We start from the raw sequence: 68,683 nt of genomic DNA, 5'->3' as shown, positions 1-68,683 counted from the left end.
GTGGCAGATGGGAGACGAGATGGATTAATATCCATAAAGCCCTTGAGAGGGCCCAGCACGTGATCATTACTATGTAAACCCTATTTTATGTCATAACAACGGCTATTATTGTACCTTAAACGGTTCCCAAAACAATGCAGCCAACAGAATAGGTGCTTAGAAAATTAATGGTTTCAGTCCATTCGGAGCCCTTAAAAGCAGAAGACAGGATAGTCTCTTATTCATTAATAAGCATTCACATTCACTCATTCAGCAGACACTCCTCGCGGCAGGCTGCATTTTCCCAAACGCGGCCAGTCCTCTGTATCCGTCTCCCACGCCCTTTCTACACCATGATGGCGGCCCTCCTCTCATCTCGCGGCCAAGCTCAAGTCCCCGCTCCCTGGACCTGGGCCGACTTTGAGCCACCTCCACCAACAGAGGAAGTGACCCCCGGCCACAGAGAGGGCACGCGCTTCCTTCCACATCATCCTCACGCACGGCCTCCCTCGGCCCCAGCCGCCGTGTCGGACAGGACAGCCCCTGGACCAGCCACGTGCAGAGTCTCCGGGCAGCAGCCCCAGCTGTGGCCCCCCTGACGGCCAGTGACAAGGCTGCAGGTGAGCCCAGCCCCCAGAACTCAAGTCATCGCCAGCCTTCAAGCCACCAAAGCTGCTGCTGTCCACAGCAGCAGAGAGCTGTCCCTTCTGAGCCCTGCGGAAAGCGCAGACTTGTGAGCAAAGCCAAGAACTGTCACTGCTTAAGCACTGGGTCTGGAGAGAGTCGTGAAGCGTGACAGGCAGCGGAGTGCCAGAGTGTGCGGTGGGGGGGCTTCCATGGCCAAAACCTAGAACATAGGACGCTGGCTTAGACACCAGGCGGCAAGAAGCTAGGAAAGCTCGGAGGAGACTCTTGGTCAAGACGAAAGGTATGTGGCAGCATTAGTGGACATCTAAAGGAGCAGGAGGAGGCTGACAGTGAGAGTTTTGGGAAAGTCAGTGACTGCCCTTGGCAGCTTTGAGCCTTGTTATGCTGGACAGAAAGCTCTGCTGTCCATGGTTTCGTGGAAAATCAGAATTAAACTTTCTGAACTCAGTGAGTTACCTTAGGTGTCTCCAGACAGAATATTCAAAGCACTACCTAGCTTCTTCTGGAGGCCCGCAATGAAATGCCAGAGGAGAAAGAAAGACAAAGGTAGACCTGGTGGCTGTAAAGGGACTGGCTGCATTTCAAAAGAAAACAGGCTCTCTTTCTTTGGTCTTCTGGTTGGTAAATGATTCTAAAAGTCAGAACTGGCTTCCAGGGCTTCATTTCCAGGAGAGAGACACTCCTAATAAACCAGGCCTCTAGCAAAAAGCGACTATAAACTGCGGACAAAATACAAAACAATTGGCTGAAAGCTCTGAGGAGCACATGTAAGCGGGCAAATACAGGCTGGGGACAGGAGCAAGAGCGGGGGGCAGCGAGTGTGGCGGGGGGTCCGAGGTTTCCACAGCTGGGACCACAGGCCGGGGCCAAGCAGCTGGCACTCTGATGGGAAAATCCACTGTCCTCCTGGTAGGAACCTCAGGAAGGAGCCCAGGCAAGAGTGAGAGTGACCCAGAAAAGAACGTCCGAGAAGGGGAGCCCACCTCCTCAGCAAAGGCTCAACCTGGGACCCTGACTGGACCCTGAAACACACCCATGGAGCAGACGGAGCGCAGGTGAACTGGGATTCGGGCTTAGTCACCCACAGGTGCGACAGAGTCCATAGTTTGGGTCTAATCCAGTAAATGGCCTTAAAATACCACCCCTCAGAGCCATACAACAGAATCCAAAGTCTCAGAACAAAGCAATTATAGTTTCCAAAGGCGTTCAATGATGAAAAATCAGGAAAATTTGATATATTTACAAGGAAAAGATCCAGAGATGGACCAAATGTGGCATCAGTGGGCAAGGGCAATCATTTTTAACTACGTCCATGGGGGGAGGGAAATGCCATCACAATAAAGAGACAGAAACCAGGCAGGGGAACAGAAAATGTAGACAAATCCAAGTGGAAATTCTAGAACTGAGAAATAAAGCGTCACACATTAAAAATTTTCCAGATGGGCTTAATTAATAGCTCGGAGGTAGCAGATGAAAGAATCAGCAAATCTGAATATGGAATGATAGAAATCACCCAACCCGGAGAAGGGAGAGAAAAACCACTAAGGAAATAAATGCATCTTAGAAGGCACCCTTAAAGAAAATCCCCTCAGCCAAGATGTTTACATCTGATCAGAGTGGCTTCAACAGTGAAGAATACAGACATGGTTCGTTACAAGACACCAAAGAGCCCCCTTCCCCAGATGCCAAACCACAAGCAGTGCTGGAGGGAGCTCCTCGGGCAGATCGTCATGACACCGGGTGGGACTGTGAACCTTTGGGGATGGATGAAGCCCATCAGAAACGGCAAGTACCGGTCAGTCAGTCAGCGGAAAGTGACTGTTGCTGTTCAGCTGCCCGGTTGTGTCCGACTCTTTACGACTCCATGGACTGCAGCATGCCAGGCCTCTCTGTCCCTCGCCATCTCCCGCAGTTTGCCCAAGTTCATGTCCATGCATTGGTGATGCCGTCCAGCCATCTCGTCCTCCGATGCCCTCTTCCCCTTCTGCCCTCAATCTTTCCCAGCATCAGAGACTTTTCCAAAGAATCGGCTGTTTGCACCAGATGACCAAAATACTGGAGCTTCAGCATCAGTCCTTCCAATGAGTATTAAGCGTTGATCTCCTTTAAGATTGACTGGTTTGATCTCCTTACTGTCTAAGGCTCTCTCAAGAGTCTTCTCCAACACCACAATTTGAAGGCATCAATCCTTTAGCGCTCTGCCTTCTTTATGGTCCAACTCTCACAAGTGACTATTTTCCCCTTAATTTCTTTAAAATATATGTGACTGGTTAAAGGGAAAATAGACACTGTCTTTGGGGTTTATAGAGCATGTGAAGTTATACATTTACAACAATACCACAAAGGATGAGACTGTGGATGGATCTATAGTGGTTTAAAGTGGCACAATATTAACCCACATAGACAGTGAAAAATTAGGGAGTTAATATCACAATCCCTAAACAATTACTAAAATAACAATGCAAAGATGTACAACTCAAAAGCCCAAAGGTTAATTATAATGGAATTATTTTTAAAATAGTCAAATAATCCAAAAGAAAGTAAGAAAGGAACACAATAACAAACAAACAAAGCAGAGGAAAAACAGAAAAATATAAAAAAATACACATGAATATTAATAGAATAAGTACTCTAATGACAAGTATCAGAATGGATTTTTTTTGAAAAACAAGACCTACCCAACTCTATACTGTTGATAAGAGAAGCACTTTTAAAAAGACAAAAACAAGTTGAAAGTAAATGGATGAAAACATGTATCCCATGCATAGAAGACAAGTAAGAAGCTGCAGTAACTTTATTAATGTCAGGTAAAATAGACACCAAGACAAAGGATGCTGGACAAGGGAGAGACGGGTGTCTTTATCATAAAGATAAAAGGGCCAGTTCATCAGGAAGACAGAACAGTCTTGAATGCGCGTCTACCTAATAACAGCCTCGCAACGCGTGAAACCAACACCTATACAGCTGCAGGAAAAGTACAATTCCATGACTGTGGTAAACGTTCCAATGCTCCTCTGCCAACAACTGAGAGAAGAGCTGGAGGGAAAAAAAATCAATAAAAACTTGGAAGACCTGAGCAACACCATCTATCACCATGACATAGTTGATATGTATCAAACACTTGGCCCAACAAAGAAAAATGCATGTTTTCTTCCTAAGTGCACGCAGTCTGCTTACCGAGACAGACAGTATTCGGAGCCGCACACTGAGTAAACGAGATGTCAGAGACCTGGTGTCAGTCAGAGCATGTTTCCTGACCGTTGCTGTTGTTGCACAGTCACTAGGTCACGTCTGACTCTTTTGCGACCCCGTGGACTGTACCCACAAGGCTCCCCTGTCCATGGGATTTCCCAGGCATTCCCAAGAATACTGGAGTGGATTTCCATTTCCTTCTCCAGCGAGTCTTCCCGACCGGGAATCAAAGCCATGTCTCCTGCATCGGCAGGCAGATTCTTTACCACCTAGTCACTGGGGAATCCCTTCCTGATCATTGTTAAATTGAATTAGAAATCAAGAAAGAGTAAGATATCTAAGAAACTCCCAAACATATGGATATCAACAGCATCTAAATAATCCATGCTCAGGGAAGAAATCACAATGACAAGTGGAAAATACTTCACACTGAATGATAAAGAAAAGACAGCTTATGACAGTTTATGGGCTGCAGTTAAAACAGTGCTTTGAGGAAAATGTGTAGCTTTAAACGGCTTGTAACAGAGAGGAATAAAGACTACAGTCAGTGACCTAAGGGTCTACCTCAAACTAAAAGAAGAGCAAAATCAACCCAGAGAGAATGAAAGGGAGAAAGGGTAAAGATGGAAAGAAATCAAGGGAACAAGAAACCAGCAAAACATAGAGGCGATTAACACGACCAGAACGTGACTCTTCAAAAAGACCAAACAACTGATGAAACTCTAGTTAAGACTAACCCCCTAAAATGAGAAAAAAAGCACAAATCATCAATATCAGGATTAAAAGAATAGTTGCCATTTCAGATCTTAGAAAGATAACAAGAAGACAGTATGAGTAACTTTATGCTAATAAATTAAATAACACTAAAAATTAATAAAGGGATATCACGGGCTTCCCTGGTGGTCCGGCGGCTAACACTCCGCAGCCCCAGTTCTGGGTTTGATCCCTGTCAGGGAACTAGACCTCAAGTGCCCCAGCTAAGAGTTCACATGCTGCGATGGTGCCACTGAGGCCAGGCGCAGCCAAACAGAATAAACGCATATTGCAAAAAAAGGAATGTTGTGAGTAAATTCCTGCTGACAAATCCGACAACTTTGGTTAAAAGGACAAATTCCTCCAGAAATACTGCTTACCCAGATTTATACTCGATGAAGGAGAAAATTTGAATATTTCTATAGTTATGTTCTAAAGTAATTTTTTTAAATAAAAAAAACAAACCTTCCCAGCAGGAAAATTCCAGGCCCTGAAGGTTTCACTGGTGAATTCTATGAAACTTTCAAAAAGATGTGACATCAAATTTACACTAATCCTTTCAGATAACGGAAGAAGAGGGGAAACTTCTCAACTTGCTTTAGGAGCCTGATTCTGAAACTAAAACAGACAACGGCATTGCAAAGAAAAAAAACACTGTGAACCAATATTTCTTCTGATTGTGGACAAGAAAGTCCTTAACAAAATATAAGCAATTCGGGAAATCTAGCAACGTTTAAAAAGGACAATGCATTATAATTAAGTAGGGTTTATCTTAAAATACAAAGATGGTTTAGTACTCAAAAATCAATCAATGTAATTCACCATATTCACAGAATAAAGAACAACGCTCATAGGATCATTGTAATAGATACAGGAAAAAAGCATTTGACAAAATTAAAGATCCAATCATAGCAAAAGTCTCAGGGACCTCAGATAGAGCAATACAGGGTGGGTATGTGAAATCTAAGTTAGCGTCATACTTAATGGTGGCAAAGGTTTTCCCCGTAAGATTGGGAATGAGGCAAGGATTCCTGCTCTCATGGCCCCTCTGCACCATTTTCTGGAGAGTCTAGTCATTGCAGATGGAAACAGAGAAGTCAGCGCCTGCAGACCTGAAAAGAAGCGATCCAGTCTCTCCTTGGGGTTGAGATAGTTGCCTGCACTGTCCGCACAGGAGCACGGACCAGCGACCCTCACCTCGGGGCCCGTTCCCCACTTCTCCAAGCCTGTGCCCTCCGGGCAAGCCCCACGAGGAGAGGTGACGCTGCTGCCGTACATCCGTCCCTCAGGAGACAGACGGCCCTGGGAAGCCCCTGATGAGCACGCTGGGGCCGGCGCCTCGGAAACCCCGAAAGCTCCCCGGTTCTGCCTCAGTCCCCCACGACTTCTGGCAGCCCTGTTTTCTTACAAGAAACAAAGGCTTTTGGAAGCGGTCCCAGAGGTCAAGCAGTTAGTTACCCGCTTGGTCTCCACGCATCGCGATGGCCCGGAAGTTCCCTTGGGGAGATCGTCCCTAAACAGCAGGTCGGGGACAGAATCTCAGGCTGTCTCCAGTTTTGTTGTCGTTGCTGACAAAACACCGGCGGGACAGCCCACGGAAGCGGATGTGCCTTATTGCATTTTGCCTTTTCTCTAAACCACGAGCTTCGCTGGCGTTTTGCTTCCTTTGCCGTCTTTGTTCTCAGATTGCACCCAGGAGAGCCAGACAATCCGGTGAAGCTGCAGATTCGAGAGTGTCTGAGAGTGTGTCTACAGACGTGGATGCAGGGCAGCCGGGCAGGGGAGGCGAACTCGGGATCCTGGAGGTCCTGGGTTTGAGGCAGTAAACCCCCCGTTTCCTGCCTCAGTCTTCCCACGTGTGAGATGAGGCCACAGCAGGAAATAGAAAACAGCGTGTCGCCCGGTCTGGCCTGGGCTCACTGCTTGGCAAGCGGCAGCTCTGAGGCCTCCTGGTGTCCCCTGATGGCTCCTGGACGCAAGGGTGGAGTTGGGAAGGAGGTCTGCAGTGCTCGGAGGGGGTGCAGAGCGGTGCTGACCTGATCCCAGCAGGGCAGTGTGGGGGCCGAGAGGGCCAGGAGGCTGAGCCGTGCCGGGCAGCTCTGCGGGCACCTGGGGCGCCGGGCGGCTCTGCGGGCACCTGGGGCGCCGGGCGGCTCTGTGGGCACCTGGGGCCACACTGGGCATCTGCGGACTTGGTGTCCTCGCTGAAAAGGTGGAAGGAGCGCGGCTTAAACATCAGCTCAGTTCAGTTCAGTCGCTCGGTCGTGTCTGACTCTTTGTGCCCCCATGAACCGCAGCACACCAGGCCTCCCTGTCCATCACCAACTCCCAGAGTTCACCCAAACTCATCGTCCACTGAGTCGGTGATGCCATCCAACCATCTCATCCTCTGTCGTCCCCTTCTCCTCCCGCCTTCAGTCTTTCCCAGCATTAGGGTCTTTTCAAATGAGTCAGCTCTTCACATCAGGTGGCCAAAGTGTTGTAGTTTCAGCTTCCAGTGAATATTCAGGACTGATATAGATACAGTGAAGACACACTTCAATGCATGCGGCCCCAGCGCCGTGAAGCACAGGGGCTTTAACAACTGCACCGTCCCTCCCTCTGACCAGGAGGAAAGCTGGGCACGGGGTGGGCTACCAGGATGCGAACCCCTCCACAGGAGCCAGCCAGGCCCGGGCTGGGGAGCTGGGCAGGACGGTCAGGTGAGAAGCAGGGGCACTGTGTTGGACCCAACCCCACAGCGGAAGCGCGCGGCGTGCCCTGGCCTCAGGGAGGGGCCCGCCCATCGGCTTCACACCGGCTCCCGCTGCCTGTCCCGGCAGCCCTGTCTCCTCTGACCACTCTGCTCGCAGAGCCCATCAGACCCCGGGGCAGCCAACCCCAGCCTCCGACTCAGCGCGCCCCACACCCAGCATCTCCTCCCAGGCCTCTCACCCAGAGCCCCTGACTCCCCCATCCCCTTCTCTCCGCATCTCCCCTGCGGGGAAAGCCCACTTCCCACCCAGAGCCCCAAGCCAGCTTCTAAACCACCCTTGACTCCCCAGCCCCACACCTAGCGGTCAGCAGGTCCGGTCCCCACTCTCAGAACAAAACCCTCCATCCACGCCTTACACGTCCCCTTCAGCCAAGCCCAGTCATCGCTCACGCGATCCTTCAGCCAGCCCAAGGCAACAGCCTCGGGGGGTCCCACTCTGACCCCCACCCACCTCCCTTCTCCACAGGGAGGCAGAGCTCTCAAAATGCACCCAGACATAGTCACCTCCCTTCTCCCAAGCCTGATCGCCCCGTCATGGGAACAGACTCTAAAAGCACCCCCGTGGCTGGCACAGTCCTGCCAGCTCCCACCCCTGCGGTCACTCTCCAGTCCTCGCTCCCTCGGACGTCTCTCCCTCCCACAAGGCCACCACGGGATGCTGTCCCCTACCCCACGGGCTCCTCAGAGGCCACCTCCCTCCCAGATGCCCTCCCCAGAGCCTCCTGGCCCTTAGCCCCATAGCACCCACCACAGGAAATATTTGCCCAGCTTTTTATTCGCTTGTTTTCTGTCCCTGCTCTAGGCTGAACAACGACAGTCCAAAAGACGTCCACGGCCTAACCATCCCTGCCAACGTTACTTCATACGGAAAAGGTGTCTTTGGAACTGGTATCAAGGCAAGGATGTCACCGTGGAGAGACCATTCTGGATCATCCAGGTGGCCCTTGATACAATCTCACGAGTCCCTAAAGGAGGGAGCCAGGGGAGATTCGCAGCCACAGAGGGGAAGGGGAGGTGAAGACGGAGCGGAGAGCTTGAGGATGCGGGCCTCGGAGATGATGCGGGCCTCGGAGATGATGTGGCCACAAGCCAAGGAGCACAGGCGACCGACCGCCAGCACCTGAAAGCCAGGAAGGACCCTGGAGCCTCTGGAGCGAGGCCGGCATCACTCCTGGCGAGTTACTCGGAGCGGCAGGAGCGGGGGCAGCTGCTGCTCACGGGAACAGGGATGGCTCGGCTGGGATGCTCGGGGCCACGGAGCTGTGTCAGGGCCGCTGTGACTAAATGGCCTGGGAGCTTTCGGGCTGGGAGTCGGCTCCCAGTCCGGGGTTCAGGGAAGTCTGCACCGGCTGCAAACGGAGGGCGTCACAGACGTGTGGTCGATGCTGTGGCCTGGAGGAAGTGCCCGGCAGAGGCCTCCGGGAGGCAGGAAGACGGTGAGGGCCACGGGGAGTGGGCGGCGGGTCCGGAGGGAGGGCGGGCTCCAGGGAGGAGGGGCACCAACCACACTGGGGTGCCGCTGACGTCTCCACGTGAGATGAAGGCCCTCGTTCAGCAGCTGGGTTTGGGGGTCTGAGCAGGGGGCCAGGAGAGACCAGGAGGAGAGCCGTGGACACGGTGAGCGAAGAGCCTGTTTCCGTGAAGGGGACTGAGAGGAGGGGCGATGCAGGAGGGAACAAAGGGTGCCCTTAGTGACCGGGGAGCACATGGCCGCCCTTCGGGGCCCGAGGGAATGGCGGGGGAAGTGCGGTGCGGGGGGCCTCCCCGACGGAGCAGGCCCCGTCCCCGGGACGCGGAACTCCCGGTGGGAGCCCCACGCTCAGGGCAGGGCATGTGAGGAGGGGACCACGCCCGTGAGAGCAGCTGGGAGAGTCCAAGCTGGGGAGAGGCCGAGGCAGGGCCCTTGGGAGGAGGTCACGGATCCACAGGAACCGTCCGAGCGGTCACGGGAGCCGTCCCGGAGCAGGCAGGATGGGGATGGCCGGGGGCTGAGGGCTGAGAGTGGCTCCAAGGATGGTTCCGGAAGCCCAGTGGACAGAGGGGACGGGAGGTGGGGGCGGGGGTGCAGCAGGGGCTGCAGCCAAAGGGTCTTAGTGCCACTGGCTCCTGGACGGTCACCAGCAGTGTGACCGTCACCTCCCACAAGGCCCGGGGCTTCCTGAGAGATGCCATCACAGCTGGGTACACCGTAGGGATGAGAAAGGGGTCAGCTGCGTGCTCCCCACTTCCGCCGTGACACTGCCCCGCATCCAGGCCCAGGCACCTCTCCTGCCCAGACGACCTCCCAAGATTAGCAGCCACCCGCCCAGTCCGAGGGCTGAGCCCATGAGCAGTGAGTGCCTGGCTGGTCCCTGCAGCTGGAGACCAGCCCTGTCTGGCCAGGCCTGTCACACAGTGGGTCTGGGTCAACACCTGCCATCCGCGAGGGTCAGTTCAACAAGGACAGTGGGCGCCCAGGGAGGCTGAGAAGGGAGGGCGGAGGTCTGGGGGGGTCTGGGCGCTGTGCCTGGAAGAAGGGGCAGCGGGCAGCCCACAGCCCTGAGCATGGAGGCCGGACAGCTCGCGTGGGCTGGGCCCCACTTGCTAGGAAATTTGCAGAGGAGAGGGGAGAGGCAGTGCTGTTGCCTAGGCAACCACTCTGTCACCTTCTAAGGAGCCTGGCGGAGGGAGGAGGCCTGTCTTAAAGGAGCACAAGGCCCATCGATTTGGCGGCGTCCTGAGGAGTCTCGGCAGGAAGTCGGTTCCTTCCGAGCTCAGGCCCGAGTTCCATCAGGACGGATGGCAGGAGGGGGGTGCCCGGGACCCACTGTACCAGCTGAAGGGGCTCAGGGCTGGCACGAAGGGGCAAGAGGCTGCTCTGGCTGCCGAACACACAGACAGAGCCCCCAGCCTGATGCGACCTGGAGCCACTGCCCTGGGGGCTTCACGGTCGGCCAGGCGGGAAAGTCGCTAGGCGAGAAGACTGGAATCTAAACTGGTCAGCAGAGAACTGTGGCCGCACCCCAGGCCGTGGCCACCTTGCACCCCGACTTTGGCCAACCCCTAAGCAGTGGTCGGGAGCAGAGAACTGAGGAGGGATTGCTGGGGGCACCGAGGTGGGCACTGGACCAGGACAAGGCCCGACTGTAAGGGGACTTGGTTGGCAGGAGTGAATAAGAATATGATAAACCCTGACGATGCCAACTAAGCCCTGACGTGCAGAGACGCTTCCTTCCTCCATGTCACAGGGTTTTCCCAGGAGATTGTAGCTCACGCCGTGAAGATAAACGAGCTTTTCGTTAGCAATGTTTCAGTTTGACTTCGTCTTCCCAGCCTCTGTCAGATTCAAGGACAAGCTAGGATCTCCAAGTCGCAAAGCGCGTGGGGGTGACATCAGCTGTGCTCCTCCGTCCTCTGCCTCCAGCCTGTGCGCCTGGCACGTCCTGGGCATTTCCTGAGGCTGCGGCTCCCTCACTGTTTGCAGCTGGCAGGTAGGGGCCGCCTCATCGATGCCCCTGCAGAATGGGTGGGCACAGAAGGGCGACCCCCATGGCCAGAAGTCAGATTTGGTTTTAGGGGACAAGACCTGACACTTCTTCCTGGTGCTTCCTCTGCACGCACGGGAAGCGTCTGCATCACCGCCACCTGGCCCCAGCAGCGCCTGCTCTGGGCAGCGGGCTTCTGTCTCTCCCGCTATGTTCTTCTTTGTATGTTAACTTTGCAAGCAATAAAAATAATGAGTCTGTGCAACTTTTTAAAACAACTTTCTTAAGATATAATTCACAAACCACACAATTCACCCACTTAGAGTATACAATCTGATGGTTTTGGTATATCACATTATCATTTTAACTGTAAAAATTGAATATAGTAAAATATGTATTTCCACTCCAGTATTCTTGCTTAGAGAATTCCATGGACAGAGAACCCTGGTGGGCTGCAGTCCATGGAGTCACAAAGAGTCAGACATAAGTGAAGCAACTCAGCATGCACGGATGCCTTGATTTGCAGCATCAACTTGCAGACAAAGGCCGGTATAGTCAAAGCTGTGGTTTTTCCAGGAGTCAGGTACAGATGTGAGAGTTGGACCATAAAGAGCGCTGAGCACCAAGGAACGGATACTTTCAAACTGTGGTGCTGGAGAAGACTCTTAAAGAGTCCTGTGGACTGCAGGATCAAACCAGTCAATCCTAAAGGAAATCAACCTTGAATACTCTTTGCAAGGACTGATGCTGAAGCTGAAGCTCCAATACTTTGGCCACTTGATGTGAAGAATCAACTTATTGGAGAAGACCCTGATGCTGGGAAAGATTGAAGGCCAAAGGAGAAGGGGGCGGCAGAGGATGAGATGATTGGATGGCATCACTGACTCAATGGACGTGAGTTTCAGCCAACTGGAGAGATAGTGAAGGACAGGGAAGCCTGGTGTGTGGCAGTGCCTGGGGTCGCAAAGAGATGGACACAACTGAGCAACTGAAAAACAGCAGCAGCCTAGCTCTGGGACCTCCCACTCTGGCGATCCCGTGTGAGTTACGCCCCCAGGCTCCAGCTTCCCCATCCGTGATGTAAGAGGCCTGGACCACTCCGCCCCTTGACGCTCGGCATTCTGTGATTATCGGCTGTTAGACATTTCCTGCACAGAGTTTACTGTCTGAAGAAAAAACACTGAGAAAGAGATGAGGGAGGTTTCGTAGTACCTATTACCAGCGTAGCTTCTCAGGAAACAGTGGTGCTTAGGGACTTCTCCTCTCAAATGGTGCATATAATGGAGACTGTGGGGTCTAAGGCTTGGACCTGGGCTGGGAGTGCCTGCAAAAGGAGAGTGTGGGGCTGACACAGAGAGGGCCAAGGAAGAAAGCGCATCTCCTCACAGCTGGAGGGTGAAGTCCGGGCCTCTGGCTAAGACAGCGGGCCGGACTCGGGGGTCTGGAGGCCCACCGAGCTCTCCTAGGCTCCTGGTTCAGCGAAGGCATCCTGGGTAGGCAGAGTTGGGTCTGTTTCCATCTGAACACACGTGCACACACCCAGCGCAGACGCACACGGCTGTGCACGCCCGCCCCCGTGTATGCATATGAACCATGAACACAAGGACAGACCCTCACCCAAGAGGCCTCCCTGGGGCACAAGCCCCGCAGGCGCCATCTGTTCCCTCTTTGCTGTCTTGCTAGGCACCCCAGAAGGACAAGAAGAAGGGCTGCCAGTACCGAAGCCCCGCTTTCTAGCTCTGAGCCCATGCCCCTCAACTCTCCCCCATCACCCCTCCCGGCTCTCTAGCTCTGAGCCCATGCCCCTCAACTCTCCCCCATCACCCCTCCCGGCTCTCTAGCTCTGAGCCCATGCCCCTCAACTCTCCCCCATCACCCCTCCCGGCTCTCTAGCTCTGAGCCCATGCCCCTCAACTCTCCCCCATCACCCCTCCCGGCTCTCTAGCTCTGAGCCCATGCCCCTCAACTCTCCCCCATCACCCCTCCCGGCTCTCTAGCTCTGAGCCCATGCCCCTCAACTCTCCCCCATCACCCCTCCCGGCTCTCTAGCTCTGAGCCCATGCCCCTCAACTCTCCCCCATCACCCCTCCCGGCTCGGAGCCTCACTTTATCTCACGAAGCATGGCCTCCAAGGACACCTCCGGGAGTTGGCCAGCCTTTCCATCCTGGGCCTGCGGCCCTCCCTGCTTCGCGTCCACGCTTTTGAGTCCAGGGGGGCCCGGATCCCAGAGGACAGAGGCCTGGAGCCACGCCGCCCCGGCCAGCCTGGGTGGAGTTTTCCCTCCCAGTTGAATTTCCCCCGCCTGCTTGATGTCACATCCTGTCCCGGCTTCCCCGCCGCCGCCCTCGCCACCCCCGCGCGTGAGCGTGGCGCGCGGGGCCCCCTGCGCCTCCCCGCCCCCGCCCCCGCCCCTTCCCCGCAAACTTTTGGCACCCGGGCCGCCCAGCCGCGCGCCCGAGCTCTGCGGGCACGGGGCCGTCAGGAGGAGGGGCCGAGGAGGGGCGGAGGGGCGGCCCGCCCCGCCCGGCGACCGCGGAGCCGCTCGACGCGCCGGAGATGCAGAGCGGAGGCTCCGCGCAGCAGACCCCGCGCGCCGCCTGCTCCGGGTGCTGAAGGCGCGGGGACACGGCCGGGCGCCGCCGCGGAGCCCGCAGACCCGGAGCGCGTCCGCGTCCACGCAGCCGCCGGCCGCCGAGCACCCAGGGCTCCCCGCACGCCAGGACGTCGGAGGCGGCCGCGAGACATGCAACCGGCCCGGAAGCTCCTCAGCCTCCTGTTCCTCATCCTGATGGGCACCGAACTCACCCAAGTACGTGCATACAACGCCATTTTCCTCCCTGCGTGCGAGGCGCCCGCCCGGCCCGGGGCCCGGCAAAGTCGGGGAGCCGCTCCGCGCAGCCCGGCGCCCCCCTCACCCCGGCCCCGGGCGCGCGGCCGTGGGGTTGGGGAGGGGACTAGCTTCACCTGGGATGCAGGAAGGGGTGCAGGCTGACCCCAGACTGCTGCTGTGTCCCCCAGGACCCTCAGCCCTGAGCCCTTCCTCCTGGACGCCCTGGCTGCCACTCCCTGCCGAGAAGTTCAAAGGGCAGCGGAGGGGGCTGTTTGGCGGCTATTGTCATCCGGGAGGAAGACGGAGCAGGCGGTCCGAGCTGCCGGCGCGCTCGGAGGTGGATGCGACCCAGCTCCCGCCCCTGCATCCCTGCCTCTGGCTACAGTTGCTGCCCTTGGGGCTCCCGAGCTGGCGGTGGGCATGGTGCGGGGGAGACCAGACCGGGGAGGGCAAGCCGCCGTGTATGAGGCTGGGGTACATTGTGGGCTCCAAGTGGAGGTTTGGGATGGGGGGAGGTTGTGGCCACATGCGCGGCATGAAGTGAGTGGCAAGCGTGTGTGGGGACTGCTGGGCATTTTAAGTAGACTCACCATCCCTGAACAATGTATCAGTAGAGAGCCTGTCTCCGGCTGGTATTCTCCATTTTAAAATGCATTTGAGAGCTGGTGGGTCTGGAGCGCCGGGCTGGGGTGTCGCTTTGGCATCAGGGTGTTGGCAAGAAGCTGCCAGCTTCGGGAGCCAGGCCGCTCAGAGTGACATTAAAATGCCCTTTCCATGGTGCCACTGTGCCACGGTCTGAGCCGGGAGATGCCCTTTGCAGCCGTGAGTCCGGGAGGTGGGGGGGGGTGCTGCCAGGAGCTTGGCCCCAGGCACCAGCTGCCCCCAACCCTCCTCTCTTCCCTCCTCCCTCTGCGCCTCCCTCCCTCCCAGAATAAAAGAGGAAACAAAAGAGAGAAGAGAGGGTGAGAGGTGGATCACAGGAGAGAAGGCTCTGGAATAAGCGTCCCTTGTTTTCCCTGGGAAGTGCTTGCCGGCTCCCTGGCTCTGCGGGAAGTGCCTGCGGCCCCAGCCCCAGCCGAGGGAGGGTCTGTCGCCCACTGCCACGCAGGCAATCGGCCGGGCCCCCTGGAGAGGGTCTGCCCGGTCCGGGAGAGTTTTCTTGGCTTCGGGGAAGGGCTGGCCGAGGGGCAGACTCAGGCTCTGCGAGTGGACACTGTGTGAATGCCCGCGCCCACGCTCACACACGCTCCACTCCACAGACACAAGCACACATGGCAGAAAGGAGCCAGGAAGCATGTGCCTGATTTAGACATCTCAGGGAAGAGATGGCTGGCCTTGTAGCCTTGCAAGCGACCACCCCGGGCCCTCCAAGCGCTACTGGCCTCCTCACCTCCAGGCTCCCTGAGTCTCCATTCCCAGCCCTCCTCCAGAGCTTCACTTCTCAGTCTTTTTAAAGATCCCCTGTTCTTGGGAGAAACTTTTGGTCTAGCTTGGGTTGGAAGCTTTGTCTGGGTGGCGAGAGCCCTGGCCCGTCCATGCTGCCGGTGCTGGACATGCGAGTGTGGCCAGCCCCTGCACACACGCCTGCAGCCCCACCATCCGCTTCAGGACCCTGGTCAGCTCCCCGAGGCCATGCTGGGCAGGAAGGGAAATGATGTTGTTTTCTTTGGAAGCTTCCTCTTTGCGAGGCTGAGCTGTGGGATCCCTCAAGGGAATGCCTCCCTCAACACAGCCGAGAGGCAAGGCCCTACCCTCCTGGCCTGCCTCTGAGTCTGTACTCTCAGAATCTTCCATTGGAAGCCTAGTATCCCTAATGGTAGTGGGATTTTAGATCCGAGGCCCAACGGGCAGAGACCAGTTGGTCCACGTCTGTGAAGGGGTCGGAGGGTGGCTGGCTTGGCCACCCGCTCCAGAGACCCCGCTGCCCTGGTCCCACCCAGGTGGGCTTCTTTGGGGTCAGGCCAGGTTCCTCTCTCCTTTGTCAGACCTCTAAGGCGGGGACTGGGTTTGGGGGTGGATGTAGGTACAGGGCTGCTGTGAATCTGAGAGCTACTCAGGGATACCCCTACCCAAGACCCTTGCTTTCTTGATCCCAAAGGGATCCAACTCTGGGAAGGCACACTGCCTGGTGTCAGGAGTGATGGTCCCTCCACGTGTGATGAGTGAATCACCTCTGGGCTTCGGGAGGAGGGCAAGGCAGTGGTGACCGGCCTGGGTGGGGTCCGTCTCCTCCCACCCTCTTCCTCTCCCACTTCAAGTAAGCTGCCCCCACGGCCACCCCCTCCATCCAGGGCCTTTCCCAAGAACGTGGATGCAAGGTTCCAGGGCCACCGTGTTTACGGATTAGGACCTGCCCGAATGGGAACAAGTCAGAACCGTGTGGGTTTCACCTGCGCTTCACGGGCGCTGCTTGAAGGATCCAGGCAGATGGGCGGGGGGCGGGGGGAGCGTACATGGCCGGGCCATCTGTTCTCCCAACAGCGCGCTTACGATGAGCCACTCAGTCAGACGCCAGCTAGTGATGGATGGCCTACTGCGCGCCGGGCTCGTGGGCCCAGACGAACTCTGTCCCCAGACGGAAGGACACTTGACTGGGTCTCGTGCTGTAGTTTTCTAGGAAGAGGCTGGCGTTTCCTGCTCCTTGAGAAGCACCTCCAGAGCTTCCCAGCAGAATGCAGAGCTGGATCTGCGTCTTGGCGGAGGCAGGGCACCGCTCAGGCTATCGGTGCCCTGCCCACCCCAGCCCAGCTCACCTCCCCTCGCAAGAAGCACGTGGCCCCCCCGTGTGAGATGCCCAAAAGGGCAGGGCAGCTCTTGACAGTGACCCCGGGCCCAGCTGCCCCTCCCCTCCCGGCCCCACCAGCCACTCTCTGGTGACCTTGAGAAGGGCTCTGAGCTTCAGCCTGAACGTCCACCCTTTTAAAAGGAAGAGCATGAAGCCTGGTGAGGTTTGAAGATGCCCCCACTCCGGTCCTGTCCTCCTTTCTGGCCAGTGCAGCTCTCAGACCCCAGCTGGTCAGGCTTCACTCCAGCACAGCTGGGCTGGCGATGCTGAGTCCAGGCCTGGCCGCCTAGCATACGGGGAGACCTGAGGTGCTGCCACGCCGGCTTGTTCGAGAGGCTCAAGGACTCTGGGATCGGAGTGGAGGGAGCTGAGAGTGCTTTGGAGCAGGGGTGCCGTTTGCACCTGCCGAGCTGGGGCATGAAGATGGGGAGGAACAGGTGGGCAGGAGGGGGGCTGCACAGAGAGGCCGCAGCATGCAGAAGGGCCCAGAACCTCAGAGCTCAGCAGAGGAGCGCTGAGGGATTAGCTCTGTCTCAGGGGTGAAGGGGATCCTTTTTCGTTAGTCCCCAGGCCGGGCGTGGCCTTTCTGAATTACAGGACCCCAGCCCCGGCCCCCTGGGTGGGGTTCCAGCTGTGAAGGAGCACACGGCACCGCGAGTGCCAGCTGTCCCCGGGCCATCGGGGCCTCAGGCTTTATGGAGAGACTGGTGATGCTTGTTCGGAGCTTGGGGAGCTGTGTGCAGGTCTCAGCGTCTGAGAAGAGGTGTGAGTGGTCCCTGGGGGTGGAGTGGGTGATGGGTGCTGTGAGCCAACAGGCAGGTGTCACAGCGGGGCTGGCATGGAGCTGACCCCTCAGGATCCTCTCTCTTCAAACCTGTTGTCGCCCCCTCAGATTCAGCCAGAGTGAAGACTCCAACCCACTGCCCTAAACAAACTGAACAAGAATAAAGCATCCATTCAGACAGAAGCATGAATTCTGTCACCTGCTTGAATCGGAGCCAGGGCTCAGCGATCCCACTGACGTCCTGTCCATCTGCCCCGGGCCCTCACCTCCCCCAGCTCTTTGGTCCACTTGTGCTGGGGTGTTAGTGGTCCAGGTAGTAGGAGGTTCAGGATGGCTGGGGTCATTCCCTCTACCAGGCAGTTCAGAATTCGTGGAGTTGACTCCGTCTCTGCAGCGAGCTTGGCCACTGCCTCAGGGGCTGGCCAGAGGCCGCCCGGGGAGGTGTCCCCGTTTCTGGGCGGGAAGGCCCTGGGACGCCCTCTGACACCCAGGGCGGGGCTGTAAGCAACGTGCCTCTCGGCCCACCGACTCCAGCCTTCCCAGTGGGGAGAAGGGTGATGTTCTGCCTTGGGTTGCATTTATTACCAGTTATCGGGCCCTGTGATCAGTGTTAACACCCAGTGCAAAGTCATACAAAACTAATTACTGGCTAAACCGAATTAGATGCGCGCCGCTGTGGGTGGGGCTGTGGGGACCGGAGCCCTTCTCAGTTCTGGGGGGCGCCCCGCGGACCCTCTTCGCCCCCAGAGCAGCAGCCTGAGGTCCCCCCCACGGCGGCTCAGATAACGGGGGAGAAAATGCACCAGGGAGATGCCCCGTCTTCACTGTGTCAGATTATCAGGCATCAGAAACGTGGCCAGGAGCTGAAGGCGCCAGGGGGGAACCAGTCATGAGGGTTAATACTTCTGTGTCGCCGAGTGTCAGCCCCTCCCCACTGCGGGAGCTTAGTCTGGGTCAGATAGAAGCCGCCTCGGCACCCCGGGCTGCAGTCCTCAGTCTCCAGACAAGCAAGCCGAGGCGCGGGTGGCGGGTGGTAATTCACCTGCCCAGTGGCCCAGCGAGTAGGTGATAGACCCCGGGTGCAGCCCAGGTCTGCCTGACACCCGAGCTGGTGTTCTTGTTGGGAGAGAAAAACAAAGAGCAGAGAGAAGGCATCGCTGAGAACCAGTAAGGAAGGGGGTGCCGGGCGCCGTCACGCCAGCTCGCGCGGCCTTTGGAAGAGGGTTTGAGAGCCGGGTCTCTAACTGTGTGGCCCAGCGCTCAGCCCACGCTGGGCCTGGAGCTTTGTGAAGGGGGGCCCTCGGGGGTCGGCTGCTTCTCGCCCCTGAGCTGGAGAGAGCTGGCAAGCCCTTCATCCCGGGAGGTGGAGGGCGCCTTCGAGGGAGCAATGGTCCGTCCCTCAGCTCTCTCCCGCCGAAAGGGAGGGTTCACGCAGGGAGCTGTGCTCGGCCCGACTCTGCGAGCATCTGCTCGGTGACTGAGCTCCAGGAAGTAAGAACTAGCTCACGGCCCTTCTTAGCCGATGTCCCCTCTGAATCTCCGAACCGTCCCCCACACCCGGTTACGCCATTTGCTACATTTGGCATGATTTGTGTGGGGGGAAGACAGCACTTCCCACGTGGCTCCGCCGGCAAAGGATCCGCCCGCACTGCGGGGGCCTGGGCTTGATCCCTGGGTCGGGAAGATCCCCTGGACAAGGGAACGGCTACCCACTCCAGTATCCTGGCCTGGAGAATCCCATGGATGAGTCCATGTGGTCATAAAGAGTCGGACACGACTGAGCGGCTTTCACTTTTCACTTTCACAGCACAGCCAAAGGAAGGGGGCTCCTCCTTGCTAACGGGGCCCCCCCTTCTCCTGCACCCAGTTAAACCCCAGGACACATGCCAGGTGACAGTGGGCAACAGCGACGTTTAGAAGATGTGGGCTTCCCCGTCTCCTTGTCCAGGTCTCAGCAGTGGGGACTTGGCCTGCGTGTTCCTGATGTTCAGGCCACGGTATTTAAAAGCAGACCGTCAGTAAGAGGGGGTGGAGTAAGAAGCATCTCGACCAAGCAGTCCAGGGCAGAGGAGGGAAGGTGCCAAAGCCCCAGGCTCTGTCTCGGGGGAACTCTCACCTTGGAGATGCTCGTTAGGGTGATCACCCACGTAGCATAGTGAGCACGCAAGGCGCCCTCCAGGAGCTTAAACCTCCCAGCCCAGATGTCCCCAGGCGCACACAGCCCTCACGGGGGGCTCTGGCAAGAAGGTCACCCCCACTGGCTTCACATGATGCTTTGAGGGACTGAAGGTCAAAGAAAGAACAGAGGTGTGTCCGTAAATATCATAGAGACTTTCCTCTTCACTCCGAGTGCTGGTTATGAATCTGACAGCACGGCGGGACCCCAAGAAAGGCGTGCTCAGGACTGCAAACACTTCCGCTCTGTGACGGGTGTGCACGCGCCGCGCCCCGGGCAGCCCCCGAGTCTCGCCGGGCGACTCTGCACGGGTGCAGTCAGTGGCGCGTGGCCCCTGGGGAGGGGGCACTGGCTGAGTTCCCCCGTAAACAGCTCGAGGGATTTCTCAGGTCAGCTCCAGCCGCCAGCAGAGGGGCTGAGGTTTCTGAGGCCCAGTCCGGACTCCACAGGCAGGGGCTGTGGTCAGGTTGAGATGCTGCTGATGGGTGGAGAGCGGAGCATGTGCTCCCAGGAGTGGCCACACATGGAAGCCTCTGGAATCCGCCTGCAGGGAGTCCTCTGCTCCAAGCGAGTGTTACATTCTGGGGTGTTTCCTGCGTTCCCAGCCGGACCCCGGAGTTGCCTTAGATGTCTTCACAACGACATCACCTTCTAATTCACACCAGGGTCAGCTACTTACTCAGTAGAAGCCGGACTGCCCTCCACTAGGTGTGATGGGGCCCCTTACCTGGGAAGGAGGACCCGGAGGTGTCTGCAGCCCCAGAGCCCAGCCTCGAGCCCGGGCACCCTCTGAGCAACCCCCATCCCTCACGGGGCCTCTCCTGGGACCGGGCCCCACTTCTGCTGGCGGGGAGCCTCAGACAGGGTGGGCCGTGGCTCCCCATCCCCATCTGGATGCAACGGTCTGAGGCGACGGGTCTGTAAGGAGCGTGGGACTTTCCCAGGCGGGAGCAGAGGCTGTGGGCGGCCCAGGGTGGACGGGGCGGCTGGCTCTGCAGGCGGACCGGGCGGCAGGGCCAGGGCGGCAGGGCCGGGGTGGCAGCCGGCACAGCCGGGACAGCCCCACGGTGGCAGGGCGCTCGCCCTCGGGGAGGTGGCCGGCCCCCCTGTCTTGGGGTCTGAAGGCAGTGTGTCCTGACGGTAGAGAGGGAACGAAGGCTTGAGCAGGCAGCAGAGGATGGCGGTCCATGGTGATCTCCCGTGGTGGTCTCCCGTGGTGGTCTCCCACGGCTGCTGGGAGGGTGGCTCCACCAGCAGAAGGCCAGGTCCCCCCCGCCCCCAGAGCTCCGAGGAAAGCAGGAGGAAGGCAGGCTGGACGGAGCAAAGAGGCTCCGCGACCCCCACTGTCCCCTCCCTCCCCTCCCCCTTTCTCTCCGTCTCTTTCCGCTTCTCTGTCCCCCTCCTCCGCGCCCCCACCCGTAGCCATACGCAGATAGCTTGACGGAAATACGGATGTTCTTAAACAGCAGAAAGGCCTGCACGCTCTGTCCTCTGGGGTCTGCCTTGGAGCGCGAGAGGCTGGCCCTGGCCCCGTAAGTCCCCGCGAGCCCCATGGGCCTGTTTCCTGTCCATGGAAGGGAGGTGATCAGAGGCGCCCCCCCGGACGCGCTCTCTTGCCCTGAGGCTGTGGGGGGGAGGAACTCTGTCTGCAACGCCGGCCCCCATCTGCCCATCCGCCCCTCATGAGGAGGACAGGCTTGGAGGCGGGAGGGTGCGTCCAGGGTTATGTAATGCCGGTCCCTGCTCGCAGAGTCCGGAGGCCTGGGGATCCTTGTTTCCCTGCCTGCTGGTGCCTCTACACAGAGCCCACCAAGGTCAAGGCTGGGACGGGCTGGCGTGAGGACAGAACCCGGGCTGAGGAGGTGCGCGACAGATGAGCCAGCCCGCAGGCCCCGCAGGGATCGGGGAGAGCTCCCCGCCCTCCCCCGGGCTTAGCTGACCGGAGCCCAGCCACGCGCTGGCAGGAACGGCAGGGCATCGTGCCCGAGGAATGGCAGAGTTGGCAGGTACCTGTGGCCACGTAGCCACGCTACTCCTGCACCTCGAGAGACCTCACGTGGCTCGGGCTACGGTCTGAATGCTTGCGTCCCCCCCACAAATTGCATATGTTGAGATGCCCACCTCCGGAGGTGATGGCCCAAGGAGACTGGGACTTCAGGCATGGCTCTGCCCTCCTGAATGGGGTCGGCCCCTCCCGACAAAGCTCCAGAGAGCCCCTCACCCCTCCCGCCGCGTAAGGACACAGGGAGACGGGTCCGCACTGGACCGTGACCATGCGACTTTTGATCTCGGACACCCGGCTCCAGAACCGTAAGCAGGAAATGTCCGCTGTTCACCAGCCACCCAGCTGGTGCTCTCAGACGGCCCCAAACACCGTGACATCTGAGGGGCGGAGGTGGACCGTGTCTTTGAGCCTGGCCCTGGGAGAGGGGCTCCTCACGTGACCTTGGGCAGGTCTTGTCATCTTTCTAAGCTCCAAACGCCTCCTCTGTAAAGCCAGGCCACCTTGGCACCATCCCAAGGGCATCGGTAAGGATTCTGTGAGTCACTCACCTCGTGGAAGGGTGTCTGAGGCACGGTACCTGCTCCATGAGTCCAAAGATGGCTACTGAGGGCTGCGAATGTAAGTGAGCCCTGGCTTCAAGGAAAGCCGTGTGGGAACTGGGATTTTGGTTCCTTGTAAAGAACGCTCAGTGTTGGCCAGTGCCGTGGAGCCTTTAATCCACATGCCTCCATCCTTCAACAAGCCACACTGTGCTTTTGGAAATGCTGTGTAGCTTCTAAATCAAATTACACTTGCTGAGGCTTCTCACATGACCCTTTCCAAATGCATTAAAAGCGGTCGTCTCTCCTACTGAATCACAGACCCGGACAGTGGGGGGGGACTTGGGTGGGGGATTAGATGGAAGTGACCTGCCTTGAACCTCCCTGTGGTTAGAGCCACATGTAGGTTACAGAAGCACAGGTGCGGGTCAGAACAGCAGGGCTGCAGGGTCCCAGGGGAGAGCCGGCTGTGTCCACCGCACACACTCCATCTGGGAGGGGAGGCGGGGACAGCGCGTCTACTCGATTCTCTACAGCGAGCTGACCGGTACTGAGATGATGGCTAGGATTTAAGGGCATCCGGTGGGTGTGAGTCAGCGTTCCTCCCGTCCTCTCAATGCTCTGAGCTCTGGGGGATCAGCTTAGTTCCCAGAGAGCTGTAGGAATTCCAAGGTGCAGCCCACATTTCACAAGCAGGTGTGAGTAACCCAAAGCTTTTTAAAGGACTCTTGTCAGCGATGCCTTATGGGGATGCCATAAATGCTTTCAGGCTCCCCTTCAGGACTGCAAGCTCGGGAGAAATATGATAAGGTGGTTTCAAGTCCAGGCTGGCCCTAATTGCCTGCCCTCTGGTGCATCTGGGAGACTCCCGGGCTGGGGGAGCTGGGGGCTGGCCCCTCAACCCTGGGGGTGTCTAGTCCCAGCAGGTCTTGGGAGCAGGACTTGGCTCTATCGGTGCAAATGACCTGGATTTCATTTCCTCCCTGAACAGCCCAGCCAGGCTGGCTGTCTTCTAATTTAGAGTACCCACTGTGAATCCCCTGGGACATTACTGCCGTGAAATCAGATCAGAAGTTCTTCAAGATCAGAAGAGGTTTTTTTGTTGGTTTTTTTTTTTTAATTCTCTGTGTCTGCACGTTTGGCCCTCACCTTCCTAGAACAGCTCTGGGTGTCGGGAGTTGTTTTCACATCCAGCAGTACTTCCTCCGTATTCGTATGTCTGTACCAACGGCATCTCTTGTGGGTGGTCTTTAGCCAAAAGCAGCTCTTAGGAGACGCGTTGGAGGTGTCTGGGGGCGTCAAATCCCAGCTCGGTCCCAGGCCCACGCGTCAGTTGCTCCACTGAGGGTCCCCTCCGAGCGCCGTGGGTCTCCTGCAAAGTGGGCGTGATGAGGGTGGGCACCCCTCCGGGCTGCCCCGTCTGCTCCTGCACTGACTCACTGAATCCTCGCACACCCTGCTATTATCCCCTTCACAGATGGGGAAACTGAGGCACAGGAGGGCTAATTACCTTGGCTGAGGTCTCACAACCAGTCAGGGGCAGAGAACCCAGGCTGCCCACACCCAGGCTGTATGGCCCCAGAACCTGAACACGGAGCGACGACTCTGAGCCCCCTATCTTGGTCGGCTGGCTGGTTGTCGGGAGGTTTTTGTTCCTGCTCGGTGCTGGGACTCTGCTCCGCCATGCCGGTGTTGTTTCTGAACTGGGGCTTACAGCCGGCTGCACCCCGTGTCCCGGCTCTGATCTGGGGTCTGCAGCTCACTGCACCCCACATCGTGCACACAGGAGGTGATAAGAATCTCCTGCTTCTCGACGGCTCGCGTCAGGGTTTTGCAGACACCAGCATCGGGTGGGATCTTCAGCGGTCCCCACAAAGCAGGGGTGCGTGTCCTCCTGCAGCGGGAAGCGGGGTGTGAATGATTTGGGTTGGTACAGCTCGCGGCCCTAAATCCGTGTTGAACGTTCACTGAAAGAGAAAGGAGGCGGGCATGGTGGGCAGCACTGGCAGCCTGGCCGCCCGCAGAGCCTGCAGTACCCGCCGGCACTGCGAGATGGCGCCCTTCCCCAACTCTTGAAATTCTCTGCCTGCCTCAGATCCCGGCTTTAAGCAGAAAAACAAGCCCAAGGCGCCCCCTCGGCTTGTGGGTCTCCCATCCAAACTCAGGCCAGGGCCGTCCTAGCTCTTAAGAGTCCTCTGTCCCTGGGAGCAGAGAGTGGAGCCCGGGAAGCCAGCCCCTTCCCGCCTCTGTCCGCCCTTCTGGCCCGCCCGGAAGGGAGATTGATTTCCACGCAGACAGAGTGGCATGGGGCGCTGTTCTCCCCACGCGGCAGGGAAGCTTAGCTGGGGGGCCTAGGGGAGCGCCTTTCTTCTCCATCAGAAGCCGCCTGCAAACTCTAAAGCCCTGTTAAGATGTGTGACCCAGTCACGCCTGTGCTCCAGAGGGGACTTACACGTGTCCTGGCACGGATGTTGCCAAGGGCTGGGGACTTGTGCCAGCCTGCCCGGCCCCTCTGCCTAGGCACCAGCTCCCCCACCCCACAATCCCGAGGAGGAATCAGTGAGGACATGCGCCCCTGGCCACCAGGTCCTTGACCGGGGCGCCACCACCTGGACCACCCTCATCCTGGGTGGGGCCGCTTTAGCGGAGGCCTGAGCACCTAACCCACGCCCAGCTCCTGCCCAGCTCCTGCCCGGCTTCCGTGTGCCCACACCCCTCACAGCCTGACCCGGGAGCCCGCACTGGGCGGTGCCCAGGCTGCCGGCAAAGGCCTGCGGGGTCCCAGCTGCCCTGGGCTCCCAGAGGGGCCTCTCTGCTTCCCCTGGCCCCCTCCCCCAGCACCGGGGCTGGAGATCCCCACCAGGAGCGGCGTTTGGAGCCGGCCAAGAGTTCGGCTGTCTGGGTTTCTGCTGGGCTCCGGGGGCTGCGGGCTGGAGGGGGCCTGGAGCTGCCACCTAGCAGGACCCCAGCAGCCGGCCTCAGAGAGACCTGGCCGGGTGGGTGCGCGGGTGGGGTCTCAGAGCGGTGCCCGGGCCTGGCTGGCCGGCAGCCTTGAGGGGAAGAGCGGCGGCGCGCCCAGCCCATGCGCCGGGGCCGCCACCGGCTTCGAGGGCGGATTTTGATGACTTGCGGGGCGGTGGTCTGTCTTTCCTCGCGGTCGACCGGGCTCTGCAGACCTCGCTGCCAGCAGCCAGGGGGCGGCGGGGAGCCGGAGCGGAGAGGAAAAATCCACCCATTTCCTGGGCAGATTGCGTCGGCCGCCGCCCGGCCGTGTCCCCGCCTCCTGGCCGCGGCCCCCGCGCGCAGCCCGCGCGGCACTCAGAGCCGGAGCCGGAGCCCGAGCCGGCGGCCCTTCCCGGCGGCGGGCGGGCGGCAGCGGACAGCGAGCAGCGGCGGGGCGGCCACTCTCCCGGGCGCCCGGGGCGGCGCGGCCATGGCCTGGGCGCGCGGGGCGGCGGCGGCGGCGGCGGGCGGGCGGCGGCGGGCGGAGGGGGCGCGGGGACACGGCCGGGCGCCCCTGCCCGCCGCGGTGCCCGCCGCCTGAAGGCTGCCCGGGGCGCGGAGCCGGCGCCGGCGCGGGCGCAGGAGGCGTTCCCGGCGCGATGTCGGTGCCGCTGCTCAAGATCGGGGTTGTGCTCAGCACCATGGCCATGATCACCAACTGGATGTCCCAGACGCTGCCCTCGCTGGTGGGCCTCAACACCACCAAGCTCTCGGCGGCCAGCGGGACTCTCGACCGCAGCACCGGCGTAAGTGCGCCCGCCGCCCGCCCTGCCAGGGCCTCCTCCCCGCTCCCTCCCGGTCCCCAGCCCCGGGCGAGCGGGCGCCGCACGGGGAGCAGGGCGCAGGGGCTAGGGCACGCGCCGCTCCCACGCGCCACGGTGGCGACCCTGCTCCCCGCGCCCCAGTCTCGGCCACTCGGCCAGTCGCGGGCCCCTCTGTGTGGCGCTTCCCGCCTCGGTCCAGTCCCCTCGCGGGGGCCGGGAGCCTGCCGGGGACTCAGAGGCTTGGAGTCCACATTCAACTAATACGTCCTTTGTTGACAAGGTTTGGAAACTGAGGCAGGGGTCTTGAGGACTTGTCCAAGGTCACTCAGCGAGTCAGGGGGAGACGCGGTGGCCCCGGTCCGGCCGGGTCCAGTCTGGGCTCGGAGTTGAGCCCGCCCCACTTGGCAAAAGCCGGACTGGACCGGCCGGAGTGGCGGCCGGGCGGCCGGGCCGGGAGCTCCTGCCCTCGGAGTCCCGAGGCGTCTTTCCCCCCAGCCCAGGCGGAGGTCCCCGGGTCCCCGCGGCGGAGGGTGCAAAGGGGCAGGTCGGGGCCCCGGGGGCGGGGGATGCGCAGCCGCGGGACTCGCGCCTCGCCGTCCGCGCCCCCTCCCGCCCTGCCTCCCCAAGCCTTCTCGCCCCTTCTCGGCGCCCTGGGGGAGGGGGCGAGCGGCGGGCCGCCCCTGGGCTCGGCGGACTCAGGTGGTGGCGGGAGCGGGGCGGGCGGAGGAGGGGGCGCGCCCCGGGCCGGCTCCCTCTCCGCCGAAAGGAGAGGTGAAGGACACGCGCTCCTCTCCTGCTCCCTTCCTTCGGCTGTGAAGGGCGCCGTGCTCAGGGGGGTCTCCCGGTCACCCCTTCTGACGCCGACACCCGTTCACCTCACCTGCCCTTCCGAGGACTGCATGCAGCCCTTTCCTTCCGGATGACTTGTTCCTGCCTCGGGGTCCTGTGCCCCTGGGGCTGGAAATGAATGAAATGCAATGTTTGTACCCTGGACTCTCTCCACCCAACTTCTCCCCATCCCCAGGCTAAAAATAACAGGGAGGTGACCTGCGGCCACCCGGCAGCTGCAGGCTCTGTGCTCAGGGGGCAGTTTTCAGACGGTAGAGTCTGCCCCGGGTACCTGGCGGTCGGGACCACCTGAGCTGGGCTGCAAGGTGACACCATGTCCCCGTGTCAGCAGCCGTGTGCAGCTCCGGTGTCGTGACGGCGCTGGGGCACACCTCGGGGCTGAGGCTGGGTGTGACCCCTGCACAGCGTGTCACCAGCAACTTGCCGACATCTGCCAAATGGCTGGTGGGCGGCAGCCTGCGTGGGGTGGAAGCCCAGCGTCCCCTCAGGCGCCTTCGCCAGGCGGGCAGCAGACGCCGCTGGGGCCTGGGGTCACCCCAGCTCCGGGCTAACAGGCAGCTGGATCCTGGCTGTTCCTTCCCAGCTTCGGAGCAGCGGAGCGCGACTGCGCCAACCGCCCCTGCTCGCCTTACGAGAGGAGATCTTATTTCTGAATTACGTGCATCTTATTTCTGAATTACGTGCGGCTGTGAGTCAACCAGCCGCTTGCTTCCCTGCCTCGCTCCTCACCTAGCTCTCAGCCTCTGCTCACCCCTCCCTTCCACCAAAACTGTCAGCTGGGTCAGATGCCAAAACTCTAAACATCCCCTAAGTTTAAAAAAACCTTGAATTAAAAAATATGTTTTAACGAGTCGTGCCGGTTAGACTCCCTTCCAGCCCTGGGGATCCTGATGGGAGACGGTCTGTGTTCCTCCCCTGTGTGCCCCGCCCACGGTCAGCAGCTGTCTTTGGACCACTTTCTTTCTGCCCTTTCCTGGGGGCTGGACGTGGACGGTCATGCCCCCTGCGCTGCTCCGTGGCCTCACTGTCTCTCCCCTGTCCCCGCCCCCCCCAGGTGCTGCCCACCAACCCTGAGGAGAGCTGGCAGGTGTACAGCTCCGCCCAGGACAGCGAGGGCAGGTGTATCTGCACAGTGGTTGCCCCCCAGCAGACCATGTGTTCACGGGATGCCCGCACGAAACAGCTGAGGCAGCTACTGGAGAAGGTGAGTCTGTGGGGGTGCGTGGCTCTGTGTGTGCATGTGTGTGTGTGTGTGTGTGCCCACGCGCTGGCAGCAAGGCGTGGCAAGCCTGCAGGGTGCGTCCCAGCTGCACGGCCCGCTGGGAATATTGGTGAATGGATGAAATGGATGGAGGGAGGCAGGGAGGAGACTCCCCCGGGGCTGCCCGGAGTGAGGGGAATATCTCCACCCCCCCAGAGCCACACGGGCATAGCAAGGGGGCGTGCGGGCCTCCCTCCCACACTGCCGTCTGGGGCTCACGCCCACAGCCTGAGGTCCAGAGGGCCAGCGCTGTCCCCGAGCCGCACCTGGAGCGCTCCCGTGCTCCCGGGAGCAGGGCCGCGGTGGGGGCTTTTCCCTGCTTCTGGGTGGTTGGACTGAGTGACGGCCAGGCCGGGTGTTCACTCCTGTGATGCCTTCCCGCTGCCAAAGCGGATTAAGTCATCACCTTTGTGACCCACCTGGGAACAGCACGTGAGGGTTTCATCTGCTCTTTCAGTTGCTCCTCACAGGAGCCAATGAAGCTGGTGAGATTTTCACCCCATTTCAAGACGTGGAATCTGGGTCCGGGGTGGCAGGCTGACTATCCCAAGGCAGACAGCCAGCAAGCAGGGGCGCCAGCTCTGAAATCCAGCCAGCCCCCCCTGCCCCGGCGCCCCCTGCCCCACACAGAGGCCGGTGCCCCAGATCACGGCCATCCCGCCTCCCGGGACAGTCCGCATGGGAACCCTGGGGTCTCAGAACCTGAACTCCTGGGGTCCTGGGAGCTCCTGGGGGCGGGGGAGAGAGGGGAGCCCTTCTGCTCCATCCCTACCCTCTGCAGAGAGACGGCGTGTGGCACCTCGGGGCCCCTCCGTCAGCACACGCGTGCTCGCATGCGCACAGAGCACACAGCACATATACACATACGTGTACAACTGCAGACAAACACACAGACACCACGCACACACATACCGTAGCACATGCGCACACGCTCAAAGCACACAAATACTCATGTCCACGAGTATTTACACCACATGGAAATGCACACAGATACTCATAAACATGCTCATATGCACGTATACCCCCACACACACACACAGATGCGTGTACACACGGTCACATGCGCACCTCACAAGGACACACACACCTACACACCACACACACATCACACGTAAACACACACACATGCACCACACAGACACACACGTATACATACATCATACACACATCACATATGAGTGCTCACTTACACACACACACGTATACCACACGCCCCAGGAAAGCCGTGCCTCCCCCATCAGCTGAGCAGCACGAGCTGTGGAGGGGGGGCCTGGGGGCTGCCCTGAGGGGCGGGCCCTCCTGGGGGGGGGACTGGAGGCAGCCCCCGCAGTCTGTCCAGTTCAGTGCAGGCCCAGCGCATCCGCAGACCCTCACACAGGTTCCAGCAAAGCAGGCCCTCTCTGGAAATCAGGAGGGCAGGGTGGGGGCCTCCTGGAGCTCTGCCCTCTGGAAGGGGCTGGGAGGGGCCTCGTCCCCCGCCCCAGGGCAGAAGGGCATGGAGGAGCCGCCCGCCTGGCTCCCCTCGAGGACCCCATATGCTTTGCTCTGCCATCTTCAGCCACCCCAGTAAATCACTGTAAAAGAATTAAAGAAAAATGCAGGTAACAGGTTTCACAAACATTTATTACCAGCAAACTAGACCAGAGCCTAATTGGGCCTTTAATTATTCATGATTGTAGAGGAGAGAGTGGAGCTCAGAGGGGCCTCGGGGGCTGGCCAGGCGGCCCTGGAGCCCTGGGAGGCCTACTCAGCTCCAGAAAGCACCTGGAGTCCCTGGGAACCCCGGCCTCGGGGGCGCCTTCCTGCCCAAGTGCGCCCCAGCACAACTGCTTAAAAATTGGAGCCTGATTTTACACCCTGGGGGGCATTGTGCTCTGGGGCAGAAGCCGGCCTCCCATCCCCTGCTCCCCGCCCCCACCCCCTCCCCCTCTTTCCTTCTGAGCATCTGTTCTCTCCCTGGGGCTGGAGTCCCAGCTTGCCAGTTGCTCCAGCCCGGGCTCCTGTTAAAACCCACCCCAGGAGCTTCCGAAAGGGGAGCCTTGCTGCTGCCTTGCTGAGGCCTGCAGTCTCGGAGGAGCCTGGCCCCAGTGTCTCCTGATCGCAGCCCCCTGCCCCCCACCCCCCGAATTAGAGCCTCAGACTCTGTTCTCTGTGAAGAAGCTTGAGGCCCAGAATTTGAAAAGGTGGGCTCTGGAGTCGGTCCAGGCCTTACATGGTGGCTGTCTGCTATGTGACAGTTGCCAAGTCACTTAACTTCTCTGAGCCTTGGTCTCCTCTGTAAAATGAGACTTGAAATAGCACCTACCTCCTAGGGTTTTGTAAAGATCAGATGAGATCCATAGCACAGTGCCTGAAACCTAGAAAATGTCCCATGAACACTAGTGATCGGGGTCCCTTCCAGGCCGGGGGGCCCGCCCCTCCAGTTGTTGCCGCCCTGCCCATCTCAGCACCTGTGGCCAGCTTTGGCGGGGCGGGGGAGGGGTGCCCTGTGCCATTGGCAGCTCTGGGACCTTGAGCTCCTCCCTCGGCTTCTGGGGACACATCCTACAAGGAGGAGGATGAACGGGCTCAGCGGAGGGCCTCCGGGCTGCGGTCTGAGACCCAGGGGCCTGACTGCCACCTGGGGCTTGCTTATCTGCTCTGATTGGAGGGAAAGGGAGGTGCTTTCCCAGCCTGGGAAGGACTGGGGCGGGTAGGGCTCCACAGGGCAGATGAGTAGCTTGGCATCTTTAAAATGTGTTTCCTAAATTTAAAATTTGATTTAAAACCATTTAAATTCATTCAAACAGGACTTCCCTGTAGCTCAAACAGTAAAGAATCTGCCTGTGATGCAGGAGACCAGGGTTCGATCCCTGGATTGGGAAGATCCTCTGGAGAAGGGAATGGCAATCCACTCCAGTATTCTTGCCTGGGGAATTCCATGGACAGAGGAGCCTGGCAGGCTATAGTCCGTGGGGTCGCAAAGAGTCAGACACAACTGAGCGACTAACACACACAAATTCATTAACACATCCTTCTCTGGCATTTGAACAGCCCGGAGGGCCGTGTGTGGCCCCCTGAGAAGACCAGGCTGAAGCCAGCGAGGGCCCAGCCCTTTCTGTGCAGCAGAGTCTGGTCAGCAGCCTCGTGGGTTCTGCTGTGGCTTCAGGAATCCCCCCAGGAGAGGGAGGGGGAGCAGGGGTCTTGACTGCAGCTGCCGTTTTTGCTCCTTCCTCCCGCTATGGCTGTGCCTTAGGGGCTGGACCCTGTGTGCTGGTAACAGGTGTGAATGAGGCCCTTCCACCTCCCTCCTGGTGGTTGAGACAGGGATGTGGGTGGCTGCTGTGCAGGCCTGGTGCCAACAAGGTGATGGTGTTTCCAGGTGGTGTGTGGCCACTTCTGGCTTGGCACATCAAGGAAGCCACCCTGGAGGAGGTGGCATTTAGGCTGGGCCTGGAAGGATAAATGAAATACAAATTTTCTCAGAAGTCCACAGTTACTCAAAGAGACAGAATAAACTGTTGTGGGGGGATGGGGTAATAGAACAAATATATTTCAGTTTCCCCTGAAGCATCTAAAGAGAAAGGGTCAGAGGGCGTCATAGTCATCTACATGCTGTATATTATAAACCTGAAATTTTAAACCGAATTCGTGTGTATTACTCTCAAGTAACAAACCATAGAACCAGGTGGTTTTCAGCACCAAACTGAGCAGCATCAGTTTTTCCTACTGAGAAGCCTCTTGGTCTTTTACTGTATTTGGTGGGGGCACTGCATTATCATCTCTTCTTTTAATGACTAGGCAAAGCTGAGCCTCACGCCCAGAACGATTCTGTTCCAAAAAGGGAGGGTTCCTGCAAATTCAGCAAAATATATATATATATCAGAAATGAAGATTTGCGATTATGGAGTTATCTTCCCGCTAGTGATTGGATTCAATTCTGAGAAAATGACCCAGATGGGATCTGTGCACTTCTTTCCTCCTCCTCGCCACCCTGAACGCATGGGCACAGAAGGGCAAGCCAGTTTCCTGAAAATACAATGTACTGGCAGGTAGCTGCACTAAAACTGTTTTTCTTTTAAGCTCTCTGGAACCCTGTTGAATATTAAAGTTTCATCTTGAGGCTAGACTCAATTCAGATCTGCCTGTAAAGATGTAGAACAGCGATTCTTCATTTGCTGGGTGATTGATTCCTGACTCTATGTTCTGAATGTGCGCGTTTGCAGAGTAGTCATCCACCTGTGACACCATGGGGTGTGATGGATGGTGTGTGAGATGCGGAAGTAGGGAGCCCGTCCCCTGCTCCCTGAGCACTGCGCTTGTGCCCTCAGCCGTCTCAGCGAGACACCAGTGAGGTTTAGGGGGAGAGATCTGTACCTGGAGGTAGAGGAGCCCAGCCATGCTGTTCATGTTTGTTGGCATTTGTGCCTGATGGATTTCATCCCACAGAACAGAAGCAATCGCCTGTCCCCCGCAAAAGAAAAGCTACCCAAAGCCATATGCCTGGAGCTTTGACCGTGCACCCTGGTTTTAAGAATGTGTCCTGGAAGATGGCAGAGGAAATGTTGACCAGACTGTTTGCTCTGTTCAGGGGTTCTTGCTCGTAACGACCCCTGACACTGGTGACAAACTAGTTAAGGCGTGCACAGCCCGCCTCTGGCTCCCGGCGCTGTCGTGTGTTAGGAGGCAAATGTGATCTCCGGGCACCTGCCGCAAGCACCTTCCCTGAAGCTGTGCGTTGCCTCTTTGACAGGTGCAGAACATGTCTCAGTCCATCGAGGTCCTGGACCGGCGGACCCAGAGGGACCTGCAGTATGTGGAGAAGATGGAGAACCAGATGAAAGGGCTGGAGTCCAAGTTCAGGCAGGTGGAGGAGAGCCACAGGCAGCACCTGGCCAGGCAGTTCAAGGTACGTGTGTGCGGCCCTGCTCCCTCCCCCCTCCCCGTCCTCCTCCCTCCTCCCCCTCCTCTCCTCCCTCCCCTCCTCCTCTTCCTCCCTCCCCTCCCCTCCCTCCCCCTCCCCTCCCCTCCTTCCCCCTCCCCTCCCCTCCCTCCCCCTCCCCTCCCCTCCCTCCCCCTCCCCTCCCCTCCCTCCCTCCTTCCCCCCTCCCCTCCCTCCCCCCTCCCCGTCCTCCTCCCTCCTTCCCCCCTCCCCTCCCTCCCCCCTCCCCGTCCTCCTCCCTCCTCCCCCTCCTCCCCTCCCTCCTCCCCCCTCCTCCCTCCTCCCCCCTCCCCCCTCCCCCCTCCCCGTCCTCCTCCCTCCTCCCCCTCCTCCCCTCCCTCCCCTCCTCCTCTTCCTCCCTCCCCTCCCCTCCCTCCCCCTCCCCTCCCTCCTCCCCCCTCCTCCCTCCTCCCCCCCTCCCCTCCCTCCCCCCTCCCCGTCCTCCTCCCTCCTCCCCCTCCTCCCCTCCCTCCCCTCCTCCTCTTCCTCCCTCCCCTCCCCTCCCTCCCCCTCCCCTCCCTCCTCCCCCCCTCCCCCTCCTCCCCTCCCTCCCCCTCCTCCTCCCTCCTCCCCCTCCTCCTCCCTCCTCCCCCTCCTCCCCTCCCTCCCCCTCCTCCTCCCTCCCTCCCCCTCCCCTCCTCCTCCCTCCCTCCCCCTCCTCCCCTCCCTCCCCTCCTCCTCCCTCCCCCTCCTCCTCCCTCCCCCTCCTCCTCCCTCCCCCTCCTCCCCTTCCTCCCTCCGCCTCCTCCCCTTCCTCCCCTCCTCTCCTCCCTCTTCCATCCCCTCCTCCTCCCCTTTTCTCCCCTCCCCCTTCTCCCCTCTCCCTTTCCGCCCCCTCCCTCTTTCCCCCTTTCCTTCCTCCCCCCTATTTCTCCCCTCCCCTCCCCTCCTCCCTCTTCCATCCCCTCCCCTCCCCCTTTCCTCCCCCCTCTCCTCCCCCTCCCCCTTTCCTCCCCTCCCCCTTCCTCTTCCCCCCTTCCTTCCTCCCCTCCCCCATTTCTCCCCTCCCCCCTTTCCTCCCCCTTCCTCCTCCCCTCCCTCCCCTCCTCCTCCCTCCCCTCCTCCTCCTCCCTCCCCCCTCCTCCCCTTACTCCCTCCCCCTCCTCCCCTTCCTCCCCTCCTCCTCCTCCCTCCCCTCCCTCCCCTCCTCTCTCCCCTCCCTCCCCTCCTCTCCTCCCTCTTCCACCCCCTCCTCCTCCCCTTTTCTCCCCTCCCCCCTTCTCCCCTCCCCCTTTCCTCCCCCTCCCTCTTTCCCCCTTTCCCTCCTCCCCCCTATTTCTCCCCTCCTCCCCTCCCCTCCCCTCCTCCCTCTTCCATCCCCTCCCCTCCCCCTCTCCTCCCCTCCCCCTCTCCTCCCCCTCCCCTTCCTCTTCCCCCTTTCCTTCCTCCCCTCCCCCATTTCTCCCCTCCCCCCTTTCCTCCCCTCTCTCCTCTCCCCTCCCCCATCTCTCCCCTCCCCCTATTTCTCCCCTCCCTCCCTCCCCTCCTCCTACTCCTCCTCCCTCTTCCACCCCCTCCCCCTCCCCAACTTCTCCCCTCCCCCTATTTCTCCCCTCCCCTTCCCCCTTTCCCCCTCCCCCTTCTCTCCCCTCCCCTTCTCTCCCCTCCCCCTTCTCTCCCCTCCCCCTTCTCTCCCCTCCCCCTTCTCTCCCGTCCCCTTCTCTCCCCTCCCCCTTCTCTCCCCTCCCCCTTCTCTCCCCTCCCCCTATTTCTCCCCTCCCTCCCCTCCTCCTACTCCTCCTCCCTCTTCCACCCCCTCCCCCTCCCCAACTTCTCCCCTCCCCCTATTTCTCCCCTCCCCTTCCCCCTTTCCCCCTCCCCCTTCTCTCCCCTCCCCCTTCTTTCCCCTCCCCCTTCCCCCCCTCCCCTCCTCTGAGACTGTGATTCCCCCTCCTGCTCCCACTCTCCCTCCAGAAGAGCAATTTGAAGCCAGGGAGGAGCCCAGCAAGGATTGCTCTTTTTCTTGCCAATGGCAGCCTTCCTTGGAAGTAGAGAAGCCACTTACCCTTGCCCTGGTTTGGCAGAAATTCACCTTGAAAGGGGCAGAGCTGAGGTGCGGTTTTCACACCTATTAGCTTCTGAGGCCAGGACCCCAGGCCCCAGCTTCTCCAGCCAAGTCGCAGATTAGCTGGGATGGGACGTGACTCGTCCTCCCAGACCCACAGCTGCTGCAGGTGAATCACATTAGCCAAGGATTAGCTTAATTGATTAGAGCCATTTCTGAGCAGGGATTGCTCAGGGCAGTTCTTCACATCTGACCTAATTTAGCGGCAACAAGGCATGCTGTAGATTTGCAGGGAAGGCAGAGAGACACCAGCATCTTTCTCACCTCCCGGTTAGTCTTTCTTTTCTCCACATAACTCCACTGTTAAAGCCAGACTTGGTTTGACCTAAAATTATATATACATATGTACAAATATGTATATATACACCTAGAGTTTACTCAGCTTCAAAATCATTAAATTGACAAGTGATATGCACCTTAATTAAGGCATACATGCATGTTAATTGGAAACCAAGCCCAGATGTAAATGAACGGGTAAAATTACACAGCCGGGCTGGACTGCAAACTGCTGATGCTCTGGGTCTTCCGGCCTTTTTATGCTAATGTTTTCCTTTGATGCTCTGCCTGCATGCAACAAGAACTAATTCGCTTGTAAAAGCCACACATTATATAGACGAAATGGCAAGCTAATGAAGTTATAAATCTATATGCTAAATAGAATAATAGCAGCTTGATCCTGTTGAGGAGAAATGAGCTGATTTCTCTTGCTGGACTCAGGTGGACCTGTCCTTGCTTCTGACATGTCACCATGAATTATCTCAGAAAGAGATTTTGACCAGCCTGACCCAAAAGAGCTTGTGTCTCTCCTCATAAGGCCAGCACTCTCTTCCCAGGGGTAGACTCAGATTCCTGTAGGCATATCTTCAGCATCCATGGGCTAGCTCCTCTTTGCAAGCATGCTCTCCTAGTTCCCAGATCTTGAATCCTATGGCTCTGGGGGGGAAGTCAGGCTACCCTTGCTTCTGACCACACTTTAATTGCCTTGAGCGCTTGCAGCAGCAATTGCTGTGAGGGTACCTAAATGACTGTGAAAGCAGTTTGTCTGGACTGACTCTAGCCTTGAAGTGTGGGTTTTTTTTAAGTGACGGTGAAAATATTTGTCTGTTAATGGCTCTCTGTTTCAGGCAGGCTAGTAAGCTAGTCCTTCAACAGTTTTCATTTTCTTGCTTGCAGGGCTAACTTAAGAGAGTTTTTTCAATGCTGCAGACTGAAGAAGCAGTCCACTCCCATGTAACCATGACAGAGGCCAGAGCGCTTTTTCGCACCCTGCATTTTTACTATTATTTCCCGTTACTTAGCACCATGCCCCTAAGGAACCTGAACACAACCAGGATCTCTTTTGCATGTGACTGTAGATGCATTTCATGAATAGTTTGAACCCTTGTCAATGCATTTTTTGAAAAAACAAAAACAAACAAAAAAAGAGATACTTTGTGTATGTGACTTAAAGCATGTAACCTTAAGATGTTGCATTCTAAACTGACAATAAAGACCTTTCCCAAATATGTTGGTGTTCTGAAGACTGTTTAATATACTCTTCTAACTCCTGTGGACCAGAATAAATCAATCTATAAAGAAAGCGGGAGTGTGGACATTTTCCCTCACCTAGGGAGAAGCCAGGCCAAGGCAGGGTGTTAGAAGTTTTTGCACGCATCGCACTGAACCCAGCTTATTTTAACCTTGCAGGCGATAAAAGCGAAAATGGATGAACTTAGGCCTTTGATACCTGTGTTGGAGGAGTACAAGGCCGATGCCAAATTGGTATTGCAGTTTAAGGAGGAGGTCCAGAATCTGACGGCAGTGCTTAACGAGCTGCAAGAGGAAATTGGCGCCTATGACTACGATGAACTCCAGAGCAGAGTGTCCAATCTTGAAGAAAGGCTCCGTGCATGCATGCAAAAACTAGGTAGGCCCAGAACCCTGCGGGCGGGGCACTGCACCGCCCACCTCCCGCTGGCTCACTCAGGCTCAGGGAGCGGTGCTGAACTGGACAGCGCCCGCCTGGCTTCCCGAGCGATGGCTGGATTAGGGCTCCTGGGTAGGGTAGCCTGGACAGGTAGCTGACGAGTGTAGGCCGCACCTGTCCTAGGGCCTTGTCCAATCCGTGCAGAGGCCAGCTCACAGACCCCACTGAGTTGCACATCTGGAAAACTGATGTTAGATGTTACATACCATCTGAAGAGTGTGTGTGTGTGCACGCGTTCCTGTGCGCTTGTGTCCCTGTGTGTTGGGTGGCTTTTTAAGACACGAGTTTCATAGAGCTGGAAGCACATCTCATCCGCTCCAGCTTTCAGGAGAGGGCTGACACAGCTCCCTAAGAAACTGAACCATGCAGAAAATTCCATCACGTCAAGGCAGAAGGCTCGCCATTCATAACAAGAAGGGAGCCCCTCTAGCACCTGGAGGGGTGGGGCTGGGAGCCGGCGGCCCCTGGGCTCCTCCTGAGTCTCATCTGTGGTGGATTCCCATCACCTTATCAACCTTCTGGTTAATTTAGCAAATCTTAACATGTCCACGTCGGAGTCCACGTTGAAATAGCACATTTTAAATCCCAATTCCATTTTTAGGTTTCCTTAGGAAAGATCGGCTGGCCCTTCTCACTCACTGTTTTCTTAGGCAGAGGTTGTTCCTTTTCTTATTGTTTACTTTTTAGAGTAATTTGGGGTAATCCTGCTTTATGCACAGGTTTCCTTAGGTTTTATCTGGTGTTCTCACTTGATTCTCTTTTTATCCCCCACCCTCCGCACACTACAGATGCCTTATTTTAAACTTAAAACATCCCAAAAGAACAAGTACTTAAAAAAAAATCCCAGTGCCATTAGGTGGGAGACAGAGTGTTCAAAAGGCAAGGAGACCCAGTCAGCCAACCTTTTGTTTGAACAGGTCCCCACGTATAGGTTATTTTTAACGCTGTTCTAGGTGCCCTAGTAAAGTCCCCCAGGCCCAGCGAGGGTGGCGAGCGATGTTGGAGCCTTAGAAGGAATCTGTTGTGATGTGTACACTTGTCTGCATCACGTGAGGGATTCTGTGCTGTGGTTTTTCACCTGTGCTGCCTGGTGCCCAAGTCCTGGTGTGTCCGGGGCTGGGTGACCTGGGACAGTTTCAGGATTGGTCTGGGCTGGATGGTCTCCACCCGCCCTTCCCATTTCAGCATCCAGGAGTCAGCAGGAATGTTTGAAATGTTACTGGGTGTCGGGCTTATCAATGGTTATGGGCTGCATGATGACTACTGACGGACACTGTCTTTGATTTCTACCTGCAGAGACGCTATGCTCCCATCCCTCTCTCCAGACCCTCCAAACGCTCCCCCGGAGGGCTCTTTCTCATTATTCGTTTCCGCACAGCACTGTTTTTATTCCCTGGTAGACAGACCGCGTAGACCAGTGAGAAACCAAGATTAAACCTCCACATTTTCCGATTAACGGATCAAGCAGCGAGGTGGAAATTCAGAGAGAGAAGTTAGAGCTGATGAGACGCTAGGAGCCTTTCCAGGAGAAGGCTGCCCGGCCCAGGCAAGCAGCCTCCCCTCCACACTCGGCCTATTTTTAGAAGCTCGGTGAATTCATTTTCAGGCTAGAGATCTTGGGGCTCTCACGTGGCCGCCCTCGGGCCGCTGAAATGGCCCTCTTGGGAGTGAGGAGGGGACGAAGAGGTCCCCGGGGCCCTGCACTCCACTGCTGAGTGCAGCCGCTTCTGTGCTGAATTCCTTCTTCAGAAAGACCTTGACCCTGAGATGGGCTTGGTGGCGGTGGGAGTGGGGGTGGGGACCTGCCTTTAACCAGCACTTGGTAGGTGATTCAGGAGGGCGGCAAACCGAGGACCCCGCCTGGTGGTGTCCTAAGGTAGTAAGGGCCACTCGGTAGCCGTGTGGCTCAGCCAGGGCACTGGCCACTTCCGGTTTCAACCTCCTCTTCATCTGTAAAATGAAAGCAGAGGAGACCCTGTGCCCTGGGGTCACCGTATGAGTTCACATCGCGGACTGTGCACCGTGCCCAGCACGGAGGCGGTGGTGGTAGCGCACACAGGCAGGTGAGGAGGTGGTAAGTGACAGATGTGGTTGGCAGGTGGACAGATGATAGACAGGGAGGCAGGTGGATGGACAGACCCCAGGTCATAGATGTAGCTGCTGCTTCTCCCACATGCTAGGTTTTCATTCAAGCTTGGCAACTTAAACCCCAACTAATACCCTGTGGCTACTTCATTTAGTCTTTACTTTAGGTACAGATAGGTACAAGTAGGTACCATCTTAGCAGGCTGTTTTCCTTGCTGGGAGGCAGCCAATGAGCATAGCACAAGGAAGCCAGCTGCCCACATGATGCCCTCCTGAGCGGGCAGGACTCCTGGAGACACAGAGTCTCAGGGGCCAGCCGTTCTTCCCTGGCTGCCTGCCCACCCCGCACCCCACCACCTCACCCTTTGGTCCCGGGTCTCATTCTGCCTGCAGGCCCCTTGCTCTAGTGAAGAGCATCTCAGTGACCCTCCTGCTGTGAGACTGCGGACAAGGGTCTCCCTACATTTTCCCCGAAGTCCTCTTAATTAGGTCTCTCCTTTTCACATCGACGTTGCTGACAATTCTGAGCCCAGAAGGTGCACAGGGGAGAAAAAAAAAAGGGCTGCTGGCGCCCTTGGCTTTCTCTTTCCATGTTTCAATCCTTCTCTCGGTGGGATTGCGTGTTTTTCCTCCTGATGGCCCAGCCAGAACTTGAATCTGAAACTCGGACTTCGGGAACTGGACCCTGGGCTCAGTGTCTCTCAGGAGTCCTCTGGTTCCCAGGCAGGGGAGGCAGGACTGCCCGGCAGCCCCGCCCCCGAGCTTTCACCGCCTGCCGCGCCGACGGCCTGCAGTCAGACGCCGCAAACCAGCTGCGGCCAAAGACGTGAGATCCAGCCGCCCATACTCACCCACGTGTCCCGATAGCGCCAGAGTTCTCCTGTCTGTAAGATGAGAGTGCGCGTGTGTGCACTCAGTCGTGTCCAACTGATTGTGACTCCATGACCCCCTGGACTGCAGCCCGCAGGCTCCTCTGTCCATGGGGTTCTCCAGGCGAGAACGCTGGAGTGGGTTGCCATGCCCTCCTCCAGGGGATCTTCCCCACCCAGGGGTCAAACCCGTGTCTCTTACGTCTCCTGCATTGGCAGGGGAACTCTTTACCACTAACGCCACCTGGGCAGCCCAAAATAAGAGAGCAACTAGCTAAGTTTAGGGCTTCCCCCAGTCAGACCACCCGTGCTGGGCCTCCAGTGCTCAAGGTCTCTGTCAGAAAGGTCAAGGAGACAGAGAGAGGGGCCCTCACCTCCTCCCCAGGGGCCTGGACGGAGCCAGGGACAGTGTATAAATGAGTACACGTGGATTCACATTCGGCTTTGAGAGAGGAGTTCAGGGTGTCTCCGTCTGCAGGGGACTGACTAGAATGGCGAGGATGGAGGGAACCTAAGTTCCAGCGCTTCTCACGGCAGTGACCTCAGCGGGGTCCATGCAGGTCGGTGTCCGCCCCCCACTGGGTTCCTTCCGGGGGGTGCTCAGGATTGCCCGTGGAGACGGGGCTCCCAGCGCCCTGTCCCTGCCGGGTGCAGAGGGGAGATGGGCGGCCCCTCGGGGCTCCTGTGCAGGGAGGCGGCCCCGCCCAGGTGGCCCGTCCGCAGGGATCTGTCTGTCTGAGCGCCCAGCGTGGCCAGCTCTTCCAGTTCCACTCTTCCCGGTCTGGATGGGACAAAAGCTGGGACCAGGGGAGACGGACCCGATGGGCGGTCTAGGGACCGGTCCACCTGTCGTGCAGCCATCAGCCCCTCAGTCTGGCATCTGGCCGGATTCCTGGGTGGTCATGGCGCCCTGGGCCTGCTCAGGCTCCCCTCGGAGACCGCACGCTTGTTCAGAAGTGACCTCCTTCTAGGAAGAGCAGGTGTCCGAGGGTTTCAGCAGAGGGGCTGCTGTGGCCAGGCCCCCAGAGACCATCCTGGGCTCTCAGGGGCCCCAGCTGGGGGTGCTGTGCCCCCTGCACCAGCCTCCTCTGAGATATGCCTGCTGCCCCTGCCTGGCTTCCCAAGCCTGCCCCCCTTCCCCTCCCTGCCCCCCCGCCCGAAGCCCGAAGCCCGAGCGTTCCTGACAGGTGAGGGACACTTCCGTGAACTGAATGTGCCAAGACTCGGCCTCGCGGCTCTGCCGTGGGCCTTTTTTAGATCCTGTCAGTTCCTCAGGTCTTGGCAGAACCAGTCTGGCCGGAGAACCAAAAATAACTCCATGACTCAAGCAGGGCGGGCAGCCTGCGGCCCCGGAGGAGAGCAGAGCCAGCCTGTAGCCAGGCACTGGGCAAGCGGGCCCCCCGGCCGACCGGTGACTGCAAGGCTCCCTCCGAGGGGCCGGGGGAGACCTCGGCCCAGGGCAGGGCGGGGCTGGCGCTGCCGCGGACGCCCCCACGGCCGGCTCCCCCTCTCCGTAGCCACGGGGCACCGGACCCAGCGGGACCATGCAGGGCAGCCCCCGGCCTGGGCTTGGCCACCGTCTCAGGGTGAACCTGTGGCCGCAGCCTTCCCTGGCACGTAACTCATGACGGGCATCCTTCTAGGAGCTCACACTGGTTACTGTGCTCATCCCACGCCCGCCTCTGAGGTGGGTGTCCTCCTGACAGATAAGAAGGGCGCACTCAGAAGTGGCCCACCTTTACCCACCCCCCAACCCCGTCCCTCTGCCAGGTCACGTGGCAAAGCAGGGGGTGGGGGGGTGCTCTAGCATGTGCAGAGTTATCCCTCTCAGTTCCTGAGAGGCAATTCATTCATTCATTGATTCATTCATTCATTTTGGACAGCTCCAGGCTGAGCCTTGTGGGGGACGGGCATCCCGGGGTGTCCTGTCGGGCCGGTGAGACCCAGACGCCCAGGTCTATGCCCAGGGGTGTGCGGGCCCCACCTGGCTTGGGACACAGGATGGGTATGGTCCAGAAGGAGGCGGGCCCTGCAGCGGCATCAGTGTAGGTAACCACAGAAGAAGGTGCGGGGTGGGTCTGGCTCTCCCACTGGGGGGATCGGCCCAGGCACAGTCGTGGGGGCGCAGAGAACTGGGCCAGCGGCCGAGCTGTGCTGGGAGCCCACCCGCTGTCCTTGCCCTCTGAATGTGTTGTAGAGGATGGCTGTGCATCCCCTTTGGGGGAGTCCGTCCCCTTTGGGGGAGTCTGTCCCCTTGGGGGAGCGCATCCCAGGCCGGGTGTGGCCGGTGAAGGTGGGGCAGAGCGTTGGTGAGACGGACATCTCGCTGGGCGGTGTGCTGTGATGAGTGCCAGGGGGCGTCCCACCCGAGGCAGAACCGTGACGCCCTGGGGTCGGTCGTGATGCCTTGAGACTTCTCCTTCCAGGGGCCAACGGGACCACTGTCCCGGCTCAGCAGTGGGGAGGACTCCAGACCTTCAGGGCTCTCGGGGAAGAGCACACTCTCTCTCGAGACTTCCAAGGACCCAGTTACTTTCTCCTCGCTTCTGGGTGCTATAGACACGGGCTAACCTGGATGTAACGTCCATCTGTCCTCCGAAGATGGGGTGTGGACAGGGCTGGGCCGACTTGCTCTCTGCAGTGACCCCGGCCTGTCTGCAGACTCGCCTTCCTGCCTCGCCAGTGAGGGCCAGGGCCCTGAGGGGACAGTGTTTAAAAAGGAAAATTCGGAATTCCTCCTGAAAGGGGAACAGGCAAAATAGATCCTGGGAAGGGATGGACAAGTAAAAATAGTTGAGTTCCTTTCTCAAATCTGGGCCATAGGCAGCAGCCTGGGGAGCGGGGCCGTGTGACTTGACGGAATTTGGGGGTAAAGCCGCGTTTCTTCTGCTTGCAGTCGGCCCCTGATCCCTGCCCACAGCCTCTGCAATGCCCGGATGCAAGCTGTCAGGGCAACACAGAGACGGACAGGAGTGCTGGCGGGGGGCGAGGGCCATCTCTCCAGTCTTGTTCAGTGATGCTTATGGATGTACTCACCCCACTTTACGTTTGGGGAGAGCGTGGGAGGCACCCTAGACACCGCAGCGGTGGGCATGGGCCTCTCCCTGGGGCCAGCTCCCGAGGCTGGGCCCACCTCGCCTGGTGGGACAACCCCCGGCTAAACCACAGTCCCCTGGGTTAAGTCACAGGCGATCTTCTGAAGACATGCAGCTGTTCTCTGAACTTGGCAGACCAACCTGCGCCTCTGCTAATACGGTGGCAGTGTAGCAGAATGGGCAGAGCCGGAGACACACTCGGGCCAGGTCTGGAGGAAAGGGAGGCTATTGCAGATGGGGACGACCCCACGGGCAGCGCCTGCCGCTGCCTACATCCAGGGGCCACTGGGCTTCTGTGGCTCAGGAACCTTCTGTCCTTGTGAGGCCGGCTGAGTTCACGTTTTCCTGAAGACTTCAGGGCCATGTGTGCAGGTTGGCGTCCCGGTGGCAGGAGGGGGATTTCTGCTGGACGCCTGGGAGTGCAGGCTTTCAGCTCAGCCCTGCCTGAGTGGCAGTGTGGCCCCGAGGACGTCCCAGCCGGCCGGTCAGCCTCCAGCCTCCGTCTGTGTGGGGGGAGGGCGCCGAGGGCACACCCAGGGCACCGTCACCCCCACGCGTCATGCTCGTCCTTGCCTTCACACTCCAGCCCCCTGGCCCCTGGGCGCCTCCTCCAGGCAGTAGGGAGCCCGGGAAAGCTCACGGGCCCTCCAATGGGAAGGAGCAGCCTTCTCCCAGTCTGGTTCTGGCTGTCCGGCACCTTCCATTTGGCACCCGGGCTTGGGTAGACTTTCTCCAACAGCCTTAGGAGGTCCGGCTGCTGCTGCCCCCGCTCCCTGGAGAAGACAGCGCCTGAGCAAGGCCGACCCCCCCCCAGATACGTAGTTCTGGCATCCCACCCCCGCCCAAGGCCTGGGGGGCTGCGCCTCCCTCTCCCCACCCGCCCTGGCCTCAGTTGCTCTCTGCCTTAGGGAGGGGATGGCCTCTCTGCCCTTTGGGGGGGTGTCCTGGGAAGAGCAGGGAGGTGCACCCGGTCGCAGCCGAGGGAGGGGCGGTGTGGGGGTCGGGCCGAGGCACTCACCCTCCTGCACTGGGCCCTCTCTTCCAGCGTGTGGCAAGCTGACCGGCATAAGTGACCCTGTGACCATCAAGACCTCCGGCTCCAGGTTTGGTTCCTGGATGACCGACCCCTTGGCCCCAGAAGGTGATAACAGGGTAAGTGTCTCCTCCGTCGGGCCTGGGTCTGGGAGGGTCTGTGGGGTCTGTGAATGAGCGAAGTTTGGTGCCCCTTGGTAAGGGGGCAGGGGTTCCGGGGGCCTTGGGAAGTGGCCCGGGTCCCTTGCTGAGGTCCCTGTGCTAACCCCGAGTCAAAAACTGCAAGGCGGGTCCTATGTGAGGATGACCGTGGCAGTGACGGCGTGGGGCAGGGAGGCCTGCGACCCCCTCCCCAGGTGCGGCTCTGCCCCTGGGAGCCGAGGGGGGCTCTCTGCGCTGAAATCTCCCACACTCTCAGCCCTGCCCCCACTCTCGAGAAGAGAGTGGTCAGGCCTTGTTTTAATGACTTCTCATTTGTGTTTCATTTGCCATTCCTTTCATGGCTGATGGAAACTCATGTTCTCTTTTGATTTAGGAAAAAAGCCATGCTCTTTTTTTTCTAGACTCTTCCCCCTGGGTAAAAACCTCATAAAAGGAAAGAGGCGAGCAAGCACCACATCCGTCTTGATGGGGATGCGGGGGGCGCGGGGTGGGGGGGAGCCGAGGTCTGTGGTTGGAGTCCCTTCGGGGTGTGGGGAGCAGAGGGCTGGCTGGGAGGGTGGCGCCGGCCGGCTCAGCCCGGATGGCGACCCTGACCGCACCCTGTGGGAGCCTTACACGGAAGGGAGCTTCGGCACGCCCAGGGCTCTGGTTCTCGGAGCAGGGGAGGCGCTGTGGCTTCCCTGTCCTTTGGTGGCCCACTAGCCTGACCGCTGACACCCAGAGTGAACCGTCCAACAGCCCGGGGCCTCTCTTATCCAGCTCCTTGCCTAAAGGACGTTTAGAAAATAGGCACTTACTTTAAAAAAACTCAAGTCTTTGCCGGCAGACTGAGAAAGGAGGTTAGAAATGTGAGTTCCTCTGAGCCTGGTCTGGAGGATTCTTAAAGGGAAGGAATCTTGAGACTCCTTCAGATGCTGTACCTCCCCGGCCCCGCCTCCTTTAGAGGCTGTACATCCCCGGCCCCGCCCCCTTTAGACGCTGTACCTCCCCGGCCCCGCCCCCTTCAGAGGCTGTACCTCCCCGGCCCCGCCCCTTCAGAGGCTGTACCTCCCCGGCCCCGCCCCTTCAGAGGCTGTACCTCCCGGCCCCGCCCCCTTCAGCGGCTGTACCTCCCAGGCCCCGCCCCCTTCAGAGGCTGTACCTCCCCGGCCCCGCCCCCTTCGGCGGCTGTACCTCCCAGGCCCCGCCCCCTTCAGCGGCTGTACCTCCCAGGCCCCGCCCCCTTCAGCGGCTGTACCTCCCAGGCCCCGCCCCCTTCAGCGGCTGTACCTCCCAGGCCCCGCCCGCTTCAGCGGCTGTACCTCCCCGGCCCCGCCCACTTAAGCGGCTGTACCTCCCGGCCCCGCCCACTTCAGCGGCTGTACCTCCCCGGCTCCGCCCCCTTTAGAGACTGTACCTCCCCGGCCGCGCCCCCTTTAGAGGGCGTGATGGCTTCTGTTTCAGTCCGGATTCTGGGATTCTGCACGGTGCCTCTGGCACAGTCCTCTCCTTCTAGGGGAGACGCCTGAGGGACCATTTCCCGCTGCCTAGCGGCCTGCGCATCTTCTTTATGCAACAATCTCTACCTTCCCCACCCACTCCCCAGAAGCCCTTTCCCACACCGCATCCCTGGGGGCAAAGGCGCGGGGCTCTGGGGGGCAGGGCCGGCTACAGTCTGCAAACCTGGGAAATACCGGGGTTGAGATTCTGGGGGTGATGTTCGTTTTCATTTTCAGAGTCGTGAGAGGGAGCTGGTGCTTGGACGTTTTCTAACAGCTTAATTGGCCAATGAATTACCAGTTAATTACCAGTGAACGATTTAATTGGCCGCATGTTACCCTATTCTTCAATTTCATCTTCCCCTCCTCCACCTCCCCGAAAATGCCACTTTGGTTCTGAGTTTGGTTAGGAGGGTGCTCTTGCCACAGATGTGGGTGAAAATATCAGTAATGCCGACGTGAAAACAAGCTGACGGTGGCAGACCCCGAAAGCAGGTCCTGTGTGCCAGGGGCTGGCAGAGCACGTCGTGTGTACATGTTGGAATATGAGAGGAAGCATTGGTTTCCCGGACGCAGCGACAACTGTGCCCAGCCTTCAGCTGAGCTCCATGCCTGGCCTCGCCGAGTGCCACAGCTGCCCTCCAGCCGGAGATCATTTGTCTCCCCTTTGCTGATGGGAAAACCAGGGCCAGAAGCCTCACATGAGTTGCCCAAGGTCTCAGGAAAGGCTGGTTAGTGGCTTTATTAACCATTTATTAACCTCTGAGGTTCAGGCTGTCTCCCAGCTTACCCTTCCCCCCCACTGCCCTCTCCCCACCTCCTGCTGGGTCACACACACCCTGTGATCCAGCAGACTTGTTGGCATCCGCGAGCCAGAACCAATGACCTTGGTGCTGCAGAGGACGAACCCCAGTCTGAAGGATTCCACCCCAGCCGACACCACGGATGTGCCTCTTGTCCCCAGGTCAACGTCAGCTTTATTTTCGTGGTGGTGTTCAGTCGCTCCATCGTGTCCGGCTCTCTCGACCCCGTGGACTACAACACGCCAGGCTCCTCTGTCCTCCACTATCTCCCGGCATTTGTTCAAATTCATGTCCATTGGGTCGGTGATGCCATCCAACCGTCTCACCCTCTGTCGTCTCCTTCTCCTCCTGCCTTCAATCTTTCCCAGCAATCAAGGTCTTTTCCCATGAGTCGGCTCTTTTTGTAGTGAGCGCTTGTCAAATTATCTTTTCTCAGGTACCAAATATCTGGGCTCATAGAAGCCCCCTTATCGTGAAGACATCAGTTCCCAAAGCCATCGCTGTGGTGAGGGAGGCTTTTGGAAATTAGATATCTCTTTTCTGCTTGATGAGTTTGATTACTCTCCAGGAAGGGGGGCTCTGGTGATGGATGGAGGGCAAGCGGGAAGGTGGGAGGGCGGCCTTTGTAGAAGCCGACTCCTTGAGGAGGGGACCAGCTTGCTGGCAGGGAACCCTGGGGGCCCCTCCGTAATTCTGGGCAGTTGGCAGCCCTGCCTCAAGCCGTAAGCTCAGCACAGCCGCCAGCTCACAGCGACACGTCCCCAGGTCTGGCCATTGATCTGGAGGGCACTGTTGTGTTGTGTTTTGATCTTTTCCTTCTCTGTCTGATTTTGATCACACACACATACACACATGCAAACACACACACAGGAGACCAATAACTCACTCCAAAAAAATAAATCTATGTCAACTTCAGTGCAGGAGGCCACAGGGATGAGATAAGAGGGATTGTGGCTAACAGTGGGGGTGGGGAATTGCCTTGGGACCCCTGTCCGGGAGCCCTCGAGGGTACTTTCCTGTCCCCCTGCCTTTGTGCTGGGCTGTTAAAACCAGGTTAGCTCATTTACTAAGCGCCAGTTGGGTGCTGGGCTCTGGTGGTCCTCCACCCAGCCCAGAAGCAGCCTTTTTCTCAGCAGTGACCGGCCCACATACTTCTTTTTATTTTTTCAGCTATGGTCACAGCCAGTAAGTTTCATGACCTTTTATTTTTTTGTGGTTCTAAATGTAAAGAAAAATGCAAACAGGTTAGTATCCTCCTATAAACTTTTCATGTGATCTCTTGCCGTCCATCTGAATACTACCTTTATACATTTTAGGAATATATTTAATTTATCAACTAGTCAATTTATTAATCATGATCAGTGAAACTGAAAGAAAATACACATCATTCTTGATCTCAAAATACTTAAAATTAAGATATGGAAACAAAACAATTACTTGAAAAGTTAATGTTATAGAAATAATTCAAAACAGTTTAAAATGCCAAAAGATATTGTGCTTATCATTAATTACCAAAACAATTATACACCAACCAGTCTGATGGGAATTAAGTATCAAAACTAAAAAAGTTGTTGTTGTTCAGTCACTAAGTCATGTCCTACTCTTTGTGACCCCATGGACTACAGCATGCCAGGCTTCCCTGTCCTTCACTATCTCCTGGAGTCTGCTCAAATTCATGTCCATTGAGTCGGTGATGGCATCCAACCATCTCGTCCTCTGTCACCGGCTTCTCCTCCTGCCTTCAATCTTTCCCAGCATCGGAGTCTTTTCCAATGAGTCAGCTCTTCGCATCAGGTGGCTAAAGGATTGGAGCTTCTCTTTCAGCATCAGTCCTTCCAATGAATATTCCGTGTTGATTTCCTTTAGGATTGACTGGTTTGATCTCCTTGCGGTCCAAGGGACTCTAGAGTCTTCTCTAGCACTACAGTTCAAAAGCATCAATTCTTCAGCTCTCAGCTTTCTTTATGGCTGAACTCTCACATCCATACATAACTATTGGCAAAACCATAGCTTTGATTAGACGGACCTTCCTAGGCAGAGTGATGTCTCTGCTTTTTAATGTGCTGTCTAGGTTGGTCATAGCTTTCCTTCCGAGGAGCAAGTGTCTCTGAAGTGGGCTGGTCGCCACCTCCGCTCTAGGCGTGGTATCTCGCTCTAGATGTGGTGTTTACCGGGGAAGAAGCTGCGGGTTGCTTTGTTTTCTCTTTTCTGGTGAGAAGACCCTCGTGGATGGGGGAGGGGGCACGCTGGCCTCAGACCTACGGGGGGCCTCCTCTCCCCCGTCGCCCGGGACCTTCCTTCTGTCGGCAGTGCTGCCCTGAGTGCTCCTTGCCTGGGGCTGTCCTGGCTTCTCACCCCCGTGTGCCCTCTGCTCTTCCCTCCTCAGCCCGGGCCCCACCGTCCTTCCCGCAGGACCATGAGCACGGGGAGCTGCCACCTGCGTCGAGCCTGGCCCTGAGGTCACCAGTGCTCTCAGCCCCCAGGGCCGCCCGAGCCGTCCTGCCAGGCGGCGGTGGTTCACCCTGGGGGCGGGAGCCTGGGAGGAAGTGGCCCAGCGAAGGCGAAGGCGGGCAGCGGGGGTGGTGGACTGACCTTTGACCCCGGGTGAGACCCTCCCCTCTGGGCCTCTCCAAACTGCGCATTTGGAAGGTGTGGTCTCGGGGACCCTGCCGAATGTTAGAGTCACCTGGAGGCTGTAAGCAGCCCGTGCCCAGCTCCACCTGCAGGTCTGTGTGGTTGTTCCGGGTGTGAAAGCTCCCAGGGGCCCAGCCAGGTGGAGGGCACTGGTTCCAGGCCTCAGCGGTTCTGGGCCGCATCCCGGAGGGGCCGGGCTGGGCGGGGACGCGGGGCGGGCGGAGAAGGACAAGGCATCTGAGGTGAGACCGGAGTGAACGCAGAGGACTGGGGGGGCGCCTGCTGCCCTCAGGGCCTTTGGGGCTGTGATGAGCTTCTCTTTATGCAGAGGGGCTCGCAGTGCCTTCAGCCCTCCAGGCCGAGAGCTGGTTGGCAAACGTCTAGCACCTCCCTAATTTGCACCACCTAATTTGCCCTCCCACCCTCAACTGCGTTTGCCAAGTGCTGTGCCCTGTGTCCAACGTGCCAACTGATCGAAGGAAAGGGCATTTTCAGTCAGTTCAGTTGCTCAGTCGTGTCTGACTCTCTGCGACCCCATGAATCGCAGCACGCCAGGCCTCCCTGTCCAACACCAACTCCCGAAGTTTACTCAAACTCATGCCCATTGAGTCAGTGATGCCATCCAACCATCTCATCCTCTGTCGTCCCCGTCTCCTCCTGCCCTCAATCCTTCCCAGCATCAGGGTCTTTTCCAATGAGTCAGCTCTTCGCATGAGGTGGCCAAAGTATTGGACTTTCAGCTTCAGCATCAGTCCTTCCAATGAACACCCAGGACTGATCTCCTTTAGGATGGACGGGTTGGATCTCCTTGCAGTCCAAGGGACTCTCAAGAGTCTTCTCCAACACCACAGTTCAAAAGCATCAATTCTTCTGCGCTCAGCTTTATTTATAGTTTAAAAATCCTTAAAAATTGGATGCTGACTTCACCCAGCTCTGCCCACAGCACTGAGGGCAGCTCTGACAGAGGCCGGGGACAATGAGCAGCCTCAGATGAGACCCAGTTCTTTGTTTATTTGAATCTTGTTAAAACAGAAAGCACATCTGCCTCTGAGCACTGAATGGGTGTCTCAGGAACAAGGGTGCGTTTTGTTGTTGTTGCTGTTTTTAATTTTTAACGCATGTGTAAAACCACGTCTGAGAGCTCCCACATCCTTAATCTCTCCCGCAGCCAGAGGAGCCCTTGACGGATAAAGCAGCTGTCTTATTGCCAGACAGATGTACCGGGAATGGCATTAGCCTGGCAGACTTTCCTCTGACTAACTGCATTGCTTTCTAATTTGCTCCCAGATTGGTTGAAAATGACTAAAGCGTTTTGTATAAAGTCTAGACAGTTTTCGAGTCAACTGGCATTTAAGCAATCATGGGAGAGCTCTTCCTCTGTAACCCCTGACTTGGGCCTCGTCGGGTTTGCTGTCGCGATTGGTTTGCGCTCTCAGAGCCCAGGGAAGCCCAGATTCCTCAGGGAAAGGCACTTGCCCGGGACTGGGCATGATTATATGGGCAGCATCCCTTCTGCCAAATTAATGACATCCCCCCGCGGGGCCGGTGAGTCAGTCTGGCCCGCTGTGAGGGCCGGCACGGAGGGAGAGGCCTGACGCATGTGCCCCCAGGGTGCCCAGCGTCGCCCTTCCTGGCGACCTTGATAGTGGTCAGCCTCACCAACTGGCCGGTGCTGTGGGCACGCGTCCTCATGCAAGCCCGGGCGGCCATGCCCTCGGCCCAGCGTCCTGTGGAGGGCGGTGTCCCACGCTGACGGAGGCCAACCTTCCCAGATGAGAGGAGACAGCTGCCGTGCGCCCTCGCCCGGGAGAGCGGGAGAGGCAGGTGGCCCGCTGACCCACAGCCCAGGGGCACCCAGACGGACACTCTCAGGGGCCTGTAGTGGGTTCTGCCACCACCCACTTGGCAGGAAGAGCAGAGGGTGCCTGCCGGCCATGCCCAGAGCCACTGTGGGTCCCACGTCCATGCACAGTGTCCTTTCTCCAGACTGGATGCTTCCTTCCTGATGGGGAGGTGGCCCCTGGGAAAGGACCCCATGGGTTTGGAGAAGGGACGTGACCTTGTTTAGTCTGCTCACTCCAGGTCCTTCCAACTCGCACCCAGGGCTCCGAGTCACCAGACCCCCAGTCTAGGAGGGGGTGCCTTCCTGGGGTGGGGGGTCCCCCTCCTTCACCGCCACTGACAGGTCCACTGTCCCCGCAGGTCTGGTACATGGACGGCTACCACAACAACCGCTTTGTCCGCGAGTACAAATCCATGCTGGAGTTCATGACCACGGACAATTTCACGTCCCACCGCCTCCCGCACCCCTGGTCCGGCACGGGGCAGGTGGTCTACAACGGCTCCATCTACTTCAACAAGTTCCAGAGTCACATCGTCATCCGGTTCGACCTGAAGACGGAGACCATCCTCAAGACGCGCAGCCTGGACTACGCGGGCTACAACAACATGTACCACTACGCCTGGGGCGGCCACTCGGACATCGACCTCATGGTGGACGAGAACGGGCTGTGGGCCGTCTACGCCACCAACCAGAACGCCGGCAACATCGTCATCAGCAAGCTGGACCCGGTGTCCCTGCAGGTGCTGCAGACCTGGAACACCAGCTACCCCAAGCGCAGCGCCGGCGAGGCCTTCATCATCTGCGGGACGCTCTACGTCACCAACGGCTACTCGGGAGGCACCAAGGTGCACTACGCCTACCAGACCAACGCCTCCACATACGAGTACATCGACATCCCCTTCCAGAACAAGTACTCGCACATCTCCATGCTGGACTACAACCCCAAGGACCGCGCCCTGTACGCCTGGAACAACGGCCACCAGATCCTCTACAACGTCACCCTCTTCCATGTCATCCGGTCTGACGAGCTGTAGTCCCCCCGGCCCTGGAGGGCCGAGGCTCCGCGTCCTCACCTGCCTGGAAACTCCTGTGGAACAGCTGCCAAGTTAACGTGGGTGAGACGAACAAGGCTCGTTTTGAAAACTCATCAGCAACGTGGACTCCGGCGTCTCGGGCGGGGGCGACGGGGGGGCGTTGCCCCCTCGTTTCTGAAGCTCCAGCCAGAGGGCGCCCGACGTGGGAAGAAGCCCCCGTATTGACGGCTGAGCTACAGCCCCAGGGCTCCCTGGTTCCCCTGCCCTGGTCCCCCTTTCTGGTCAATATACTCAAGACATAAGGCAATGACTGTTGGCCAGCTCTCACCGAGAACAACCCACTGTTAGGATCGCATGGACTTGTCCGTAGATCGTGGTCAGCTCGATGGACGTGAGTGTCGTGTCTCATTGAAGCGCCCCCACCCCCGCCCCGGGCTGCGCTCGGCGACGGAGGGGCGACGTAGGCTAGTGTAGCTGCATCTCATCACCACCGCCGTCCTCACCCGTGTGTTGTGTCCTAGAGGAACTGTTGTGAGACTCCGTAGCCCGTGGACCCATGTCTAGTCCCCCGGAGCGGCGGCCGGCGTGCGTGCGGACAGGCGCAGGCCACGGCGTCCGGACCCTCGTACCCCGTAGCCCCATCGTGCAGTGTCCATCTGTTGTTCCCTTGAGGTGGTGACGTATCTCTTTAGTTGATGCCATGAATGTTGTAAATGCAATGCCGTAGTTTGGATTAATAAGTGGATGGTTTTTTGTTTCTCAAAAGAAAAAAATAAAAAAACACACATCAGTGTTCGCCCTAGTAGAGATGATCAAGGTTGATAATCATTAAAGGAAATACCCTCTTCTTGTTAAATTATCTTAGTGTAACCACGGAGAAGGGCTCCTCTCGGGAAACTCTGGTTTCCAAAGGGAAAGAAATGCTCCTGTGGGCAGCAGTGTGCGGAAAGTACATTTTTTAAGTAAAAAAGAGGGAAACTTTGTACTATCCGATTAAGGAACAATAAAAATATTAGGAGATGTTTGCGCTTCATTTGTCATTTCGGCAGGTTTTGAAAATGACGAAGGCTTCTGGATCCTTGAGGCCGTGTTCCAGTACGAGTGTGCCTCGCGGGGGAGGAGGTCAGGGCGTGGTCAGGACACAAGTCCCACGGGGTCCCTAGGCATCCGGCCCGCAAAGGTCGGAACTCGAGAATTGCCCTGGAGGTCCCTACCCCTCGAGTGAGTCTCAGTCCAAGGACAGCCCCACTGGGAGTCCACCCACTCCATCCAGACAGGCTCCTCCAAGCCGCCACTAGAAGGAGCTTGGGCCAGGCACCCACTTCCGGCATGGGGGGGGCATCTGCAAAGACCCTGCTGAGAATTAGGCGAAGGTGAAGCCAGGCCCTCTCCAGCCAGTTGGCTCACAAGGAGGACGGGGGGTCCAGGAGATGAGCGGCCAGCCCCACCTGGGCTCCCTGAGACAGAGACCCTCACGCGTCGAGGGAGCCCAGGCCACGTGGCCGGGCCTGTAGCTGTCAAGTCGGGCCCCGTTTCTGAGGGGACCCTGAGGTCTGCACAGGGCAGGGCCGTTCTGCAGTGCCCTGGGGATTCACGTGGCCGGAGGAGGCACGTGCTGCGTGCGTGCGTGCCAAGCCGCTTCAGTCGTGTCTGACTCTGCGACCCCGTGGACTATAGCTCCTCCATCCCTGGGATGCTCCAGGCAAGAACCCTGGAGGGGGTTGCCATGTCTTCCTCCAGGGGATCTTCCCGATCCAGGGATCGAACCCTGGTCTCTTACTTCTCCTGCACTGGCAGTCGGGTTCTTGACCACTAGCGCAGCCTGAGAAGGCCAGAGAAGACACAGGTCAAAGTAACTCCCCTCTCACAAGACAGAGTTCGGGGCCAGCCTCAGCACTCGAGGTCAAGGCAGGGGGTGGCCTTCCATCCCCGCCCCCACCCTCTGCTCTGCTTGAGGCAGCTGGCCTCCTTGGCAGGGTGGACGGCAGGCCAGGGATGTGGGCCTGGGGAGGAGCCAGTGCCCGCCTCGAGCTGGGTCCAGCTGGCACCGCACCCGAACCAGAGAGGGGAGGAGCTGACATGCCCTCGGAGTCGGCATGAGGGCGTCCAACAACATCCGCTCCGTCCCCGGGGCCCCTCGGGATCTGGAGCTGCCAAAATGAGACGGGGAGCCGGTTGGGCGAGGAGACCACGGGGGCGTGGGCCGAGTTCCTGCAGGTCACAGTGATGCCCTTGGGCTCTGGCCCAGGGTCGGGAGAATGTGAGATGAGACGGAGGGCAGAGGCCAGCTGCTCGAGGCCTGAGCCCGCTGGTGAGGGACATGCCGAGGAAGAAAGGCGTGCCCACTGGCCAGGGCGCACCTGCTGCCGGGGTCTCCTGGGGGTTTCCCTGGATCACAGCCAGTGCCCCCATGAGAAATCGGGTGGGCCCTGGACCACGGGGAGGGGCCAGATGGAGTCGGAGCACCTAGGGAAGGTGCGGGGTGGGGTGGGGGTGCTGGCCAGCAGGGCAGCCTGGGGAGGGGCGGAGCCTTGAATGGGTGAGGGCCGCTTCGCCCCCACCCACCCCGCGGACCAAGTCTCCGTGCACACCGGGCCCTCGGCTCCCGACCACACACTGCACTGTGGACGGACAGGCCTGCCTCCTGCCTGGCTCGGGCCCCCTTTGCCCCCCGTGAGACCCACGCAGCAGGTCTCCACCTCCAGGTACACCTCAACACCCTCACCTGTGCCCCCCCACATCCGTCCTCCCCTCCCCAGCTCAAGGTTCCACCTTCCAGAAGCTTCTCACTCCCCATCCCCCAGACGGGGTATTGCTTCTCCTGCTTAAGTCCTTCCTTCGTCCTGTGCTCTGGGCTGCCCTTCCTCCCAGCATCTGTGAGTCCCTTACACCCAACACATTCTGTGAGGTTTGCTGTTGTTGTTTAGTCACGAAGTCGCATCTGACTCCCCACAACCCTATGGACCGCAGCACGTCGGGCCTCCCTGTCCTTCACTATCTCCCAGAGCTTGTTCAAACTCATGTCCATTGAGTCAGTGATGCCATCCAACCATCTCATCCTCTGTCGTCCCCTTCTCCTCCCACCTTCAGTCTTTCCCAGGATCAGGGACTTTTCTAGTGAGTCAGCTCTTTGCATCCGGTGGCCAAAATATTGGAGCTTCAGCTTTAGCATCAGTCCTTCCATTGAATATTCAGGGTTGATTGCCTTTAGGATGGACTGGTTGGATCTCCTTGCAGTCCAAGGGACTCTCAAGAGTCTTCTCCAACACCACAGTTCGAAAGGGTCAATTCTTGGGCGCACAGCCTTCTTTATGGTCCAACTCTCACATCTATACATGATACTGGAAAAACCATAGCTTTGAGTATATGGACCTTTGCTGGCAAAGTAATGTCTCTGCATTTTTTAATATGCTGTCTAGTTTTGTCATATCTTTTCTTCCAAGGAGCAAGCGTCTTTTAATTTTGTGGCTGCAATCTATCTGCATTGATTTTGGAGCCCAAGAAAATGAAATCTGACGTTTGTGAGATTTGGGCGATTTTTATTCATCAAGCCCAAGACAAAATAATCCAAAAAATCCTTTCTTGCTTTCTTGTTGTTGTGACTGGGTTTCCTTCGCCAGATGCCCTGACCCCTGGTGGGGTGGGTAAGAAATGCCTAAGCTTAATTAGAGCCTCATTAGCTGGAAATCCTCCACCACAGGACGAGCTGCAATTAAAACATTTAGAAGTGGGAGGCCCTTCTCCATTCATGCCTGCAAGTTACCTCTGGGGGAGCCACGCAGCGTCCTCTGCCAGAGAGCCTGGGTCTGGCTCGTCATAGAAAAATCCCAACTTCAGTGAGACAGTCTAAGAGGCCACCAACTTTATTCCTTGGTGGGAGTCTGTGCGGGGACAATCAGGCCAGGATTGTTAGGTGATTACAGCTGCAATTACAGGCCAATCTCCTCCTAATTTCTCCTTAATGATGCAGGAGACAACAAATGTACAAATATCTGCTCTGAGTCACCAGGAGACAGAATAACGACCTGATGGCTTCAGAATGGATTTGCTGTCTCCCTCTGAGTATTTGCCGGGGAAAATATTCCTCCAGGATATTAAATACGCAAGAAAAATGGTTTCATCCAGAGAGCAAATAAAACAACCGGCTTGCCACTAAATCTCCCAGGTTCCAATAACTGAATATATTGGCTGATGGCAGAACATCTGTAGATGAATTTTCTTTATTAAAAGTTTGGCCTGGAATCAAAACCCAGCAGTTCCTCAGGAGGGGCCAGAGGCCGGAGCATGAGATGCCCAGTCCTGGGTGCAGCTGGAGGGGCCTGGAATATTCCTGGTTTCTGCAGAGTTCTTCCTGAAGGAGGCCTGTAATGGCTGACCGCACACAGCTGCCCATGGAATTCACCTCTGGCTCCCGGAGTTACGATGCCCATGCAGTTTCCAGGGGGGCATGCGATGAGGGTGGCCGAACTCTCGCAAGAGACCAGGAAGGAGGCATCAAGCAGTTTTTTGGGGGAAGCTCGGGGTCTGCAGACAGAGGCCAAGCTCCACCAGGGAGAAGGGAAAAGAAGGTGAAGATGCTTCAGGTAACTGAACGTGCCAGGGTAGGGGGTAGTGATTGTCTGTAACTGGAACACCTAACCTAATCCTATTTTCGGATTGTAAGTGGTAAAGTTTGGGCCCAGGCACTGCTTAGAAGCCGATGTTGACACTGGCTCCCCCAAACCTCTCTGACTTCTGTCCACTAAGCAAGACGCACAATGTGAGTCTTGCCAGTTAAGCTTTACTGGGGGCAACACGGGGACTGCAGCCCAGGAGACAGGCGCTCAGAGAGCTCCAAGAGGCCGCTCCACAGAGGCCGTGGGCAAGGCCAGTGGGTAAGGCTTTGGTGACGAGGGGAGTTCAACGCAGTCAAGCGCTTATTTTACAAAAGCTTTTCATTCGTCACGAGGAGCTGGTGTCATCAGGAAGGGATTTAGTGCTTCTCTAGATCTGAGGAGATGTGAAGATTGGGATCATGAAATCAGTTCCTGAAAATATCCACCCACCTACAGACCTGTTCCACCAGTGTCCCTGGGGCACAGAGCGCCCCCGGCCGCCCTGAACTCCCTTCAGGGGGGCATCGCAAGTCAGCAGCCACAGCAGCACAAGCAGATGGCAAACGCCCTGTCGTTGTTCAGTCGCTGACAAGGCTCCTGGCAAGTGCCAGTCTGCAGCTAACACCCCACGCCAGGTGTAGGAGAGATGCCAGGTTCTCTGTCCTCAGATACAGTCGCTCAGGACTGAGCTTCTGACCCACGGAAGGGCACCCACAGCCACAGCACAGGCCAACACGGGGCCCGTCAGGAAACCTGTGCTTCCCTGGAGAAGGCGGGCGGTGCTTGGGTCACAGCTGGGCCAGGCCCGCGGGCAGCGAGCGGCTTCTCCCAGCGGTTTCTCCGGGCTCAAGGGAAATGAACCGGCCCCACCCCCGCGGCAGGCCCGAGAGACTGGAATGGGAGGGGGCTGGGGTCCAGTCCTCACCCAAACACCTGTGCGGAGCGGCCCGGGACCGCATGACACCTTTCCCTGAGAGACGCGTGACCGGGGGCTGCTGGCCCCTGAAGAGTGAGGCCCAGTCGCCGGTCCAGGAGCGCGACTCTGGGTGACCCGCCTGATGCCGTGTCAGCAGGCCCAGGCTGAGCCGCACCTTCCGGGTGTTAAGGAGACTGTCTGCTCACCGGCAGGGAAGCTGTGCCTTCCTTGGCGGCCCAGGTCTGTGGTACTGAGGAGTGGCTCTCATGAGAACCATCACTGTTTGATTTCCTGTGGGCGCATTTTTTTTAAAGGGTCTCTGGTAAGCAGGGCTTGGCTTTAATAAATCCACCGTTAGAGATTATGTTCACAGCCTATAAGAATGAGATACAGGGTCCTTTGAACCCAACAGCGCAGAGAGGCACGTGTTGGTGTGCAAGCCCCGCGTGTGTATAACTCTGCCTCTCGCTGTCATCACATACTTCTCTGTGGAGGTGACATTAGGGACACGGACTCTTGTCCTCACTGACCCGTGTATCCCGTCATGCAGATGCCGTGAGGCGTGTGTGGCCAGCACCCCACGGTGGGTATGTGGGTTGTTTCTCAGAGTCTGTTCTTAAGAACCACTCACTGCTAATGACCCTGTGTAAAATCACATCGCATAGCGTATGTGATGTGCGTCTTTGGAATAAAGGGTCTGAGGGTAAACGCTTCTGTTCTGCCCGATGTTGGTGAATTCCCTTCCCCGGAGGTCACATCACTTTGCCTTCCTCCTAGCAAAGCACAAGAGTACAGGTTTCCCCGTGGGGCGCTTGGGAAACCTTTCGGAGACTTTCAGCCTGGGAGGTAGGACGTGGGGTCTCCGAGCACTTTGAATTTTCACTTCTCTTATGAAGAGTCAGGGTGGCATCTTTCACTTGTCTCAAGGCCACTGGCAATATTTACCTGGGGGTCCAGGGGCCAAGACCCATGCTCAGTGCAGGGGGCCCGGGTTCCATCCCTGGTCGGGGAGCTAGATCCCAGGTGCCACGGCTAAGACCCGGCACAGCCAAATAAATAAATAAATAAATATTGTTCAAAGTTTCTCTGGGGGGAGGGGGGTTCAGGATGGGGAACACATGTGCGCCCGTGGCTGATTCGTGTCAATGTTTGGCAAAAACCACTACAATATTGTAAAGTAATTAGCCTCCAATTAAAATAAGTAAATTAATTTTTAAAAATTTCTCTGAGAACTCTCAGTTGATATCTTTTGCCCACATCTTTCCTACTCAGCTGTTGAGAATTTTCTCCTACACAAATGTTGGGAGCTCTCTGTATGTGTGGGAAGCCAGCCTTTGTGTTTCAAGGGGTTGCAAATATCATGTGGTTTGTCAACCTTGATTTGGGTTATGGTGGGTTTTTTGTAAATGTAGTTGGAATTATCACTTTTCCTTCTGACGCCTTTCTCTCTGAGTCGCAGTAAGGCCATCGTAACAAATGGACTCACTTTTCTCTGCTGTGGGCACCTGTGGGGTTTATGTGAAGGCAGGTCCAGTTTTGCGAAAATGAAGTCAAAGTGTTCAATCACTCAGTCGTGTCTGAGTCTTTGCAATCCCACAGACCATAACCCACCAGGCTTCTCTGTCCATGGGATTCTCCAGGCAAGAATACTGGAGTGGGCAGCCATTCTCTTCCCCAGGAGTTCTTCCCGGCCCAGGGATCTAATCTGGGTCTCTTGCATTGCGGGCGGATTCTTCACCATCTGAGCCACCAGGGAAGCCCCCCCCGGGTCCGCTGCTTGTTGTTCTGCAGTCACTGAGTCGTGTCCTGCTCCTTGAGACCCCGTGGACAGCGGCACGCCAGGCTCCTCCGTTCTCCACCATCTCACTGTTCGCTCAAAGTCATGTCCATTGAATAAGTGATGCCATCCAACCATCTCATCCTTTGCCACCCCTTCTCCGCCCGTCTTCAGTCTTTCCCAGCATCAGGGTCTTTTCCAATGAGTTGGCTCTTTGCATCAGGTGGCCCAAGTATTGGAGCTTCAGCATCAGTCCTTCCAATGAATACTCAGGGTTTATTTCCTTTAGGATGGACTGCTTTGATTTCCTTGCAGTCAAAGCGACTCTCAGGAGTCTTCTCCAGCACCACAGTTCAAAAGCATCAATTCTTCAGCGCTCCGCCTTCTTTATGATCCAACTCTCACATCCGTACTTTTACCCTTTTCCAAAAGCCTTCCCAGCTGTCCCAACACAAGTTATTAAATGGCCCAACTTCCCCCAACCCCCGCTGAACCCTAGGCTGAGGGCCCTGGGTACTTAGGCCCCATTTCTTGGCTTTTCTCTTTCTGAATCTGTGTTTGATACTGTCAATGGAAATTCTACTATTTACATAAATTTCCATAAATTTGCCTATAGGTGAATATTCATGGACTCTATGACGTAGACACTTATTCCCTTGCCTTTTAAAGTGCTCTTCCGAAGGTTTGTGTACAAGGACGTCTAATCTCCGTGTTTGCGAAGGCTTGCCCCAGGGACAACTATCCAATCTGAGTGGGATTCTTTGCCTTCACTGATTTAGTCAGATCAGCAAAGATTAAAGCGGTTTGGGGATGCTGCGTCTCTGTGAAGCTCTTCTTTGTTCTTCTAAACAGAATGTCTCTATCTGGAGACGCTGCTGGGACTCGGACACAAGGTGAGGTCCGCCCCTCCGGAAGGTCCCTGGGAAAGCCTGCGCCCCACGTGGCGCCTCTGCTCAGCTGTCTGGCTGCCCACCCCAGGGGGCTGAGCGGAGGTGGAAACTGGGGCGCTGGGCCCCGCTCTCTTCTCTCCCTGCCCTTGCTGGCCGTCGGCACACATGGCCTGTCCTCCAGCTGGTGAGTCACTAGAAGCTTATTCATCACACAGCAGGCAGCAGAAGGTGCCAGAACGGTGCGCCCTCAAGGGTCTGGGCTCGCCCCGCAGCCCAGCCCCGGCGGCCAGTGAGTCAGTGCAGCGGGCACCCAGCAAGGCAGAGGAGGGAGGCGGGGCCCCGGCCAAGGAAGGCGGAGGCTGGCATCATCCCTGCTCCTCCTCGCTAGGGGAGGCTGGAGCGGGGTGCGGGGCCTCTCCTCAGCGAGCCCCCCATCCCGCTGCCACCCACCTGTCCGCACCCGCACACACCGGCTAATTCCGAGCATCTCAGAGCAGCTGCAGGTCAGCAGGCCGGCCTGTGAAGCCTCCTTGGCTGCTCCTCCACGGTTTCACCTCCACTTTGGTGGCTCAGATGGTAAAGAATCCGCCTGCAGTGCAGGAGACCTGAGTTCAATTCCTGGGTCGGGAAGACCTCCTAGAGAAGGGCATGGCAACCCACTCCAGTATTCTTGCCTGGAAAATCCCCTGGACAGAGGAGCCTGGAGGGCTACAGTCCATGGGGTTGCAAAGACTCAGACACGACTGAGCAACTAACACTTTCACTGCCACTTTCACTTCACTGCTTCCACTGGAGACAGCATCCCACTTGCCCTGGTCCAGGCCTCCCAGCCTGGAGGGAGGGCACAGCTGGGCATTGACGTCACAGGACCTGGGCTGCAGTCCGGGGTCGGGCGGGGTGTGGAGGGGGCACCACCCGACTCCCAAGCCGGCGCCCCCTTGTCTGTGACCCTCCTCTGGGGCCAGGGGGAGCACCAGGCATCATGTCGGAAGACCAGGGGCTCCTGCCTTGAGGCAAAGAGCCCTGCAGCCCTCTCAACCCCGCCCCCCTCCACAGGAAACCTCCATCCTCATCGGATGGCCCCTCAGCCCTTTGCTCCTCCTGGAAGGCGTCGAGCTCACAGAGACCAGTGAACGCCTGGACAGGTGAGTGCGGCTGCTCAGTGGCTGACCTGTGAGGGCATCAGGCCCTGGGCTCCTGCCGAATGGACAGCCATATCTGGCAAGGTCAGTGGGATCGCATGCATTCTCTGCCAATGGACCCGAGTCCCCAGGATTGCTGGGAGGACGCAAGCTGCCCCCTTACCTCGAGGTGGTTCTTATTTCCCCAGTCCGGCCCCGCAGAGACAGGACCGTGACAGCAGAGGCGGCTCCAGCAGCGACTCTGAAAAAAACAGTGATTTCCTTCCCGATACGGCCTGGAAACTAAGGCCGCGGAGATGATGTTGCTGGGCGCGTTCTTCGCTGTTTCATTTTGGTTACTGAGCCTCAGGCTATTCCTGGAGCTCCTCCCTGCCCCCCCCAGCCTCCCCCACCCCCAGCGCCTTCGCCCATCTGCGGCCCTCAAGGCCCTCCTGAACAGCATGGACTTTGCCAGCAGCAGCCCCAGCCCACAGCCAGGTTGCCCCAGGACCAGAGACCGCGAAGGTGCCCACCTTCCCACAGCGTCGCCACCCAGTCCGGCTCCCGGCTCCCACCACCGCCTCCTGCAAACAGCCGGACGGGCTCTCCTCTCAGGGCTCGTCCCGCCTACACGGGTGCTGGGGTCGCGGCTATGTTGGCGGCGGCCGGGCCTGATCAAGAAGACATCGGGACGCTCAGAGGAGCTGATGTTTCCTCAGGAAGAGCCGAGAAAGGAGACGCTGCTTTCAAGCCTTCCTGTAGCTCAGCGGCTCCGGGCCGGGCCTGCAAACCGGGCAGCTTCAGTCGTGATGCCCAGAGGAGAAGCTGCTTGGGTGCTAGCTTGGGTTCTAGCCCTCCGTCCATCGGCACCGGCTATCCCGGAAGGCTGGTGTGAGCGCCCTGGGTGATGATCCTGTAATTCAGTTGCCGCCGAGCTCCATGCAGACGCCCAGCCCTCAAGGCATTCTGGGTACTGCAGAGGTGAGACGGAGACAGCTCCAGAAGCTGTCACGAGGCTCGGAATCTCGGACACTGGGTCCACCCATGGCAATGCAATAACAGGCAAACTTAAGTAGACTCCACCCTCGGTGGTTCTACAAACGCAGGACTGAAGTCACCTGAAAGGCGGCTTGCTGGGTGAGAATTGTCCCGCTCTCAGGCCCCAGCTCCCCCCGCTCGCCCCTGGCACAGGCTCTCGCGGGAGCCATCTGCACCAAGGAACCAAAGGGACACAGGAACCACACCAAGGGAGATGCCGGGGACAGCGAACAGGAGTGGATTCTGGAGGCTGAGCTGTCCGGTCACATCCCTGCTCCAGCCCGGGGCCGGCCACACCCCGACCCCCCAGGACCCACCCTTTGGTCACCCCGACAGACATCTGAGCCACCAGCCCTGGGGAGGCATGCAGCCAGGGCCCTGGACGTGGAGGCTGGGGCCAGGGCTGGGGCCAGGGGGCATGGTGCTGGGGCAGCTGGCCCGGCCGCCTGTCCTCGGAGCCCAGGGTACAGGGCTCCGGGCCAGCCCTTGAGTTCGTGACCTGAGCTGGGCATCACCGCAGTCCCCGTGGTCCTGGTTGGGGGACTCAGATGGGAGCAGCCAGGGCACCTCCTGCAGGCGGCGTGGTGTGCCGCCCCCTGCGCCCCAGGCTGTGCTCATGGAGCAGCCGTCCGGCCCGTGGAGCGATGGCCCGAGCACGGGTTCCAGCGGACGCGGCCCGAGACGGGCTGCAGGCGGCCGTCTCCCGATGTGACTGCAGCCTTGTGCCCTCCCGCTGACTGTCCCTTCCACCTGGACGCTGGCCCCAGTGTTCACCCGGCCAAGTGCTTCTCCACCTGCCGGTCAGTCCGCTGCTGGAGTGTGTCCGTCAGACGTTGGCTGCGGTGTCTGTCTGTCCTGCCTCCATAGACGAGAGCGTGGGGATGTCCCCCTGCAGGTGTCCTCAGGGCCGAGCTCCAGCCCTGCACAGAGTAGGTGCTGAGTGACTGATCGCTGTGCTCCAAATACACGTGAGTATCCGGGAAGGGACAGCGCTGCAAATCAAGATCTGGGCGGAGTTGTTCCTCCATTCCAACAGAGGCGATCCTTCCCGACCTCCAGGGGGTGCGCAGAGCGCTGAACCCCTGGGAACGAGGAGAGGGGTGCACCCCTCAGGGCGCGCCCACCCGGTTGAGCAGGGGCTCAGGGGCCTGGGGACGTCCATCTGGTGACGATTCTTTGAGACTCTCAGACAGGGGTCTCTGCACATCCTCTTTCTGCTTCTCAGATCTCCAAGCTGGGCTCCAACTCGGAGAGGAAGAGACAGACCCAGGACGCCCCCACGACACAGGAAGGAAGAGACGGACCCAGGACGCCCTGAGTTCCGCCAGGGGCTGCGGAGGCTTGTCGTGTCCCCTGCAGTCCTGCTCAGTCAGTAAACGATCAGACCCCCAGGGACCTCGAGAGAAGGCGGGGGCTCCATCCCACTCTCCACCCCCCACCCCCGACCCGGTGCAGGCATCCAGCAGTCAGAGCCAGAAGCAGTTTGGAGGGTGTGAGTTATTCGAAGCCACGGAATGAAACAAAGAACCAACCGAAGCAGCATGTGCAGATAGAGAAGCAGAAAATAGATCCCGATTTGGAAGGATTCTGAAGGTTGATCCTAAGACCAAGTTAGTGGTGAGTTGTTGAGTCACTCAGACGTGTCTGACTCTTTTTCGACCCCGTGGACTGTAGCCCACCAGGCTCCTCCATCCATGGACTTCTCCAGGCAGGAATACTGGAGTGGGTTGCCATTTCCTTCTCCAGGGGATCTTCCTGACCCAGGGGTCGAACCACGTCTCCTGCATTGCAGGCAGATTCTCTACCGCTGTGCCACCAGGGAAGCCCTAGCGCTGAGCTGGGGGAACACCATTTGATTAGAAGCAACCGGTTGCCTGGAAAAGAAATCTCACGAGCTGTTTCCTTGGGTTCAGCCTGTGCCGCTCTGCAGGCTGGTGACCGCCTCCCAGGTCCCCGTTTGATCACACGCTCCCACCGCCTGGTCTCCGAGCCCTGCGTCGGAGCCGGCACATCACAGGTGCCCAGGAGATCACCTGGGAATGGATCCAGCTGGATTTCCCGTTCGCTCTCCTGAGCCCCCCACACGCGTACCCACCCTGACCCCAGCCTGTGTCTCCGACCCCTCCTCCACGCCCCCACGTGGCCCAGTCCTGACCTCACCGGGTGCCTCCAGACGAATCGCCCGGCAGCGGGACGGAGGCCTTGGAAAACGCGACCCCGTCACCGCACGGCCACCCCAACCTGCCACTCGCTCCAGCTCAGCTGCTATGGCTCCTGTTTGCCCCGAGTCGGGGCACCGCCTGTGGGAACTGAGAGCAGAGCTATGGTGCGGGCATTGAAGCCACCGGGCAGGGGAGGCACGGCTGTGCCCGGGACCCAGAGCGGAGGGTCGGGTCACCCCAGCCCAGGCAGGCTCGCTGGGCCCAGGCAAGGTCGTGTCTCTCTCAGCCTCACTCCCTTTCTGAGCTCCAAGATGGAAGACCCTTCATCCACAGACGCCTGCTCTGTGCGCCCAGAGCTGTGACTGGCCGGCCCTGGTTCCAGCCTTCACTGCAGGATCGTGGAGACCAGGGAGCATTCCAGTGGGGGAAAGGGTCACACCGGGTGTGCGGAAGGGAACCGAAACCAGAGCCAGGACGGGGAGAGGAGAGAAGGGTGTTGACCTGAAGGAGGCAGCTGACAGCGGTGGCTGACAGCCCAGGGACTCGGGGAGGGGCTGGGCTGGACACCTCCGGTCTCAGGACCCTCCTCCCTTCTGAGTGTGGAAGGACAGAACGGCTTCAGCCTTCAGAGGTGGAGCCACCGGGGGGCGGGCTCAGTGAGGGGTTCGGGGCGTGGGTGTCAGCTGGTGTCAGAGGAGTTTCCCAGTGCTGAGCTTCCCGGCGCTGGCGGCATGCAAGCAGAGGCGGCGTGTCAGGGAGACGTGTGCAAAGGCGATGACCTCTGCCTCGCTCCCAGCCCCCGTCGGGTGTGAATCTGAGTCTCGGGCAGCCTCACCGTAGGTTTATTAAGGGGGAGCCTGCAGGCTGCAGCGCCCGTCTGGGTGGGGCTGCTTTCCGGCACTGGTCCTCCTCTGAGCAGCGCGGCCGCACCCTAGGACCATCTGTTTGTGTACAGGGCCAGATCGTCTTTCCACAACATCAGCATCACGGCTCCAGGCGGCCCCGCCCGGCTCCCCGCCGCCAGAGCGCACCCCCGAGATGACCTTTCAGCCTGGTCTCAAAGTCAGCGGAATAGGACTGTATCGACTGAGGTGCTGGGCTTGTCGATTTGCGACGTGGGAAGAAGTACGCACTTTCCTGCCGCTTCCTTCAGTCATAAAATGGATTGTGCGTATAAAAGGGCGACATAAAACACTGGCCACGGCGAGCTCCACGAGCCGCTGACTTTATAAATCAGGGAGATGAGCTGCACTGGAGCCTTGGTCTCCTTTCTGGATGTAAACGGTTGAGCTCTAAATTGGGACGAAAATCAGCCCAGATGTCCCCGAGGCTGCCAGAGGGCAGAGCCTGGGGAGGGGCGGGGAGGTGGGTTTGCCTACATGGGGTCTTTAAAAGGCAGAGGCGACAGCCCCCTGTGGCTGAGCCCCAGGGACCGGGAAGCACTGGCCTTCCAAGCTTCGAGGAAGCCACCCCCCTCCTAGACGATTATTTCCCGGAAAGGGACCCCTCATGTGAGGTGACCGTGCCTCTGACCCGAGGACAGACCGGTGTGTGTTTGTGTTCAGTCGTGTCTGACTCTCATGACCCCACGGACTCTAGCCCACCCGGCTCCTCTGTCCATGGGGTTCCCAGGCAAGAGACTGGAGTCGGGTGCCCTTTCCTCCTCCAGGGCATCTTCCCGACCGATGGACTGTATTGATCTTTCTGCTACTTTACGAGGGAGGCCACTGGCCTACGGGCCCAGATTGCCCCCCCTTCTCTCCCTCCCTTGCCGCAGGGAGCCAGGATCACCTTCCTCGAGCCTCAGGGTCTTCTCAGCAGGGGAAGGTGCACACACGCCCTGTGTCTGTCCCTGCCCACGGTGAGTCCGAGGCCCCAGCCCCAGTGCAGGGGATGCTGGGAGATGTAGTTTCCTGGGTTCTAGGGAGGCAGGAAACAGGGGTGACGGAGACCAGTCCTTGCCACGGCTGCTGAAATAAAATCGGATCCGAGACCACACTTGGGAGACGCTGCACTGGCTTCAGAAAGCCTCTGAGTCCCTGTCTGCTCCACCACAGTGGACAGGCCCGCCCAGGCTGGCAGGGCAGTGGGGACCGGACCCCAACCCCTGCCAGAGCCGAGCTCGGCCACCGTGAGCATGCCTGTGTGTGTGTGCGCGCGCGCACGTGTGTGTCACTAGGGCAGTCCGTCTGCATGCACGCCACAAACCCCCCTGGATGGCTTCAGCAGACCACACACCCTCCACTCTTCTTCCCCAAAGGAGGGGCCGGGAGTGGCTGACTCCAGCCCAGCACTCACACGCTGGGTAAGCGGTCAAAGGTGGCCCCTCCAGAGAGGACTCGGGCTTTCTTAAGGACACCAGGCAGCTGGCCTGGGGCCAGGCCCGCGGTGGGTGCTGGGCTGTCAGTGGGCAGAGCGCAATGTCCTCGGACCCTGGCTGTGGGCCTCCCTCGGTCAGCGCCCTCCACCCCTGAGCCAGGTGCCTCTGTGTCCCCCGCGTGCAGGCGAGTGCACTGACGTGCTCCAGGTCCCCATCTGAGGGTGTCCCCCGCTGAAGGCTGGACCTCCCTGGGCAGCGGGCAGCCCCGGGCATGGTGAGCAGGTCCTCAAGGAGGCAGGTGCAGGGCCGATGGGGCGAGGGTGTGAAGCAGGAAGCCTGAGACCACCGCTCTGGTTTCCACCACGGAAAATGGAAGTTCAGCGGCTCCTGAAATCCCGACAAAAGGATGTCCAGCGGGAGCCAGGACCAGGTGCGTCCCCCGCCCAGCCTGATGGGCAAGCTGTGAGGGGCTCGCCCCACGGTCCCCGGAGCAGGAGCACAAGCCAGTGGACTCCAACTCTGTTTATCCAGGAACCCAGACCAGGGAAAGGAGGAGCCAGCTGGAGAGGGCCCAGAGCCCAGGCCTGGAAGGCAGCAGGAAGCCGGGCCCTGGTGAGAGCCGCGGCCCCCGGGAAGAGCCGGAGAGCCGCACCGGACAGGCCTAGTGGGGCGATGGGCCTGGGGCCCCGTTCCAGTGGGAAAAAGCACCGTCTGCCTCGCTCGCCTCTGCCTGGCCATGCTGACACCGCTGTCGGCAGCCTGTCTCCCCATCTCCGAGCATCTGGCCTTATTATCTAGCTGCTTAACGATGGCAGGAGAAGCGGGGACTCATCTCCGTGTTAACATGTAATTTATTCCACGCCCATAATTAGGTTTTGCAGCCAGTAATGAAGGAGCCACATGCTTCCAGCTTATCGGCGCTGGTGGTCAGCTTCGTGCCTCCGGCCCTAACGAGGATCAGACCCCACCGAGCCTCTGCTGGGGGGTTGTTCATGGCCCAGGGGCACCTTTCCCAGGCCGAGCTGGAGCTGGGGTGACGGGGGTCAGGTGGTGACTCTCTGGTGGAGAGAATGACAGCCCTCCCCCCATAGAGACCCACGTCCTGATGCCCAGGGCCTGTGAATAGGTGACCCACATATGAAAAGGGACTCTGCAGACATGGTTGAGGGGAGGGCTTTGAGAAGGGGGCGGTGATACTGGGTGATGCTCGTGGGCCCAGTGCCATCGCCGGTTCCTACTGAGGGGGAAGGAGGTCAGAGCGGAGAGAAGGCGTGAGGACAGAGGCCAAGGTCAAGGAAGGAACGTGCTGCTGGCCCAGAGTTGGAGAAAGGACCGAGCCGAGGACCCCAGGCGCCTCCAGAGCTGGGGGGGTCGAGCAGCGCGGACTGTCCCCGAGAGCCTCCTGCATTTAGGGCTCGTGCGTCCTGTGACTAAAGCAGTGAGTTTGCATGGATTGTTACGGCAGCTCCGGCAAGCTCGTGCGGCCCCCTTCGGCCCGTCCCCGCTGCCCACTCAGGTCCAGGGGCTGTTGCAGAGAGAGGTGGACCGTGAGGGGTGGAAGAGGGAAGGGGAGCTCTGTCCAGAGGCACAGAAACATCCCCGGCTCGGACACCGCCTCTGACTGCTCCCCAGGAAGGGACGCCGGGCTGCACCCGCCAGAGCCACACCTGCTCCCATACCTGGTGGGGAGCAGCTGCTTCCAGAGAGAAAGGGTGAGCCCTGGGGAGGGCAAGGGAGGCGGGCGAGGAGGGGTCCCTGGGGGTCTGGGGGCCGGGTCCCTCGTCCTCCTAGCAGACCCTGTGCTGCATCACCCCGGGACGCCCACCTGAGGCGTGCTGCACGAGGCCCCCCAGTGCAGGGAGCGGGGTTGGGGAGGGAGGACCCAGCCCCTCCCCACGGGCCCCAGAGCCCCTCCCCCCGGGCCCCAGCACCCCGGCGGGCAGCTGGTTTCCTCCATGCCCCCCTGCTAAGGTCCACAAGGGCCGGAGCCGTGGCCACCCCTCCATGGCGGTGTCCCCAGACCCCAGGACCGGCCTGGCACAGAGGGAGGTACAGGGTGCTTGTGGGGGGTGGAGATGGGGGGCAGCAT

The 68,683-nt window shown here is 58.7% G+C and overlaps 1 protein-coding gene and 2 long non-coding RNA genes across 7 annotated transcripts; 1 reads left to right on the top strand and 2 right to left on the bottom strand.

Annotated features, from left to right (window-relative positions):
- Positions 1-11,057: 11,057 nt before the first annotated feature.
- LOC145544542 (uncharacterized) lies at positions 11,058-13,212 on the bottom strand. Its single transcript, XR_014081471.1, has 3 exons — positions 12,898-13,212; positions 12,004-12,115; positions 11,058-11,745 (listed from the first exon to the last, which is right to left on the bottom strand). It is a non-coding gene; the product is annotated as an uncharacterized LOC145544542 (long non-coding RNA).
- A 105-nt stretch (positions 13,213-13,317) lies between these two features.
- Positions 13,318-52,795, top strand: OLFM1 (olfactomedin 1). 5 transcript variants are annotated; one of them, XM_081587445.1, is made up of 7 exons: positions 25,435-25,664; positions 26,185-26,192; positions 27,603-27,731; positions 32,521-32,676; positions 36,461-36,680; positions 43,835-43,941; positions 51,101-52,795. In XM_081587445.1, the coding sequence occupies exons 1-7, from the start codon at positions 25,514-25,516 to the stop codon at positions 51,773-51,775; spliced, it is 1,446 nt and encodes a 481-aa protein (XP_081443571.1). In that variant the 5' UTR covers positions 25,435-25,513; the 3' UTR covers positions 51,776-52,795. The 5 variants fall into 5 exon arrangements, with proteins under 5 accessions (XP_081443572.1, XP_081443573.1, XP_081443569.1 ...); XM_081587446.1 differs by lacking the exons at positions 25,435-25,664; positions 26,185-26,192 and adding an exon at positions 13,318-13,601 and having other exon boundaries at positions 27,582-27,731; XM_081587443.1 differs by lacking the exon at positions 26,185-26,192 and having other exon boundaries at positions 25,238-25,660; positions 27,582-27,731.
- Positions 19,514-26,964, bottom strand: LOC145544543 (uncharacterized). Its single transcript, XR_014081472.1, has 2 exons — positions 26,799-26,964; positions 19,514-23,805 (listed from the first exon to the last, which is right to left on the bottom strand). It is a non-coding gene; the product is annotated as an uncharacterized LOC145544543 (long non-coding RNA).
- Positions 52,796-68,683: the final 15,888 nt, after the last annotated feature.

This window comes from Giraffa tippelskirchi, chromosome 4 (genome assembly GCF_054371585.1).
Source record: "Giraffa tippelskirchi isolate mGirTip1 chromosome 4, T2T-mGirTip1v1.2.pri, whole genome shotgun sequence".
NCBI classification, from domain to species: domain Eukaryota; kingdom Metazoa; phylum Chordata; class Mammalia; order Artiodactyla; family Giraffidae; genus Giraffa; species Giraffa tippelskirchi.
Note: the sequence above shows the minus strand (reverse complement) of the source record. Positions and strands in the feature narration are given on the sequence as shown.

Excerpts from the sequence above, each read along its gene's own strand:
- OLFM1 (XM_081587444.1), top strand. The coding sequence starts at position 25,514 with ATGTCGGTGCCGCTGCTCAAGATCGGGGTTGTGCTCAGCACCATGGCC. Across the intron at positions 25,676-27,581 it reads CCGGCGTAAGTGCGCCCGCC|GTGCTGCCCACCAACCCTGA; the intron begins GCCCGCCCTGCC and ends CGCCCCCCCCAG. Across the intron at positions 43,942-51,100 it reads CCCCAGAAGGTGATAACAGG|GTCTGGTACATGGACGGCTA; the intron begins GTAAGTGTCTCC and ends CTGTCCCCGCAG.